The 72089-nt window shown below is 41.7% G+C and overlaps 1 protein-coding gene and 1 long non-coding RNA gene across 2 annotated transcripts; one reads left to right on the top strand and one right to left on the bottom strand.

Moving 5' to 3' along the window:
- Positions 1–4618: 4618 nt before the first annotated feature.
- ARL14EP (ADP ribosylation factor like GTPase 14 effector protein) lies at positions 4619–15337 on the bottom strand. The gene is made up of 4 exons (XM_005286866.4): positions 15069–15337; positions 10112–10620; positions 7821–7951; positions 4619–6783 (listed from the first exon to the last, which is right to left on the bottom strand). Exons 2-4 carry the CDS (start codon positions 10532–10534, stop codon positions 6555–6557), a joined length of 783 nt encoding a protein of 260 aa, XP_005286923.1. The 5' UTR covers positions 10535–10620; positions 15069–15337; the 3' UTR covers positions 4619–6554.
- A 14-nt stretch (positions 15338–15351) lies between these two features.
- On the top strand, positions 15352–26364 carry LOC135983077 (uncharacterized). Its single transcript, XR_010600565.1, has 2 exons — positions 15352–15866; positions 23807–26364. It is a non-coding gene; the product is annotated as an uncharacterized LOC135983077 (long non-coding RNA).
- Positions 26365–72089: the final 45725 nt, after the last annotated feature.

Here is a 72089-nt window from a genome sequence, read left to right on the forward strand (position 1 = left end):
GGAGGGGTGTGAGCTCTGGCCCGGTGCCGCTTACCTTGAGTGGCTCTGGGGTGGCAGTGGCGCGCAGCGGGCTAAGGCAAGCTCCCTGCCTGCCCTGGCCCTGTGGCACTCCCAGAAGTGGCCAGCATGTCCGGCAGTGGCTCCTGGGGGTGGGGTGGGGCAGGCAACTCCGCCATGCGCTGCCCTCACCTGTGGGTACCACCCTTGAAGCTCCCATTGGCCACAGTTCCCCGTTCCTGGCCAATGGGAGCTGTGGGCGGCAGTACCTGCAGGCAAGGACAGCGCACAGAGCCCTCCCCTTCCCCCAGGGGCTGCAGGGACGAGGTGCCGGCCGCTTCCGGGAGCGGCGTGGGGACAGGGCAGGCAGGGAGCCTGCCTTAGCCCCACTGCGCCACAGGGCTGGCAATCCCACAGGCCGGATTGAAAGCCCTATCCGGCCCATGGGCCGTAGTTTGCCCTCCCCTGGATTACAGTCTATGACAGAGCTCTTTAACACAGGAAAGTCCACAATGGAAAACATGTTTTGCACTGTAGTCTTCCCCATGAAAAGGTATCAGTTTGGAAGGATAGGTATTAAGGAACATTCCTATTAGCACTGCATATTGTGGAGGAGATGGGGCTTGAATGCAACTATCGCCTCCTATGCCAACATCTTCCCGGTCATCATATAGTCATGTTTCAAACGGTTGTTTCCATTTCTTCTATTGTCAACACTGCTTCACTCTAGCCTGTTGTCTTTTTCTTAACCTCTTCCTGCACCTTTCCACTATGGCCTGCCGGCAATCACCAAAACGACATTGTGGCCCAAATTATGATTTTGGTCTATTTCCTCTGTCTCAGGTTGATCAGGCTTCAACAAATTTTCTCTTGAAGCAGTCTCCAGTCCCTGTGATGTGCTATACTAACACAATCATCAGGCACAGGAGCTTGGCTTTCATTTTAACAAAAGAACAGCAGCACTGGGAAGCATTCAGCATTAACGTTACCACAATCTAGAGACAGTGGGCTAGTTTCTATAGGTGATGTGAGAGCCATTGCTTTCCTACCTTGTACCATGACCATAGCTTTTCTTTTTAAATGTACACACTTTCAGACACTTCTCTTTAGTATACTGTTCATTCTACTACATGACACCAGTGTCAGGCCTGTTACTTCTCATAGCAGATACTGAAGGCCTCAGGACAATGGTAAATCATCTTTTAAGATTCATAATTGATTGATATCTCTGATTTCAGCTCTAGTAACACAGTATAGGCAGCAGGGAAGAGCTTATTTTACAGGCTGCTCAAGCAAGCAGGCAACTGTTACCTCATGTTATAGAGCTCATCTACTTGCAGGATACTAGGAAACCAAACCATTGTGCTCTAATCATTAAAGAATATAGAATGATAAGTGCAGTTACAAAACAAGCTTATAGAGCCTGGGTACCATATAGAGTCTCATTAAAGAAACATGCACTGCTTGCGACCCTGCTGCATAAACTAGAAGAGGAGCAGACTGAAGTTTTTTAAATGATCACTGATAAAGGTAAAAGATTATAAGATATTCATACAACTGAGCACACCTGGAAAAAAAAAAGTCACAATTAACTATTGCTAATTGCTTCTGACACAACACAATCAGACTATACGTTTTTCCATTTGCCTTTGCAGAGACAGGAGACTGATGTTGCACGCCACCTTATTTACACTCTCACTGGTCTTCGCTCTTCCCACTACAAGCATGAAAGACTAAAGGAACAAGCAAGAATTCTCATTTTTATAATGCACTATGAAGAGAGGAGGTTGGTACAGAATTAGAGATGAAATTACTTATTAAATGTCTGATTGGAAAGGTTATGACTGATGAAGAAAAGCTCCTGGGCAGATATGCTGTAAGGCAAAAATGGGGGAAGGATGGTTTCTTCTTTCAGGAAGAAAGAATGTAAATTGTCATCTCAGCAGCATTATTCATCTAAGAGCAGATACCTTTCCTTTGGACTCCACAACTGTGGAGTAGGGCAGATCAAAGAGCAAGGGTGGCCCTTTCAGCATCTGCTTACCTGCCTTCTCACTCTGCACCTCAATAGGAAGTCCCTGGCAGCATTTCTTCTGCAGGATCCAGTATGAATGTGCTCCTCATCTCCAACCTCAATCCAAGTAGGTTTACCCTTCAGTTCCAGCAAATCCCCCAAACTTCCAAGGGAAGGAACGAAAAGAAGGAAAGGAAGACAAACCCTAGTCCCGATAGAAGAATTAAATGTGAACTTAAGTGCATCTCATGGAATCCCCAGTCCCAAGAGAACAGCATACAATGGAGATCACAGGGTCCTCACTTCTCTTCCAACTGGTCTGCACATCTTCATGTTGTGGCAAAATGGCAGGTTTTCAGAAATTATACTCACTACCCACTGTGAATCTTTTGAGATCAGCAAATCAATGACTAAGGCTTGCATTTTAAATTATGATTATACTTTGAGCATTTAATCTTTATCCCACAAACAGTGCTGTAACCACACACATTTTCTGATTTATGAAGCTGGAGATATCGGAGAACGCCCCTTCATGACCACATAGTATATAATCTTTAGATTTTAATAAGGATAGAAATGAAACTGAGTAGAGAAACAAAATCCCTTGAGACCACTTCCTAAAAGGAACAGCAAATTTGGTATTTGCACAGAGTTCTGAGCAAAATAAGAGTTCCTCTGCTCTTGTTAGTGAAACTTGCACTAAGGACAGCCTTCAGTTATGCACTCCTGTCTAAAGCAAACACTCAAAGTATCCAGTGTTTCCAGTGAATTGTTAGTCTAACAGTAGCCACATTATTTTTACTTGCATGGTAAAAACTTTCATTTAACTTCAAAAATTTATATAACATTACTGTTGAAGTAGTAAGTGGAAAGACTAAGTACATTTGACCAAGTTAAGTGTTAGTCATTTATTTGCATTTAAATATGAAAAATTACAAGACTTCTTATAAAGTTGATAGCGTAAGGAGTAAGATTGTGCTTTAATGTTGTAATGCTCCAGAAAGTTTACCAGAACTTAGAATGTCAAGAGATTTGTTACATTCCATTTCAGTGAATTATTTCATAGTTAGTACTGAATGAATCAAAAATCCAATGATAAAAGAAAAGAACATCCAACATTTTATTAAAAGTAAGCAGATTAAAATTCAGTACGAGTCTGATTTGGAGTTTAGTATTTCATGAGTACCAGCAGATGTCAGCATAACCCCATTAAGTTAGCAACAGTAATTTTACATCCAACCAACCAGAAATCTGAATCTTAGTTCTATAGCTACAAACCTCCGGAGTGTCACATCATTTACTGGAAATGAAAATACCTATACTAAACCAGCGTTTCTCAAATGTGGCCACAGCCTCCTGGACTGATATTGGGGGAGAGGGAAGGCGAGAGAGCAAAGCAGCGGCCCCTCCCTGGTGCTCCTGAATGCACCGCCTTGGTGTTGGTTACTGGGGCCACCAGCAGGGTTACCCTCCCCCCCGGAGACACCTGGGACACAACGCTGGAGAAGCAGGCAGCCAGTGAGTTCCTCACCTTCCCAGGAGAAGTGGGGCTCAGGCTTTGGACTTCAGCCCTGAGGTTGCAGAGGGCAGGCTCCTGCCACGGGGCTTCGGATTCCAGCCCTGGGCTCCCGGCTGCGCAGCTTTGGGCTACGTCCTCCGGCCACGGGGCTTTAGGCTGCAGCCCCCTGCTGCCTCCCTTGGCCCTCCTCCCCCCCATCAAGGGCTTAATTTGTCCCCAGGCTTGCCGGGGCTGAGTAAGTCTGCTGTGAAAAGTGATACTCGTATGTTTGTTAATATTACTTTCACAACAGGCTTATTAGCTAGTAATAAATAAATTACAATGATGTGGACGTGTATATATGTATATTTATTTTTTCCTAATGGTAATTAAGTATTTTAGGGAAAAGTGTGAGAGTGGCCACCAGCAGGAATTGGTGGCCACACTCTGAGGCCACCAAAAAATTTGTCCTGAGAACCCCTGTACTAAACAGCAAAATTACACGATTACAAAATTTTACCAAGAAAATCCTTCAAAAGGCAATAGTTACATGGCATCCTTGAGCAAAATTTATGCAAAATAGTCCAAAAGTTTGACAAAATAAGTCTGAAGCCACAGTAAGACTGTACAAGATTTTCTACATTTCTCTTATTCAAAAACAGTGCTATGTTCAACTGTACAGCTGCTAGGTCTTACTTGTTAAGAATTTATTAGCATTTCTACTATAAAATTTAATTTCCAGGAGTTTTGTAAAACTCAGATGTGAAATCTTAATTCTGTCTGAAGCTAGGTATACTAAAGTTACTTTTTGGTTGAAACTATTTAAATTCAAATGGTTTGCACAGCAGTTTGGCTATTTTTAGTCTAAACAACAGAGGAAAGACATTTGGATTATTTTCAGCTGCATGTGTAAACCTTTACCTAAAAAAGCCATTAAAATATGCAGTTCAGTCTACCATGGATTAGCCATGTTGAACTTTTGTTTACTACAGAATTAACTGCAAGTCTAAATGATTAAAATAATGCTATTTCGAACCCAAGACTTTATAGTAAAGCAGTACATCAAATTATGTCAATGCAGTGACAATTCCAAAGAACACAAAAAAATGTTTGTGTGTAAAACTAGATATTTAATTTGGCAGATGTTACAGAAATATATCACAAAGTAGTTTCTTTATGCTATGATCCCCTGTAGTAGCTGAAGAGAGAAGCGAAACAGTGAGAAGCCATTCTATCATAGGCTTGTGATAACAAATGTTATGGAAGTCACTACAATCCAGATGCCACACATGCACATGGCCAAACGTAAACTGTATGCCAGATTCAGCTTTTGCTCACCCAGTTCAGTTTAGGAAGTAGGTTGCAAGATGGCTTTGCTCTTGCCCACTGCTGATCCAGTCCCCAGTGTAAATGAGCAGCATTCAGGTTGTTCTACATTTTGTCAGCTATCCATAGTTTCAAGGGGCAGCGTCAGCAACTGGCCATATCCAGTATCCTGGCTGGGGACAGGGAGTTAGCAGCTGTAAGAGCACTGTATGGGGAGGTCTACACTTACCTCCGGAGTGATTGATCCAGCAGGGGTCGATTTATCGCCTCTAGTGAAGACACGATAAATTGACCACCGAGAGTCTCCTGTCGACTCCGGTAATCCACCGGAGCAAGAGGCGCAGGCGGAGTCGACGGGGGAGCGTTAGCAGTCGACTTACTGCAGTGAAGACACTATGGTAAGTAGATCTTAGTATGTCGACTTCAGCTACGTTATTCACATAGCTGAAGTTGCGTAACTTAGATTGATCCCCTCCCCTCCCAGGTGTAGACCAGGCCTATGATTCTAAGCCACTTTAATTCATCTATTTAGCGAGAATCTGCAAGTGACTGTTTAAGCTGGATGCACAGAGTAGCCATAGCAGGAAAGATGATCTAGCCTTCTCAACTGCTATCAAAAATATTCTTAGCAAATGTGCTGTAATATGAAGGTATCTTCAAAAGAAAGGCACCCTTCCCCCACCCCAACAAACAAAACAAAACAAACAAACAGAAGACAAACTATAGCTAGGTTACCTGGGAAAGATCTGTTTAAACAATGTGTTGCTGAGTCCTGCCTCCATAACTGTGCTCCTGTCATTAGGAATCAGTTAGTTACCGAGTTTTATTTCAAAACCGAATAGACACAGTACGTGCTAAGTTTCATTCAGGAAAGGTTTTTTGTTGTTGTTTTTCTTTTAAAAAACACACATCCCAGTTATCAAGCTCCAAAACAATGGGTTTGTACAAGAAGTGCTGACAGTCTTTATACCTTCGGTGTTAAAGTCAGGATTTTCCCCATCCCTGAAATATTAGTTCTTTTACAATGGTGCAACTAGCAGAAACTATCAAATGCTATTTGTGAGAGAGCACCCCCTAAGTGCTAAATACTGTTAAAATAATTTGGACAGAGCTTATTTATATTTTAAAAAGTATATTTATAGCAAACCAGTGCAATGAACATGTTGATTTAACCCCTATACTGTTAGATGTTTAACTATGTTATAACAGTCCCAAGACTCATTTTAGAAAATACAGCATTTACTATTTGTTATACACCTGCTAATACTGGTCATGATTGCCACTGCTTACATTTTAAACTTAAAGAGGCTACATTTATTTTTAAAAGCTAGTAAAAACAAACATGAACACCAAGTCTTCAAGGGGAGAGGTGAGAAAGGAGAGATGCATGGAGAAAGAACCCTCTCTACAGAGCAGGGCATATGCAGCAGCTAATCCCAAATTTCTTTTAGCACTTAACCAGCCACTCAGTTTCAAACTCTCACTGAACAGTCAAGCACTGCATTGTTCCAGCCTTTTTTGCTGGTTTGTATGGATGAGTACAAGGTGGAATGAAGTGTGACAATACACAATTAGTATGAGTAACAACCTTTCTAAAACCATATCAAACAATGAATTTTGTAAGACTGAACAGACTGTTCATGTGCGTTATGATAGGTTCCACTGATTTTCATCAGACCATCAAATTCTGTATTGGAATGCAACACAAAAACTTATAAATTAACCCACATGCTTATTGCGAATAATTTCTCCTCCTTCTATCTCAATTTGTTCATATAACCACTTGCGATCACAGCGGCATTCAGCTCCACATTTGTTGGAACCACACTTGGGACAAGCATAGAAGCATCCCAGGCAATCTTCATCAAGACAGTCACAGAGGTCCATCCCACTATAAAGCAGAAGTCCCTGGCTATCATAGACTTTACTCTTTGCTGGGATTACTTGCCTGTATAATGAAAAACAGTTGTTACTTCCAGAATTCATAACAGAAGCGCTTCCAGTTTACTTGACTACAAGTAGTTAGCAATGGATGAAGAGAGGAATTAAACTTTGTCCGCAATTTTCTTGTGCTGAAAGGTTTAACACCAAGCCATTCTAAAAATTACACTGCTTATTGTCAACCACGTACATTAAAATCTGACCTCTGAAAACTGGAGCCACAATTTTTGTAGCTCTTTTGAGCAGAGGTTGTTAACAAGAAGGTTCTCAATCTCTTCCTTACCATCATTCCATATTAAGCCACTTGCAATTCAGTTTACGAATACACAATAAAATAATCTTTTCCAACAGGTATAGCTGCATTTCAAGAGACTGTACACAACAATATACGATGTACTTTTGACAGCTGAGGAAATATTCCTTTTACATTTTTACACTTTACTCAGAGCTTATGTCCTAGTTAATTCTAGTCAATCCAAAAAGTGTGGTTTTAAAAAAAGAGAAAACAAAAAAAGCCAAGTGTGCGTGTGGGAAAACCACATTAAAAAAAGCTGAAGTTGTGGGGTCTTGCCCAAAATGATGGGTAACCCTCTTCTAACTTGGCAGATTTGTATTTATTTATATATCTCGATTTTTTTATGCTTTAGAAGTGTGACGGGAATTATATTGAATTTAGTACAATGAAAGGTGATTAGTCGCATGAATATTTCCCTCTCATAAGGCCTGCATTATTTGGCTTAGTTTGTTTTGCCTACCATCACACTTTGCATAATAATACATGGAATTAGCTGCTATGTCTAAATTCAGTCAGTTAGCATTGCCATGTTTTAACTAATATTTTATTCTATTCTGGTTTGACAAAAATATCTTATTGTAATATTCTATACATTGAAACAAAATTAATAGGCTACCTCAAAAATGAGATTGGGCTATATAATAAAGGCTTAGTTTTGTCATCACTCCTCCAAGCTTTAAAAAAAAGAAGAGAGAGAGAATCCAAACATCCCAAATTTTAAATATGAATTAATATAGTGAACAGCCCACCTGTCAGAATTAACTGATGTGCTTTTTGTTTGTAGCCTTCTCTTTTCCCTTTTACTGCTTTCTGGAGCAAATTCAGTCTGTCGTCCTGGATTAGCAAACTGCAAGGACTTCAAAGCTTTAGCTGTTCGCCCCTGAACAAAGATAGAAATTTTCATTTTAAATATTAATACCAAACCAAATCCATAGGAGAGTTGACAATCAAGCTGGGATGTTCTGAAGCCTCAAGTAAATTGTTAAGCACAAATCAGCAGAGGACAATCTGAATCTTAAAAGAAAACAATTACACGAGAATAACCGTACCACCCTTAGTGATGCAAGTTATATGAATAAATAGTAATATAAGCCTTACTTTAATAATTCTAAGGGTTCTTATTTTCTGGTTCTCACTTACTCTGACCTCTATCCCTTTCCTAATAAGGCTCTGATGTGTTGTTAAAATATAGTTTTTGGGAATGCTCTATAGTACATGGGCAGCTGCTTCTAAATTTCAAAGGCTATCTTCTCTTAGACGCACAACCTGCAACCCTTCTAAAGCGGTCAATCTCCCCTCCCATAGCACCAAACTTTGTTTCTTTTAAATCAAGCTAACATTTAACATGATCAAAATGGTAAATTAACATACTGGTTTTATTCCCATTAAGTCCTTTGTTTTCTATTTCTTCTCTTATAACCTTTGAATACATAAGAGAAAAAAGTTTCCATCTCCATTTCCTCACATCACATGTATAGGAAAATGGCTTGTAATTTTAAATGTGTTTAATATTTACATCGGCTGATTAACAGAATTTAAAAAACTTTCCCATGATGCCACTAAATCTTTGATGAGAATTTTAAAATGAAAAGAGATTGGATGTGTTCTGGATAGTGCCTCAGATAATGACAAGTCAAAATGCAGAAATTCCTAAACCGATTATTTTGGACATTGAGGATATATAGTAAAACTAATAAAAATAAACTTTGTGCCATATTTCTGAAATAACGTATATACACAAAGGGAGGATTCATCCCTACCAATGAGTTTGTCTTGTTTACCTTCTAGACAAGTAACACAAGTAGTCATTTTGTCAAGTTCAGCAGTACAAATATGCCAAATTTAGTACAGTAACCTTGTAGGACTGAGACCACAACATCACAGACTCAGTTCACCATAAACAATTCCAGCAAATTTTTTGTGGTAAGAATTATTTCTGTACAGTATGCAATACTTCCAAAAAAGTCTGCAATTAATACATCATTTAGATTTTGTTTGATTAACCAGGGGTTCTCAAACTGTGAGTCAAGACCCCAAAGTGGGTTGTGCCCCCATTTGAATGCCTGGTGTAGGCCCTGGGCCCCAGGAAGTCTGAAGCCCAAGCCCAAGCCAGGGTGGTGGGGCTCGGTCTTTGGTCCCCTCTCCTGGGGTCATGTAGTAATTTTTGTTGTCGGAAGGGGGTCACGGTACAATGAAGTTTGAGAACTGCTGGATTAGACAATACTTTAGTATCACAAAAAAGCCAGCATTTTTCAGTTTGTAAATTTTTTTTGTACATTTAGCAGCACTATGAGTTAGGCTATGTCTACACTATGCAGCTTTTGGTGACACAGCCATGCTGCTATAGCCATGGCACTAAAAGGCGCACAGCGTAGCCGCTGTTTGTCGGCTCTACTCCCAACAAAGTGCTGTTCACACTGGCACTTGTTGTCGACAAAACCTTTGTCTTTCAGGAGGGTGTTTTTTTTAACATCTCTGAATGACAAAAGTTGTATCTTTCACTTGCCAGTATAGACATATCTTAGTCTAGACTAGGACTTACAAGCATGTTAGCACAGGATAGCTAACATGTTCTAAATATCTACTGTAGACAGGCAGTGAACACTTTTTATCACATGCTAAGCTAGTTGCATTAAAACCCCAGAAAAAGTGTGGTCGTTTAACACATCAAAAGTACATCCAGCCTTGTCTATATTAGATTTTAGTAATGTGTTAGAATATGTTAGGTAGTAGCCCAAGAAAAGACCTTTACACACATCTACGGGGGACCAGAAAACTCCCCTTTTTCCCTCTAAAATGTCAAGACTGAAGTAGATTTTTTTTTAAAAGTTAGTATAAAAACAAAAGAGATTGATGATCTCCCTTTAAAGCACAAACCCATTAAAAGGTTTATAAATATTATCTCTTGTATATTAAAAAAATTACACTTTCACATTTTAAGGAAACAAGCTAAGAGCTTTCTTTATGTAGGACTCAAATCAAGCCCCACCCCATTAGCTTGTAGAGTTTAGAGGGGTGAAAAATCGACCCATATACATACGTCTGAATCAAGTTTCCTTCTTTGGCGATCTTCAGTGTCAACATCCACACTTCCATTGATTATCTGTGTACACTTTGGACAAAGCTTCCAACCAGGTACAAACTGTCTTCCAAACTTGGCACTTAGAAAAGCTGCATCATCTAAGTCGATTGCACGTAAATTTTTCTTTGATACTTTCCTGTGTATGTTAAATGGGTCACAACATGATTTTTGCAGATCTTCAAATCTGTCAATGTAAATTTTTGCATGATGGAAGCAGATTGTATTGTTCTCAGAAAGAGTCATTCCAGTCCTAAGCTGAAGTAGTAGCAGATCGGATGAAGATAGATCTTGCTTAGTCTTGAAGCCAGCGTGACGGGTATAGTATATCTTATGACATTCATTAGCAGTATGGAGTTGAATTCCAACTGAACATGGATCCATCTTACTTGATCAGTATAATCTATTTCACTGTTACTTTGCCTAGAATCAATTCTTTGTAGTCTTTAGTAGTTTCTATGAGGATCACCCTGGAGAAAGCATTAAAATCAATCAGGTTTGTGCTGCAAACCTTTATCTGTGAGCTTGAGAGATTAGATTCAAGTGTTAAAAAAACCCTAAAATTAAGTTTTAAGAAATATTAGTGTTCTATTTCCTTTTATTATACTTGATAAGGCTGAGGATATGTTGGATTTTATTCAGAAATTAAGCTATAGTATATATTCATATTCCTTTCGGGGGGGGGGGGGAAGGCTTGTATTCAAGTCTAGATATTTAAAGTAGGTCAATATTTACCATACTCATCTATGGAAAAGTACAAATTCCAAGTGTACTATCTATGATACACTGTTGTTTGGCAAGAGACACACATTGAAGCTAGTTGCAAGCCCAACATTAGCCCTTAAAACTGTAAAAAAGTTTAATAAAAGCTTTGTGAGATTTTCTAGGGCAACACAATGATGCAAGTTGCATGTGCTTGAAGCCAAAGGGTTAAGAAGCATTCATATTGCGTTAATTTGCTTTTCAAAATGCCAAGCCCACTCACAAATAATCTTGAACTAAGAACATAAATTTAACTTGGAGATATAAATTCAACCACATGATTTTTTTAAATAAAGGATTAAGCAGATATATAAATTGGGAAACATTAACAAGAATAAAGTGTACATATTTTGCTAAATATGAAGACAGTACTATCAGTCTTTTATTTATAGATATATCAAAAGCCAGCTGTACACTGGAAAAAGGTATTTTGGAACTACTTGAGTTATCGCTTCCAACAAAATAAAAGCAAGATACTCAGCACACAAAATGTAATATTCTAGCAACAATAAAAAAAATAATATTTAATGAAAAAAAGTGTTTCAGAACTAACTAATATAAAAATGATGCTAGCAGCTTCTGTAAGTGTCTAAAGCTTAGAAAGGTTTCTTGACACAGGACAATGACTAGATAATATATCTTTTAAAAACAGAGACCATGAAAATCAATTGCATGCAGCATTTTTGCAGCAGAAATCCCCTTGATTGTAATGCTTCAGAGTTTTCCTAAACCTAACATCAATGTTACCTATATGTTCAAAATGTATATTCAAAATTTAATTACATTTAAAATATAAATATGAATAAATGAGGAACACATCAGAATGTTACCATTTATTCACTGCAGACACAGTTCACAGGTGTCTTGCATGAGATAGTTGTTTCTAAAAGTAAAAATCCAAAACCAAATGATTTTCTAGGGCACTACTTTCAGTGAGCATCAAACCAGTTTCCAGTGCACAATTCTATAGCAGTTTGAAGACAGAAGTAAGCATACTACAGAATAACAGTTTTTACTATATTTATTATTCCTGAACATTTTTGTGCCTTGGTTTGTGTATTATTGCAGGCTTTGCAGTTAAGCAACGCTGTTAATTTTCTGAGTTTTAAAAAAATTCCATGAGACATACGAGAACCCTCAGCAATAGCATTCAATGCTATGGCAACAGTAAAAAAAAAAAAATCTTGACACTACTCAAGTGGTTGAGAAATATATGCGGTTTTCATTTTAAGAGCAGCAAGTTTGTTTTTGTTGGCTATATTTGAAATGCATTGGCTATTTGCCTAACTGATTTCAGGCTCCAGCCCTCAATCCTGTATTTAAAGGAATGTATTGACAGTCAAACATAGATTATCTAAACTCTGCTTAACTGAAATTCTTGGTTATCTGAAAAGTCAGGTTAACTCTGTGAGAACTGATTGATGCTCTGGCCCTGAAGAGCTCCTAAGGTCTGCATGACTGAAATGTATGAAGTTTCTGTTTCTATAATTACCTAAAATTTGGAAACCAATGGGGACTTAAGAGCTTTGAAAAATTTTATTCCAAATTCTTATGCAGGTCACTTTCATAGAATTTATAAGATTTATAGTATAACCTGTATGTTCATTTGAAAATGTTTATATAGCTGGAGTAGAAGCATGACACCAGAGACTCCCATTTCTTTACATATTAGCTTACACTTATCTTCAGCCTTAGTGGCATAGGAAGATTATCTGTATTTTTTCATGATTGCTTCATTCACTATCAAACCAAAATCCAGCCAATTAAAATTAGATCCATGACCCCGTCAATTTTTGTGGCTTTACCGCATCAACTTCCTAATTATTTTTATTTAACATATTTTTCTCCCCTCCCCTGCTTTTTAGGAGAGCCATAGAAACTGATCAAAATGACTGACTACATTAGGCAAAACAACAAAACTGGCTATAAATGAAGAACTATCAAGTGAACAAAGTAAACAAACTAGATGATACTTCCCCTGCCAATATTTTTTAATTGTTAGACTTTTACTGTCTACTTTGAGCAATAGAAAATGATTTCTTCCCCAGACAGAACTGATCTTTGACAGTGTGCCTTTAAAGCTGTAAGTCTTATGTCTAGCATGTAAATTGTTGACTTTTTGTTTTCAGAACTCATCAGCTGAAAATATAACAACTCAGATACTTGTCAGGGTTTACTTTGGTACATGCTGCACTGATCATTTTCTTAAGTATGTTAATATTTCCAATCTTTTTTTAGCTTTATTTTGCTAATGACCTCACTTATAAGAATACTTGTCTAGCAATTCTTTTGGATATTTTAATCTTACACTTTACAGATTACATTTTAGAGTGAATCAGAACAACCATAAAATCAAATATTTACATAAAATATAAAACATTTACTTCTATGGCCTTTACCAAAAATGTGTTTTGGGTTAAATGTAACAGACAATGAATGATTCTGGAAGTGGTGTAAGCTGCATACTGGTAGTCTAGGTTTGACTATGTGCTGGAGAAAAAAAAAGCTTTTGTTTGTTGGTTTGATCCTTCACTATGTGTGTATTTCTGAATGATTCCTGCCCCTGCTACATTAAAAACAGCACATATTACACAGCCAATATATAATGAAACAGGTTCCCAATTTTGCAGATGCATTCAAAAGTTGAATATTTGGAAGCTGAATTTGAAATAAAGTAGATTAATACTGTAAAAGTATTTGCTGTTCACCTGCAATTATTTTTCTTAAAATGAAACTTCCATCCAGTTTTCAAATTGCTATTCTTGGCAGGCACCTGCACTAATGGAGGATAGTGCTACCTGAAGCTCCAACTGTGCTCTGCTTTGAGAAAGCACCTTTTAAATGGGACACAACAGTGCACTCAACAAGAATACTATGTGGCATTCTATGTGTATGCCAACAATTCACATATAAATCAAAGGAATGAGAACTAAATTTACTGTCCTATAAACTTTGCATTCAACAAGAATACAAAGTTTATAGGACAATAAGTTTAGTTCGCATTCCTTTGATTTATATGTGAATTGTTGGCATACACATAGAAACCGATGGATTTCCAAATTGGAAAAAGGAAGAAGTATATACAGTTCTTTTAAATCTAGAATAGCTCTCAGTGCAAAATGGAACAGAACAAAATTTCACACAATAATAGCAGAGATTTTTTTTAAAATAGAAAATCCTGGAGATGTGAATACAAGCTATTTGGCACTTACTGCTTGAACAGTGCAAACTGAAACAGATCAAACTGATGTGTGACGAAGATGCAATGAAGCACTTGTGTAAGCCAAGCCAAGAACACTTGAACGAGTAGTGCAGTGGGAAAGCAGGGAACAAGTGCTGAAAACTGAAGCAAAAGTGGCAAGAAATGAAATAAAACTAGATTGATAGGATTGTGTTATGAGGCGAAAACGGGAGAACAGCCAGAAGTTGCAACTTCAGGTCGCTCCATTCCCAAATCGACAGAGATTAGGCATGTCAAATTGCTGCTTTTTATTTACAGTAGAAAAGCATGTTGCTCATATATATCCAAATAGTGGTACTAGTTATAGCCAGCTTTTTTAGATGTTTGAAGTTTTATGTGCTTTAGTTTTGAGACAGCATCAGCCACTACTTTTGGCAAATGCTACTTAACAGAAAGCTCCAGCCTATCTACCTAAACGTATCACAGTATTGTGCTACCAAAGTAGGCTTTCTATTGCATTTGACTCTTATTTAATCGCTTGGGTACAGGGTTGGGGGAAATCAGTGATTTTAGAGTAAACCGTATACAGAGACAAAACTTGGAGCAAAGCAAGGTTTATTAGAGACAAACTCACACAAGCACTGCTGGTGACAAAGATGTACATTGTAGGCAATTCCATAATACAAGACCAAGAGATCAAAGTTAATAGCAAGTACATTTAAAAGAAGAGGAAATACCCCTATGCGCAGCCTGCTGCAGAACGGAGCGGTGCAGACACTGAGGCCTGGTCTACCCTGAAAACTCAGATCGACTCAGCTACGGAGCTCAGGGCTATGAAGAAATCTACCTCCCCCCGAGTGCAGCCACGCCACCTAGCCCGGGTGTAGACACAGCTAAAGGAGCCACACTGCCCCCCCGGCTCCGACTCCCCCATCCCGTGAGCCTGCCACCAACCCCTCCCCCGCCGCCCCGTACCTTGCCGTAGGCTTTCTTCCGCCCTTGTGCCGCCACCCCGGAACCCGACTCCCGAGTGCCCCCCACCAGAGCCGTGGTACTAGTGGCCGCCATTAAAAATCGCCGCGCACCACAGAGTACCGAGGCCGCCGGGAAGGCTAGAGAGTCGCTGCCGTTTAGTTCGCGACACACCGCCACCACAGAGAGGCGAATGGCGACGCCCACGTGACCAAGCTACTGCGCGAGCGAAGCGAGGCTGCGCCTGCGCGTTGCTTGCTTTCCTGGCGAGTGTGGCCGGGCGCGCGGGCGCTGAGGGGGCGGGGCTTGGGCTGCGGCTCTCAGACGGGGAGTCCTGCCCTGTCCCCAGAACCCAGCGCGAGGGGCTCTGCTGGCGAGACCGTTCCGGGGCTCGTGGCTGCCCGGCCGCTAGCCCCAGTTCCCAGGCGGAGGCCGGGGCTGTATTGGCAAAGCAGAACTGGCGGCTTGGAGAAGTTTGGCGAACAGCTGCGGCGCTCGTCTGCCCTCCCTCGGGCTTGTGCCGGCCCGGCCCGCGACCCACACCCGGCCCTGCCCCCAGAGCTATGCCAGGCCTGCACTGAGGGCGTCGGGACTTGCCCAGCGTGGCGCAGGAAGCGGGTGGCAGATCAGGGCATTCAAGCCTGGCTGGCATCCTGAAGCTTTCGTCTGGCATCCCGTGCAGCAGTGTGGCCCTACAGCCAGCCTGAAACAATCGTGCCTAGCCCAGAGCTGTGAACTGACCCACTCTTCTTATTCTCCAGTGTGAAATGAGAACAAGAGATGTAGAGGTAGCAGATAAGGGTGAGGCTCAGAAACCCCAGGGCAGTATCCACCCCACAGACCAATGCTCTAAGAGCTGGTTGAAAGTTGATATTTCTGTTTTACAGGATTTCCGACCTTCTGAAAAAAATTTGGTTCCAAATTTGAAGAGTCCAACATTTATATAAAAATTTACCCCAAACTGTATATAAAAATAATGAATAAAATATCAAAAATAAACGTGTAAAGAGGCATTTTGAAATGAAACAAAACATTCCATTCCAATAAGGTCACTCCACAATGTTTCAAAATGGAGTGACCCCCGGGGACAAAATCATGACTTTATGATACTGTGATATTTCTTTGTTGTTACCTCACCCACTTTGTGTCTCTGTTTGTCCCCACAACATAGTATAAGCATTGACTGTTTCCCAGACTGTTTTAGCCTTATCAAAATGCTTCATTCAGATTCCCCCTCTCCCCCAATGGCAGCATTAAGTCACAGTCACAGTTCCCACTGAGATTTTTTCCAACAGAAAAATGCTCCATTGGAAAGTTTTGGACCCACTCTATAATGAAGCCATACATGTTTCCCTTGTTTCATATTTACAATTTGGCACAGTTCTAGTTGCCAGCTTTTCCTTTTCCCCTTCAGTCATTTTGAGTGTGGGGTGGTTGGCTCCTGGCACAATTACAAAGAGTCATGAAACATTTTGGGAATCAATGCCATGTGTTCATACACTGTCATGAAATAAACATTATAACACTGGGACGTCATAACTTTGTCTTATGGGAATAGGAAGTTGCAGTAGAGACCATTAGAATCTTTTAAGTAGTTGTTGCTGTTTTGTTGGTGGCTGTTGATTGCATTTGGAGAGGTCTGTGAAAAGGGATCTTTCAAGATAGATTTAGGGTCAAACTCAGCTTTTATTTCTGCATGGGTAAGGCCTGAATGATGTGAAAAGTTAAACAGCTGAGGTGCTGACACCAGACTGTTTAAATTACAATCAGATGGTAGTACTGGGATTGGTCAAAGTATGGGTCTTCCTGTGAAATTTAAACTTCACCTTCTTGTTTGTGGTGGTAGATTGTATTCAAAAGAAATTTAAAAATGGACTAAACATGCATTTTTAATCAGGAAGCTTATGGTAATTGTGCTCCAGTTTAAGCCAGTTAAGCTCTTGAATCAACAAATTAGGCTAATTTGAAGAGGGTTTATTCCTCATTATGGTTACAACTGTATGCCTGTCTGTGCCATGTCAAATAAAAATAGAATTAGGTATCCCATACTGGCCTATCAGTAGGAACAAACCACAGGGGAAACACAAAAAGCAAAATACTGTCATCCTTACTTGTGACTAGCTCAGGCAAAATGATTAACTCTATATTTCAAAATGTAAAATAACCTGCCAATAGTTAACTCTTTATGCAGGTTTTTACTGCATTTTACTCCCATTGATTTCAGTGAGAGTTTTGCCTGAATAATTACCAGATACAAATTATAAAAAGACTTCAGGATTTGTCCTGTTGACATCTATGAGAGTTTGCACATGTAAATCTTAACTAAAGTCTGAAGTATCTGGCCCCAAAACACCTAAGCACTCACACTTTCTGGAGTGCTAACCTCAGGACAGACTGTAAGAAAGCAGGGCAAACACTGCAAACGGGTGCTGTGTTCCATAATTAGATTGCGCTAAGCCAGTGACAAATGTGAACTCCTGAATCATTATACCAGTCTTACCATGGAGTCATAGACAATCCCCTTTAGACTCTCCAGTCTGTCTTGCCACCCAGACAAACTGGACTTTGTGATAAAATGGTCACTTACACCAAAAATCACATCACATTGGGTTGCTCCCAGTCCCAAGAGACTAGTAACTTACCCCAGATCAATTGGTACTCTAGATCTTACACCAAAGACAACATCGGTAGCCAAGTCTATAGTAAACTAACTAAAATTCTATTAGCTAAGAAAGGGAAATGAGAGTTTTTGAGAGGTTAAAGCAGGTAAAATATATGCACAGGTGGGTCACAGCTTGTAATTCCAAATGGTGGCAGTGATATAATAAACTACCAGTTCCCAAAAGGCTTTTCAGGGTATTCAGATTGTCTCTGGGGTTTTCTACTTTGCATCAGCTACGCTTCCCTGAAAGTGTCCAAAAAGTCCAGAGATGCAAGATCTTTCCTTGAATCCATATTTACAGCTTCTTCTCACAGAAAATAAGCTGAAAGTGTCATTACCCGCGTAGGCTTTTCCTTTGATGATGGAAAGTAAGGAATGCATTTTGAGTCTTTGACCTCGAATCATCACACACAATGACCACTTGCTTTGAAATTAGCACTTTTTTCTTAAAGTTCTTCATTTGCATTCCACAAGGCTTCTTTCTTGTTTGATGGGTTATTTAGTTACAGGGTTATGCACAATTTAAATGTTTGCTACAACATTATAACGGGATACAGATAAGTGTAAACAATGCAAGTAACATCCCACCAGTTTTCATGAAGTTTAAACACCAACTACACTCATATTTAACAATCACTTTGATCTATACTAATACACAAGTGAATTGGCCTAAGGCTCTGGAATCAGCTAACACCTGATCTGCCAGCATTACAATCAGTATGTATTAAAAACTACATGTTTGACAGACATTGGATCTTTTAGGTATAGTGTAGGAGTCATGTCGGTCCCAGGATACTAGAGAGACAAGGTGGGTGAGGTAATATCTTTTATTGGACTAACTTCTGTTGGTGAGGGAGATAGGCTTTCAAGCCACACAGACCTGAAGAAAAAAAAAAAAAAAAAAAGAGAGCTGTGTGTGGCTCAAAAGCGTGTCTTTCTCATTGGATCTTCTAGTCCTTTCTGCAACCAAAGCCATACACAGATTTTTTGTAAAAGCTAAATGGTCAAATGTGATATGAATTCCAATTTCAGGCCTGGTCTATATGTAAAACAGGTTGAGCCACCTGCGTTGCTCAGAAGTGCAAAATCCACACTCCTGAATATGTAGTTAAGATGACCTAAGCACTGGTGTAGACATTGCTTGATCACTGGACCTAGCTACTGCCTCTCGAGGGAATGGATTTACTCCAGCTATGGAAAACCTCCTCCATCTCTGTAGTGTCTACACTACAGCACTAAAGCAGCATAGCTGCTGCTGTGTCACTGTAGTGTAGACATACTCTCAGTTACATATGCTGTACTGCATTGAGGGCACTGGAAGCTCCATGTGTCTATGTGAGGACAGAATTTGGCTCATAGTGCACAGAAATTGGCTAACATTTTAAAATGAAGCCAAATCCCAAAGTGAAACTCAGGACTGGTCTACACTTGGAACATACAGCAGCGTGGCTACGTTTCTCAAAAGTATGAAAAATCCACACCCCTGAGAGATGTCGCTATGCTGATCTAAACTCCAGTGTAGGCAGTGTTAGGTCAACCTGGTTACTGCCACTCAGGGATGTGGATTAACTACAGGAAAGGGAGAACCCCGCACATCACTAGTGAGTGTCTATACTGAAGCACCGTAGTGGCACAGCTGCACTGCTTCAGCTGTGCCACTGTAGTATTTTAAGTGTAGACATACCCTCAGGCTGTGCAAACCCACAGTAATCATAACTGAAAAATAAAGTTCATGTGCAGGTGAACTGAAACTGCAGAGTTTCTTACAGCTGTGTTTGTCAGCATGTTCAGTTATAGCTACCAACTGTGGGTGCAGTGATGTAAGAGAGCCAGAAGAGGGCATGCTAAACTTTTTTTTGGTAGGTTTTTCAGAAATTCGGGTTGCTGTTTTAAAAAAAATTAGTGGAGTTGTAGATTCCATATAATTCAAATTATGAAGACTTTCACTGTTATTAGACTAGGACAATTTTAGGCAAGCAGCCTAAATTTGGTCTCTTTTAAATACCTCCTTAATGCACATTTCTTCTCTGAAGGCTAGCAATAATCCACCATGCATTGAAGTATTACTTATTTTAAAAAAATCGAGAAAATCTGCTGCATCACTATTTGTGATAAACCACCTCCAGGTCACCCAATGTTTTGTGAGTCTTAATTTTTTCCTGTTCTTTGTCTTTTAAAATTGTAATAAATTTGGGGTAGAGACCATTGGTTTGATCCTGAGAGATGCTATGCAATTCCAGCTATGTTTATGCAGGTGGTGTATTCCTACATGTCTGCAAAGCATCATGCACATCAGTGGTGCTATAATAAAATAATAATAATAGTTAATAAGTAAGTAGAGCATACATGCTTTAATAGTTGCTTTGATACATGCTTTGATAGTAGTACCATATACTTAAGCAGAAATTGATAGTTTCCCATTGGTGACATTTCTGTCCAGTCAGAGGCACTGCACTTCTAGCTTTCTAATTAAAGAAGAATAGGACTGGAAGGGACCTTGAGAGGTCATCTAGTCTAGTCCCCTGCACTCAAAGCAGGGCTACGTAATAACTAGACCATCCCTGACAGGTGTTTGTCTAGCTCTAACCTATTCTTAAAAAACCTCCAATGACGGAGATTCCATGAACTCCCTAGTCAATTTGTTCCAGTTCTTAATTTCCCTGATTGGACATTACGGAAAACTTTCCACCTATCTAAACCTATCTTGCCCATTGCTTCTTGTCCTATTCTCAGAGGAGAACGAGAACAATTTTTTGCCCTCTTCCTTGTAATAACCTTTTATGTACTTGAAAACTATGTCCCCCTTCAGTCTTCTCTTCCCCAGACAAAACAAACCCAGTGTTTCAATCTTCCCTCAGAGGTCATGTTTTCTAGACTTTTAATCATTTTTGTTGCTCTCCTCTGGACTTTCTCCAATTTGTTCATATCTTTCCTGAAATGTGGTGCCCCAAACTGGACACAATACTCCAGTTGAGGCCTTATCAACACAGCACTGATTATAATTATATGTAGCATGTGCCCTTGTTCTGTAATGACCTATTCCCCTTAACCTGCTTTTCTATAACATGCTGCACAGTGCTATGCATTTTATAAAATCATAGAACTAAGAAATGGAAGAGATTTATACGATCATTTTATTTTCCTGACAATTCAGAATTGTTCCCCACAGTACACAAGAAGCCAATAACAGCATGAATGAAGTAAGATATCTTTGTGATTGTAGAGCCTCCCAGCCCCATTTTGCCCATCATTTAGTAGCTGAATATCTGATATTTTCAGCAGATTCTAAGCAGATGATAATAAAAAGGTAAATTTTAGTCAGAACAAATGCAGCAAGCCATAGTGTGAACCTAAAATGTCATTTTAGTGATCCAAAGAAACTAATTTTGGTAACAGGGTAGTGGATAAGGAGCCTATGACCTATGACCTCAGGCAAAACACAGCTGGTGGATAATATGGTAACAGATGACACCTCATTCACATATAATCATGGTATGAGGACTCAATGTGGACATGAGTTAGAAGAGTATGAAAGAGATTGTGATGGAAGCCTGTCTTGGCTCCTTGTATCATTAGGGACAAGTCAACAATGGGAGCAGAACCAGCTAACTAAAATGGTGCTATAAACAGCTTTCATGCATGGTTCTGGCAGAAGCATACCTCACAGCCTGTAGCCGGAGCAGATTACTGGAGCAGAGAGCCCCTTTACAAGTTTGAATGGAGTATTTTGGCCTTCAAGGACACCATACAGTTGATATACATAGCTAGTTTAAAAACAGATTTAAGAACTCCAGCTAATTTGTGTCTTTATATTAATGTTTTGCTATTTTTTTATATTTTTCTCTCCACACAAACAAAAGGAAAAACTATAGCTGACTATACACAAGTGCTGTCAAATGCACAAAGTAAACAAACTGAAAAAAACAGAAGATGTTTTCCAGCTAATCTGTAATTTACAGTAACCTTTGGTGTAAACTTATAGTAATAGGTAAAAAAATTCATACAAATGTGATTTTTACATTGACTGTATCCCTTTAATATGTAAGGATTGAGTCATGATGCCCTTTCTTTGAACTCTTTGTCAGAGTGTGGTAGAATGTGTTAAATGGTTAGGGTGACCAGATGTCCTGTTTTTAAAGGGACAGTCCCGTTTTTGGGGACTTTTTCTTATAAAGGCATCTATTGCCCTCCACCCCCTGTCCTGTTTTTTCACAGTTGCTATCTGATCACCCTATATATAATATATTAAAAAAGGTGAGAAAGGGAATTTACACTTATGGCAGCAGATATTCAGACAGGATTCTAAAGCACCAAAATACATTGCATAGCTCTTAATGTGTCAGATATTGGATTTAGACTACTACATTTGCCATTTCCCCATCTAACTATTAATAGAAAACCATTCTAAAGTCAATTTATATTGCTTAAGTCATACATTTCCTAAGACTGATAGAGAAACCGTAAAGTGCTATCAGTCAAGAAAGGTGATAGGCAATACCACTCAGTGGAGGAAGGCTTGTGATGAAATGTGTGAAATTAATGAAGGAGAATAATTCATGAGGTGAAATTCTCCTGATACAGGTTGTGACATCAATTTATATTAAATATCAGGGGAGAGCACTCAAGTCTGGGTATTCACCTTTTTTAAAGCTAGTGTCTATCAGTAAGGCTGATACTATTGGGCCAGATCCTGATTTCATCCACACTTCTGTCAATCCGGAATAAATCCATCTTCAGTGGATCTAGATTGGCTTTACATCTGTGTAAATGAAATCAGAATACGGTCCATAGCGAGGAAGACCTTTCAGTTCTAGAGTAAAAGGGTTATCAAGATTAAAGATGAATGATGCGTGAGTCCCATTCCAGTTGTCAGAGTACAGCATGGGGACTTAAGTCATCCAATTTGTTTCTCTCCCAATACAGGTTTATTCACAACCATATTTCTTGCATATCCAAGCTTTAAAACTGTTGTATTAAAGCAGGTGCTGCAAAGTAATGAGTGGGCTCCTAAAATATTTTCTAATTGGTCTAGTGATGGGAACTTGGGGTAGTCAGACTACATGAATTCAGTTTTGATTTATTTCTGGTGGCATTGAGCAAATCATTTAACCAGTCTGTACCTCAGTTTCCCCATCTTTAAGATTGGATATAATAAATAAAGCATTTGTTCTAGTGACTTTTTTACCTCATGAATTATGCTCCTTCATTAATTTCACACATTTCATCACAGGTCACATCACTCAGTAGAGGAAGGCTTATCCTTGTCTTTTTGCAGCTTTCTGTGGCCCTGATCATGGAGTATAAAAGACAATGATAGATTTGCCCTTAAGGAATGCTTGCAAAGCACTGTGAGAGCCTCAAGATGCTATTAATAGTACACCTCTACCCCAATATAACGCTGTCCTCAGGAGCCAAAAAATCTTACCGCGTTATAGGTGAAACTGCGTTATATCGAACTTGCTTTGATCCGCCGGAGTGCGCAGCTCTCCCCTCGGAGCACTGCTTTAACCGCGTTATATCCGAATTCGTGTTATATTGGGTCGCGTTATATCGGGGTAGAGGTGTATATTTAAAAATAACCCACCTGGTTTACAGGGAAAGTGAAGGCAGCTTTAAAAAATAAAAATATATACCAAATTGGAAAAAAAGAGGGTAAATTGATAGTAATGACTATATATCATTAGGAATTGTAGAAAATTGATAAGGGAAGCAAAAGGACATAAAGAGAAATCTATGGCCAGCAGAGTTTAGGGCAATAAGGAGGTTTTTAAAAAGTATATTAAGAACAAACAATGATCTTAATAATGGTATTGATCTGTTACTAGATGAAAGGTAGAACTACCTTTCTTCCATTATTCTTTATAGAAGTGTTCAATAAATATTTCTGTTCTATATTTGGAAAAAAAACAGCTGATATAATCATATGGTGATGATGAAACACTTCCATTACCACTATAACTCAAGAGTATGTTAAACAATAGCTACTAGATTTAGACATTTTTAAATTAGTGGGTCAGATCACTTATATCCAAGAGTTTGAAAATATCTGGCTGAGAAGCTCATTAATGATGATTTTCAGGAACCCTTGGAACACTGGGGAAGTTCCAGAAGACTGGGAGAAAGCTAACTGGACCACCAGGCTGTAAGCCTGACATCCATCCGAGGCAAAATAATGGAACGGTTGATACAGGACTCAAGAAAAACAATTAGAGCAATTAGTTATATAATTAATGCCTATTTTGATGAGATTACAGGTTTTGTTGATAAGGTAATAGCACTGATGTAATATATGTAGACTTCTGTATGGCATTTGACTTAGTACTGGATGACATTTGGATTAACTAGAACAGAAAATTAGCATTAAATGAATTAAAAACCGGATAAATGAATGGTTTCAAAATGTAAATGGGAAATCAAACAGGTGTGTTTCAGATTATTTTAAAAAAATCATTTAAAAAGTGTTATTTTGGGTTTGTTTTTTTTTTGGTTCCCTGTTGATATACACAAAGGTCTTTACAATAAGGTTAAACCTGTCTAAGGCCCCAAACTCCTGCACTAAGGTCCATCAATTTTGTACCCTACACATGCACAGTAGTCTGCACTAGCAGATCCTGATGCGGATATGGGTACTAAAGGACTGATCTCATTGATTTCAATGGGTTTTTGAGCCATCCTCATCTGTCAATACAGAGGAGCAGTGAAACTAACTATACATAAGGTACTGTCAAATACACAAAGTAAATTAACTGAAAAAATAAGAAAGTATCCACCAACTTCTTTCCGTTTTCTAATCCTAGGTACACGTTTTCAGAAAGAAATATTTTTCAAGTTGATAGTATCCCTTTAGAATGCAATCTGGGTGGTTACTCATAAATTATAAGTTTTCCTGACCCCATAATAAGAGAGTTACCAGTTTATTTACCAGTTTTTGTTTTGGTATTTCCATAGCTCATTCTCTTTGGAAGTTAAAGTTTTTAGGCTATTATCCCAAAACGTGGAATAATCCACTTTGTTTCTGAACAAGAGTAAAACAGGTGAGATAGAGCATTTGAAAGTTTGTTTTCTATTGTCTGTTCTGAAACTTTTCATAAAAACGCCAAGTTTTTTGTATAAATCCCTGTAGTATGGATTTATACAATACCTTATTCTATATACTCTGGATTAATGTAATAACCTCAGATTGGCCCAGAGCACGGTACTGTGGTCTATAAGGAAATTAAACAGTGTTCCACTTTGAGTAAATACTTATTGACAAGTACTCACCTACTGTACTTGAACATTAATTAGACTTAGGATCAAAGGCTTCCAGGGAGGGATCCTGAGGTGCACTGAGGAATATTTATCTTTAAAGATGATGAAGAAAAAGAACCATGAAGGAAGCCTCAACATGATGTGCTTAGTTTCTTTAGCATAATCTGCCACTTCATTTTCAGCGCTTTGCATTTGTGATCAGCGTCAGAGCTAATAGGAGGATCGGGGAAGGGTGACAGCCCCACCCCAAGGTGCCTTTAGGTGTACGCCTATTGCCTTTTCACAGGGGGCTGGAGAGTGGGAGTGCCCCACATTCACCTGGCAACAGTGGTTCCTGTGCTGCAGGGCTGGACCTGGTTCCCTGCTCTTGATCTTTTGACATGGCTACAGGGTTGCATGGTGCTCCGAGCCTGGGCGCTGAGTCATAACGTTATTCACTGAAATTTGGGCTGTCCGCCTCTCCGGAAGGCAAAATCTGTGTGGTGCTGTGATCCCAGGCACCAGTTTGCAATGGCCGGAGTGGAGAACTCGCCCCAGCCCCAGGGGACAGGAACCCACTGTTCCTGGGTGAGTGCAGGGTGGGGCTTTGCTTTCCACTGGGGCTTCCCGTTTGCACTGCTCTAGGGTTGCGGTGGAGGTGGATGCTGCTGCAGGTAGTTAGTGCTCCCTCGGCCATTGCTCCCTCCCAATAGCAAAATCTGGCTCAACCATTGTTGGCGAGAACAAATCATTTATGGCAGAAGACAAAAAGATGCCACCAGATCTGAGTGGATGGAAAAAGATTTAGGATACAAGTGAAGACTGAAGAATGTCTCTTCTGAGGAGTAAGAGTTGAGGGGGATGGCTGTGCAGCTCCACCTGTCTAGCACACCCTTTTCCTAGCTTCTAGTGAATGGATTTTCCTAGTGAATGGATTTTCAAGAGGCCCTGATTCAGCAAAGCACTTAACTTTAAGCTTAGGAGTAATTTCATCCCTATTCATCAAAGCACTGCAGCACACAATGAAGAGCTGTGCTGAATCAGGACATTGAGAGTAATCCTGTCACCCTTCTTCACAATAAGTAGTACCTTACTCTGCACGTAATCTCACATCAGTGGGGTATATGGAGTCAGGGCCATATTGATTTTGATGGAAATACCCATAGTAAGTACTCATCAGCATAAGCAAGGGTGCACAAGTGGGCTCTACAGTACTACTCTATGTGAGGAAAGGTGGCGGAATGGGTCCCAAAGCACTCATTTGACTGTTACTTTGATCTGATTTGTTTATGCATTCTTCCTAAATCTGTTGCTATTTGCTTAGTTGCCCTATTTGCTTTTATCATCTGTATGGAGCTATGAATGGTTTCATTTGAATGACTCTTAAATAAAATGTACCTTATCACAGATCTGAGCAAATGTTTATTTTGCCCTTCCCCCCCTCCCACAAACTCAAACACAAACATTAAACCTCAAACCCAAGTGCAAATACCAAACTCACATAGTTAGTTGATTCCAATTGTCCTGTGAAAAATGTGATGCCAAGAACTTTCTTTTAACTCTGAGCCATGAACTGAAGTTCACCTTTGATACTTGTCACCAGCAGAGCTGTTTATTTCACATTGAATCTTAAAGTTGCCAAAAGTTTGGAGATTGCTGTAGAACTAATGAGTTAAAAACAAAAATCACCCTTAACTAAAGATAACTGGGGACCTTTTCATGCTTATTTTTATTTTAGATCCATATTCCACAAATGGGTATGGATATGGTCTCAAACCACCAATTGCAGCCCTGCATTTTTAACACCCCAAAACACATGTGTGGAGTTAGGGGAATATTTTCAAAATGGATTCAGATTTTGAGCCACAAACTCTGCGAGTGTTTAGATCTGAGTTTTGACTCAGACCCATTTCTAGTAACTGTCTTTTTTAAAACCACTATTTCAACAGTTTCAGCGGTAATCATCTGCCTTGCTGGCATCTAACTTTGAGAAGTTGCTATGGGAATAGTCTGCCCTTTCTGGCTTGATTTCTTAATATCCTTTATAAATTTATTGCCTGGAACATGCTGTCTACTCACTGATGTCTTTCTTCTTTCTGCACTGAGCAGGATTTGGCTGCTGCTTCAAATTTGCACGTCTTGTTTGAGAAGCTTCACAGATGATGTGGGAACAGGCACATCATGCTGGTTCTATACTGTGTTCTTTGCTTCAGGGCTGAAGAGAACGTGCTTTGAAACATGGATGTGTAGAATCTGTGCAGCATCTTCCTGCCTACTCTGTTTCTCATTCTAGCATAAAACGCTAATAGCATTTTGCTTTGACAACTGCACCTCAGCTTGCACCAATTTTCCACAGACAGTCTGCTCGCTCTTCTGTAAAGTGATCTTGCATATTTCTGACACAGGAACCACGAGAATTCATCTTTATCTTTTTATAATCCTGTTTTGACTCTTTGTAGTCTTCATAGGGTAGAACCAAATAATTTAGGTTCGGATCCTGCATTCCTTGCACAGTCAATAGTTCCAATAATGCTTATTGCCCATTTACTTTAATATGAGTTTGGGGTATGCCAGGAATTTAGGATGGGGCCTATAATCATAGAATATCTCAGATAAATCTGGATTATGGAAAGCTAGATGGTGCAAAGACCAGCAAAATTTTCTTGTCCCCAAACAAAACCAGGAAAACAAAAAAATACTGTTCTGATTTACATCCAAGTGATCTGCCTATTTTCCTTCTGTTCCTTCCCTCCCATTTCCCTTCCCATGTTGTCTCCCACCTGAGGAAGGGAATATTTGCCCTTAAATGATCAAAAATAGATGGAAGAGCTGAAGCAAGAAGCTCAGCTTCCTGTTCAATGCATCATGCTAGGTGTGTAGCTCTAGATGGTCTGAGATGAGGGTTCTTCTAGCAGATAGGAGCTGGAGATATGTATCTTGTTGGTCCAGGTGCTAATTCATGGTTGCCCTACAGGTCCTTTACATCAGGTCCGCCAGCATAAGAATGATGTCAGACCATTTAAACCAGTCACCAAAGATCAGGCAACAGCAGAAGAAGTGGGGCACTCAATCCGGGGTTCAGAGTAATGGCCATACTGGTCTTCCCTGATGGTGGCTTCTCTCCCTCTAGAGTATCTCAGTTTGTAGGACAGTACTTTGAAGGTTACTCAATCTTCGAGGAACATACCTCCTGATAAAACTCATAATATAAGCAAATCCCTTTGGAAACAAAACACAAATGACTGGAATTTTACTTCCTCATTTGCAAGAAAATGCAAGTGTATCACTAAATCAGAGGTGCCACATAATCTGTTTCCTTCACACATTTTCATTTTTACTATCGGGCACAAGAATTATTTGTTCACATTACGTTAATTCAGCTTACACTATCTCTCATACAGGGCCCTGTGCACTCCATGCCAACCTTGATCTAATTTCTGCAGCACACCAGTGCAACAGAGTACAATTCTGTGGTTCTTTCAGCTAAAAACTTGTATATTTTTAAAAGCTTTATTGAGTTAAATATGAAAATGAGTAATGCAGTGGATACAACAATCTTTTTGCAGCTGATCCATTGGGTCATTGGGGCTTGTCTAGCAAACATTTAGGCCAGTGCTACACTACAGACCTATATCAATATAACTACGCGGCTTTGGGGTGTGAAAAATCCACACCCTCAGCATCACAGTTATATTGACCTACACCGCCCCCCAAACACCTGTGTAGACAGTGCTATGTTGATGGAAGAAGCCTCTTGGGGAAGGTGGATTAACTATACCAAAGGGAGAAGCTCTCCTGTTGGTGTAGTAGCATCTTCACTCAAGTGCTACAGCAGTGCAGCTGTGCCGCTGTACGTGAAGACAAGCCCTTAGCTTGCAAGCTGGGGTGTTACTCTACCTTTCATCAACCTGCTGCAGACCAACTGTGTGTGCACACTGCTGTCAAGCATCAGCACTTCATTAATGCATTTTGATATAGCTTTCTGAAACAGGAGTAGATCAAAGTGCATTAACAAACTGTTAATGTGCATCAACAATGTGCAAAGGGACAAATCCTCCACTGCAGGCTAGTGTAGGGTAGATTCACACCCCAGCTTGCCATGAATGTTTGTGTAGACATGCCTTTGGTTGCTTCTTTTAATATCAATTTCATTAATTTTACACTGCTCCTAATGGCCCAATTGTGCCACCCATACTCAAGGACTTTAATGGAATAAGGTACTACTCTGTGAATAAGGGTGGAAGAATTTGGCCCTATACATTTATGTCTACACTACAGCCTATGTTGGCAAAGCTTATATTGCAAAGAGGGGTGAATATTCTACCCCCTGAGCGACATAAGTTACAGCGACATAAGCGCTCGTGTGCACAGCGCTGTCAGTGGGAGAGCTTCTCCCACTGACATAGTTTATGCTGCTTGCGGAAGTGGGTTTTTTATGCTGACAGAAGAGCTCATCAACATAGAGCATCTTCACCAGAGGCACTGCGTGTAGACATGGCGTCAGCTGAGAGAACTGTTCTGGAGATTTTGAAGATGCAGAAGGTAGTTTGAGACTAGCACATTAGCTGGATGTTTCTGCTAATGTGATCAGCAGTGAAACAGTTATCAATCTTGACATTGAAATTACCAGCATAAGAATTAACAATCCCATTTGTATGAATGGGTCAGTTCACAGCTCTCTGTGCTAAATTTCATAGTCTCTGCATATTAACACAGATTTTGCTGAATTAGTTTGCACTTGGTTCACATTTAGGTTTTATTTGTAACCATAAAGGCTAGAAATTTAAATCCACATTCTCTGCTGGAGTAAATAACTCCATTAAACTTCAAGGAAGCTGTCCAAAGTTACACAATCAGAAAATTTGACCCTTATTTCTTAAAAAATCATTTGAAACCTTAGATTCTGCAGTGCTGTTTTGCAGTAGGGATTCAGTTCTATCCCAAATTGCACAACTGTGTTATTGCAGGGTACACAGGGCTCTGGCCTTGTAGTCCATGATTGACTGTAGAATAATGGTCCTACCAAACTTACCAGTAAACTGCGGTTGTGAGAATCACCATGGTAGCTTCAGAATCTTATAGAAACATGAGGCAGTTGTTCCATGAAACCTTTACAATATCAGGTTTTATTTATATGCCTTCTCTTCCACAACACAGAGTGATTTTGTCTTAAATGCAGGAGACAGTTGCATTGTCCAGCAGTTTTACAGCTTTGTGACACATCAGAGTGACCTAACCACACTCCATTTGCCCCTGGATTTCATGCATCATTATGTATCCGGAGAGAGAATAGCACAATTGTTTGTCTATAAATGATAGTGATGTTAGCAGGTACTAGTGTGAATAGTCTTATTTTAAATTTATGTGGTTTTTAACTTTTGAAAGCTAATACGACACTGTTATACATTATGCTAGGTAACATTATTTAAAAGCCCTTCAATCTAGAAATCTCAGCTTGAATTTTTACACTCTGCCTTTCTTTGTCCTTTTGAAAGCTAAATAACAATACCTATGATAAATTATGTTTGTAAATGTTAATTTAAGTTCTGCACAAGACCTAAAAAGCGTGGTGTGAAATTTCAGTCTGAGATTGCTTGATTGATTTACTTTAGAATGTCAAAGCCAAACTACTACTTACTATGCTGTCATAAGCCAATTTACAGTAAATCAGTCTAACACAGGAATGTCATACAATACTTTATAAGTGACTGGAATAGCTTTGATTATGGATTTAACTTAATCCAAGTACATATATGCTTAGAAAAGGACATTTTGGGTGCTATATAAATAAATAATAATAACATTGTGACAAACACACTAACATCTAAGATCATTCATAAATAATTTCATTAAAATGACCTTCAATAAAAAAATGTTGGACTCATGCCCTTTTATGCTTTATGATGTCATGTGCTGAAAGGTCTTTTGTTCATATTACAAATTCACAGCTATTCTATGCTATTTTCCCCTATATCTCCCTACACTATTTTGGGCCTACAACTTCATGAAGCTGGACTTTTCTCTGCCTTCCTTGACTTTGTTTTACTTCCTGACTTGAGAACAAGAAAGATGACAACATCATAGACACCAGGCAATTAAGTATGATTAATTGAGAGGGGGAGTGAGTATCATGTTCAAGTTCTCATTAGCCCCAGTTTCACTTGAATGCCTACAAACACATCTGCATGAAAAAGAGGACCCTCCCTGAGGGCAGTTGACCTATTGTCTGCCTAGGGGAAGAGAGGCTTTATGACTTGGGCTCTTGAGGCTCAGGCTAAGGGACTATTTAACTGTGATGTGGACATTGGGGTTCCTGAGTTCTGGGACCTTCCCACCTTGCAGGTCCTAGTGCCTGTGCTCCAGCCTGAGCCCAAACGCGTGCACTGAAATTAAACAATCTCTTAGCCCATGCCCTGTGAGCCCGAGTCAGCTGGCTCAGGCTAGCTGAGGATTTCAAATGTAGGGTAGATGTACCCAGAGTAATTCTCTCTCTCTCTCGCTCTCTCTCTATGGCTCATTAAATATATAAACTAAGATGAACAGTTTCACCAGGAAAGACAGAGAGCAACTCACCGTAGAATAGCCTAGTAGTTAGGGCACTCAGCTGCTAGGAGGTAGATGTAAGTTCACAGTCCTTGAACCAGAGTGAGGATTCAGATCTTTGGTTTTCAATCCCCCAAGCAAGTCTCCTACTCCAGGGTTACGAGGGACATACCCTCTGTCTTCCACTTTCCGATGACCCAAAATGGATTTTGCTAACACATTCTGAACCTTTTGGGAACCAAACTATTTTTTCTTGATATTTTGGTTTCCTGGCTGAAAAATAAAAAAATAAAAATAAAAAAACCTAATAGTTCGCTGAGCTGTACATATAATATTCCAGATATTTAAAAGGTTAGAAAGCAAGCAGAAACAATGCTTTTTGGGGGAAGAGCCCTAAAATCCTTTCAGGCCTTTTTAAAAATACATCATAAAGTGAGGTTCTTACCCACGAAAGCTTATGCTCCCAATACTTCTGTTAGTCTTAAAGGTGCCACAGGACCCTCTGTTGCTTTTTACAGATTCAGACTAACACGGCTACCCCTCTGATACTTGACATCATAGATTGAAATACCTGCAAGGCTGAAAGGTGGCTTTTGAACTTATCCCATACAAAAGCAAGACAGAGCAGATTGGGGTAGTATTTGGTTACATCTTGTTATAAATATCATGAAATATGAATGACAGAGTGACTTTAGGGAATGAAATCTGGATCCACAATGAGGAAGATCTATTGTGCTGAGCTGGTGCTACAAGTTCCAACTTAAATTATCTCCTCTCTTCACTTGTTCTCTCCCCTCTCCCTGTCCCCCCATCCTACTTGATTCTTCCTCTAGCCATAGAAGGCTACCACCAGGGACATTAATTTCCTTACATCTCTAAGCAGAATATTTACTAGTGTGTCATTTTAAGTGTAAGAATGTTCCACTGGAACATTTTATTTGTTTTGATGACCCATAACCAAAACGTTATGTTCCTGTGCTGGATAGTCTGCTTTTCTTCTTTTACTTAGTACAGTATAATCTATACATTTAGTGTTTGAAAGCATTAGCGCACAAGTCAGGAAATAAAGCAACAGAAATAAAAGCAAAGAAAAAGTTCAGCCTTATGAAGAAGTAAAGCCAAATTATCCACCACATTACAGTCCCCTTACACTGCAGTGTTATAAAGGATTTAGCCACTGGTGAATAGTCTTTAACATGTAAAAGCAGATTTAGATTGTCTGGGTCAGATGTTAACATGACATTAAAGATTTAAAAACACAATAATGTTTTAAGTTACTTCACATTTTGTAAGTAAGTCTCTAATTAACAAAAATCAAAGTTTGGTTAAATACATTTTGACACTGCCCCTTTAATAGACACTGGAGTGTGCTTGTTCCTTTCCCCCAGGCTTCCATAACTCACCGATTTTATTTTAAGATAGACCCTATTTTTCATTACTTGGACCATCAGCATAAAAATATTAACAAGGGGTAAAATCTATAACGTGTGGTTTGCATCAGGAAATCAAACTTGAAATGTAGCTGTTCTTATAGATTACCATATTCTACAAGATTAATTGTCTCATTATACCATCTGAATCCATCAGAGGCATTTACAAGTGGTTTGTGACTTACTATGGAGTGCTTCAGGCATGTTCTGAGAAACTCAGGCACTGGCTGATGTATCTTTCTAAATGTACCAAATGAGTATATGGAGTAAAGTGTCACAAAATGTAAGCGATAAGCCATGAAAGCACTTCCTGTGGATCCTGTTCACCTCTGACTATGGATAGACTCATCTCATTGTGTTCACACCGAAAAGAAATGCTACCATGTAAACTCTTATCAACCCCAAGCCTTCAAAAGTCATGAGTCAGGTCTCAAAACATCTGCAATTGACTTAAAAATAATGATAAAAAAAATGTTGGGTTCTTTATTTGTCTTTCGGTTTGAGCCATTAGGGTGAACTTAAGTCACAGGGTATTCTCTGCAGAAACTTTTTAAAAAATGAAGGTGAGAGTCTCATGTAACTATCTTACTCCTGTAGCTAAAACTTTAAGAAAAAACACTGAATATTGTGAGACTTGTGATTTGTGTCACAAGAACTGCAACAACGCATATTGAAGAGCTGTTCTGGATGGGACAAGATGTTTCTGCTTTGCATCATGCTCAATGCTTCATTTCCAGTAGTGACTTGTTCTTTTCATTTCTTTATAGCAAATAAATCCCAGGGAGAATTCTTAAAGAACTGTTGGTATTTGTTACACAGACATGAATCTTTCTCCCCATAGCCGGACTGCTTTATTTGCTCCAGCGATGCTTCAGTTTCCCTATTGCAGATAGGAAGCTAATTTGTTTAGCCCTCTAGCAAAGCTGTAAACTTCTTCCAGGGCAAGCAACAATTCAAATGAGAAACACAAATTATTCACCTTCCCAGGCCAGAGGCATCATCTTCACTCTGTGTGGAACAATGATCCATCTGTAGGTCTATGTATGTTACACATCACGATCTTTTCCAGTCCACAGAAGATATGGGCATGGTACAACTCTCAGTGGGAGAGTCCCTTTAGCTCAAGCTGTAGCAAGACTCAAGCTTTCAAATCTGGAGGTCCATCATCACACATACAACATTTCCCCCTAGATTCAAAGCAAAGCCGTGGTGGTTTCTTTCCACCCTCTATGGAACCCCTGTCCTACAATAAACCAGGGCCTACACTAGTCTCAAGATCATACTGCTTTCCTTCACCTGCATTAATCAAATTAGTTCAAATTCTTCATACCTCAGAACAGTGCTCACCCTTACCACACTGATTCCAGGATGTACATGTGGATCTTTACCCAAGCATATTTTTTACCTTTCCCTGGGGTGTTCTTTATCACCTTTCCTGCCTCTAGGTCTTCTCCCTGGACCTTTCCAACAGGCTTCTTTCCATGGATCGCTCAGCCTCCTACCCTGGTGCTCTTACTGCTGTGAATCCTACTGCTAGTTTCTCATTCTAACTAGGGCAGCAACCCACATGTGATCTAACCTCTTCCCAGATCTCTCAATATTCGGAGAGAAGCCTGCTTCTAATATTCCCTGGCACTCATTCCCAGAATGCCTTGCTGCAGCCCATAGTTCCTAAGATTCCTTCCAGAATTTCCTTGTTTTGTGCCGGAAACTGGGCCTGTAGCCTCCTTCAAAAGATCAGCGCCTTGTTATGTGCACCTTCTTGAAGACAGAGCACTTAGAGTCATGCTTCAAATAGAAAGCTGGTTTAACTTGGAGGTCTGCTATAACATACTAAGTGGTGGATGCCATATAAAGACCTAGATTGATAGACTCCTGATAGTTTATGTAATAAATATAAACATCAGTGCCAGTGAGTGGCAGGTTTTTTTTAAAAAATAAGCTTTGAAAGAGCAGTTTGGTTTCTTCCATATGAGATCATTATTCACTGAAATGAATGGAACTTTTTAACCCAGAACTTATATATATATATAAATAAATGTAAATAACTTTAACTTCAAACATCCATCTTAACAATGAAGCAATTCCCTGGTCTGACTGTGAAACTTGCCTCTTTGAAAGATATTCAATACAGTTGTAAGATCAAAAAGAAATGAATTCCAGGCTAGTCTAGAAAATATATTATTTTGTGCTGCAATAGTATATTAGCAGAGCTAGAAATTCACATCTGTAAGTTACAAGCTTTTTAATAGCCTCATATTAATTTTTAAATGATCTTTTAGATTATAATTTAGGGGCGGAATGTAGTGTTCAGGTCTATGAAAGACTAATACCAATGGCTTGAGCCAAGATATAATGTAGATAAGCTGGTGTACACTCTTCCCCACATAACTTAATAGGTATTTGCAGCATACCTTGCTCTTCTGGTTGCAGGCCTCTCATGAACAGAAACTGGTAATTAAGCTAGATCTTACAGTTTTGTTTTAAAACTGAGTTTAGTTTTGATTAAGAGTGCCAGCCTACATGAGTGCCAGCCTGATGTCCTGCAATTAGCTTTAAAACAGTCATAGCACACAGTGACTGCCTCTGTGTTTGAAAGGTCCCCATTCCATCAATACACCTTACCACAGGTGGATTCCTGGATCCACTGACTTCAATGGAGGGCAAGGATTTCACCCTGAACTCTATCCGGGAGGGACAACATCTAATGGTAAAGCCTCCTGCAGGCACAGTCTACCAACAAGGGTTCCAATTAGCGCAGACTGGGATAGTGATTTTTGGAATGTGGACACCTACCCATTAGAAACTGGACTGAAACCAATTCACGTCCCATTGACTTTATACAGCCTTCTGATGATTATAATGGCCTTCTGTTCCTCCTCAGACATCCTCTATGGTCACCAGTCTTTGATGTTGCCATCTTCTTTCATGATTTTTGCCCTGATACTCATATTTTACCCATCTCTTTAAAAGCAAGCACCTTGAAGAATTATCTAGAGCAACAACAAACATGCCAGAGTCCATTTTCTCCTCCTAGGCTTGTGATTTGTCCACTGTGGAACTAGATTACTGCCCCCTAGAATAATGTGGAGCTCCTATCATCACTTGTATCAGAGTTAATTGCTTTTTAACCACAATAAGTGCTGAGATTTACGTTTACTCCGTAATATTGCGGCCCTCAAAGATATGTTAAAGCCAGTGCTTATGAAAAACAGACTTTCATTTTTCTGATAAAGTAAGCTACAGAAATCCTTGTTCCATTGAAGGAAATAGGAATTTTGCCATTTGACTTCAGCAGAGCCAGGATTTTACCCGACATCTTTAGAACTTAATATATGAAATCATAGCTCAACTTTTTGAAGAACTGGAATGCAACACAACATAAATACAAGCTACAGTGATACCAACATTTAGATAGGTTTTGGATATTAAATACCATACCTAATTTCTTTGGGCTTCTGCAAATACATAGTATACCGATGTTTGCAAGTGAGTAGGTTTTAAATAACCTGCTCTGATGATAATCCAATAAATAAATTGGAGTGCATATTTCAGTTGAAGGAATTTCTCCCCAGAATGACTGCCCCGTTACTAATATTTATATGGAACTTTTAAAATGTAGATTGCTGTAAATAACCTCTGGATCTATTAACATTTATCATCATTATTAATTATTTGTATTACTGTAGTGCCTACAGGCCTTAGTCATTGGGCTAGGCACTGTACAAACAGAACAAAAATTTAGTCCTTGCCCCAAAGAGTTTACAATCTAAGTATAAAACAAATGACAACAGGTGGATAGACAGGAAGACAGATGGGGGAGTACAAGGAAACAATGAGACAATATTGGTCAGCATGATAGTCAGTGGTATCAGAGACAATTGTAAGCCACACATTTTATATGTGGATTTGAATCTGGATTTCCTCAAAGTTTTAAGGAGTCTGGATCTGGCACTGAGGTTGAAATACATCTAGAATGACTGGTTTCTCAGTTTAGGAGCCTGCAATGACATCATGCTGCTCTCCCTTGGGAGGGTATCTTCTGATACACACATTTCCACAGATTTATAGCTAAAGATCCCTGGAAATAGCTGCATTTTCATTTGGCAGCCTTGATCTGTGTGCAGAAGCATAAGGCACTGAAATACACAGAAGCCAGTATGTTTTGTTGAGTTTTCCTGTGAAATGCAAGTTACCTCATGGGAACAATGTTTCATTCTTCTGTTTGCTGGAAGCATGGAGGAGGGAGGACATAGTGTGATTTATCCAGCAGTTTACCTGCAACAAAATGTGATCACCATGTAATATATTTTGGATAGGATAAGTATTGAGTGATATGCTAAATAATTAGTTTTGTAGGGATGTCAGACTTTGATCGGTTAGTATTATATTTAACAGTTTGTCTTTGGCTTGGTTCCCCATCTTACACTGGCTTTTTGATTACAGAAAGCATCACAAAAGGGTGACAGGAAGGAAAATAGGACTGGGAGACAGATTTTATATTAGGTGGTAGGAGGGGTGATTTTCACCTTTGAGGAGGTAGGCTTTTGTCTGTCTTTCTATCTAGCTTGGCTCCCAAAGTATTGTTCAGACTCAGTGAAGAGAGACTACCCTATGTTATAGTCAGTGGCATACGGCACATCACTGCCAACTGCCCTCTGACCAGATTTGATGGTGGTCTGAGGGCTCTGCACTTTGCTGATGAGGCTGCTGCAGATTGGCCTGGCAACCTCTGCATCCGATAAGTAGTAATGGCATAGAAAAGTGCAAACTCAGTTGTATAGGCGATGTACTCCATGTATATTAAGGCATTCAACTTATCCCTCAGTGATTATGTCCTGTCTAAAAATCTCCTCAGTATCCAATAACCTTTGAATGGATTTTTTTTGGCAGAAGCACACAAATAGGCTGATGCTGTATAAAATAGATATATTAAAACAAATCAGTCCTGTAGGAAATCTTTTTGAGCTCTGCAAAGAGCCTCCATAGCTGTAGGGAGCTAGAACAGATGCAGTGCTAGGGAAAAATGTTTGCCAAAAAGGAAGTCAAAGGCATAAGATGAGAAAGAAAAAAAGTTAAGAGAGCTGGGATGGAGGAAGAAGCATTAGGGACAGAATGAGAGCTAAGAGGTCAGGGTGGGTTGAGAGTACATTGAGAGAAGCCATGGAAAGGCTGGGATAGAAAAATGAGAGGGTTGTAAAGGGCAGAGGAGACAGAAGGGGAGAAAGGCAAGAAGGGAAAAGAAAGAAGCAGTGAAGGAAAAACAATCTAGGTAAAGTACTGCAAATCATTCATAGTCCAGTCCTTTGTCTTGGTATAGTCACAATATGGAGCTAAAATGGGAAACACAGGTTCAGAGGCGGTCAATGGACTCTGGCTTCTTAAACTGGGGGAATTGATGTGTAACAAGGAACTTACATGTTTGAGCTCTGAGAAGCCAGCCAGACACATGAAGTCCAATATGCACACCAGTTCACATTCATCGGCATTCATTTCACAACTGAGACTGGGGACAGCAACCATGCTTTCCTCTATGTTTGGCAGAGCACCGTGCACACTAATAACTAGGAACTTAGCAATTATGATACCATAGTAGAGTATTCCATCGGATCCTGTATCTTTTTTTTGGAGAGTGGACAGTACCTGCTGCTACAGAGGGAGCAAGAAAACGAGTAGCAGGCAGTTTGGGCTAACCTGCCTCTGGGGAAAGATTCTTCCTAACCCCCATAATTTGCAGTTTGGCTTATGCACTGAAGCATGATAATACATTAAATAATACATTAAATATAACCCAAAATAAAAGAGCATAAGAAAATACCCCTCTGATTAAAGATTGGAGCGGAGTCCATGGACCTTATTCAAGCCTTTTCACAGCCTTCTTGTATGATAAGTGAAAATAAACTATTCCATGCCATGTTAATTTTGAAATACCAAGCACACAAAAAACTAGGAAATTCTAAAAATTAAGATACATCTAAATTTTCTCCAACCTGCCCCCAAAGAACAGAACAAAGACAAAACCAAGAACAAAACTCCCACAACCTTTTGGTCTTGAGACTTCCAAGAAAAAAGTGGAGGAGGAAATGAAAGGTGGGGGTTCAAATGGAAACTGAAATACACCTGTAACTATATCAGGCACTAGTGACTGTCTGTTGTAATAGCAGCTTTCATTTAGCAGGATTATAAAATGCTTTACAAACCATACTTTATCAATAACACTTCACCCATCAATGACATGTCTCCTCTGGGGTGGAATGGAACAGCTCTTTAACAGCTCACAGCAACCCTATGCAATGGTCAGGAAGAGAAGAATAATTTCTTTTTTGATAGGCAGAGTAATTAGCCACTAATGTAACATCTGTGTAATCTTGTAGAAAATGCAATGGGTCTATTACTAATCACATGTAGCGAGGGTCTTGGTTTTATTGGTCTCTTATTCAGCATACATATCTAGCAGCAGAATTCAGTGCAAATTTAGTACAAGGAATGACTTTAAGAGATGCAGCAACTCAAATGTCTGAACAAGGAGCATGAAATTCACCCCTGTGCAGAGAGCTAGCACAAGGGGTCTGCCCCACTCATCGAAGGGCTTAAAGAGAAAACATGGGCAGTGCATGGGCCTTGGCCCTCTGTGTGAAAAACATGGGGCAACAAATCTTGATGATGTGCATATGTACAAGTTGGATTTGTAAGCCACAATGCCAGTGACTGCAGCTTTTCCCATTGTAAATCCTGAGCATATTCTAGACAATACATTTCTTGATCTTTACTGCCACCCCTAGTTCTGGTTTTTAGGGTGAAAAGCAGCCAATCTGCACGTCAGCCGAATGTTCATTTAAATTCAGATGGCATTTATATTCTGAATCAAATACTTTAAAGTTGAATAAACCTATTATGTTTTACTTTAATCAATTTTGGCTAAATATCTTTGGCAGGAGTTTGGATTTTACAGCATGAACAATTGCTAAAATCATTGGGATTATTACAACCTTTATGTAACAAAAATATTTCAATTGTCTTCATAACAAGAAGGCAAAATAGATATAGTAGATTAAAAAAGAATCAAGTTAATGCTGTAATATAGAAGCCAATTACAGATATGCTGCATTCAGGGCAGCCAAGGCCAAGGGTGGATATCTATTCAATAGGCAAATTAGTTTGGTTCAGATAAATCTGAGATAAATTAGAAAGCAGGAGAAATTGAAAGCAGGACATTAGATAGATTGAATCTGCAATCCAATGTTTCAGCACTAATTACTAAGCTCATTGGGTTGGGTTTTCAACCTGAATGCTAGAGCTAAAATACTTTGGAAAATTTACCAGCCTTGCACTGCTAATTATATGTTGTCGTACCTTTATAATTATCCTTCCCATTATGTTCCCCATCACTCATTTTAATGTCGAGTACAGGAGAGAAGTAATATCCTCTCATTTACGTTGTTAAATGGAGAGAAATGTCCGCACATCGTGAAGACATTCTAGAGTATAATAATGTGGGCCTGATTCTCCCCTCTCTTGCCCCTTGAATAGTCACTTACACCTGTGGAAAATAAATGTAAAGTGGTGTAAAACTCTGTTTTATAGAGCCCAATCCAAATGGCTGCTGAAGCCAGTGGAAAGATTGCCATTGAGGTCAGCAGGTTCTTAGTGAATAAACAGGTTGTATTGGAGTATTTTTCATCCTTTTTTCACAGGTGTAAATAGGTTCATAAATTGTAAGGTCAGAAGGGGCATTATCATCTAATCTGACCTACTACATAACAGGCCATAGACTTTCACCTAGTAATTCTTGCACTAAGCCCTTAACTCTTTTAGTTAACATCCAATCTCACTGTAAATGACTACACAGGTGTAAGCAGTGTTGTTGTAATATGTTGGTCCCAGGATATTAGAGAGAAAAGGTGGGTAAGGTAATATTTTTTATTGCAGCAACTTCTGTTCAGATCTGAAGAGCTCTGGGTAAGGTCAAAAGCTTGTTTCTCTCACCAACAGAAGTTGGTCCAGTAAAAGATATTACCTCACCCACCTTGTCTCTCTACAGAGATGTAAAGCAGTAGAGGATCAGGCTATAGATCTATCAGATGTGGTCACTTGCATAGTCCAAGTAATGTATTGGTTTCATTTTTGTATCCCTTTTTCTAGTAGAGAGATGTCACATACTCAAAATTACAATAAATATATTATGACTCTTCAGTTTGCATGTTAATCAAGACAAACCTTTACAGCAAAAGAAAGTTTCAAACAGATTTGACTAAAAACTCTAAAGCCTCTAGAAGGTAAGTGGCCTTCATAGGTTTGCCACTATGAAGTTCTGAGTGGCCCTAGCGTGCAGTGTAACAAAAGCCCATGAGGGTTTAAGAAGCCACAGATTTACAATATTTTTATTTTAAAGGAAGGAGGTTTCTCTTCCTGTGTAATCATGTATGTTAATTATAAGGCTGGGATTTATATACCAATCATCATTTCTAGAGTAACTGACTGTTAAACACATGGTTACGGGCTCAGTCCTGCTCCCACTGCAGTCAATGATGTTCTCTTCTGCTTCTTCATACAGGAAACCCTAGTTGGATAGGAGCAAGTATAGGTGGTGGAACTAGTGGTATTGGGGGTGCTGCCGCACCTCCTGGTTTGAAGTGGTTTCCATCATATACAGGGTTTACAGTTTGGTTCACTGGCTCTCAGCACCCCCACTATACAAATTGTTCCAGCACCCTGGGGAGCAGTGGGGAAAATTCCTTGTGCAAACAGATGTGTAATTTCAAAGGAAACAGGCAACACTGTCCCAATGCACTTCATTTTGTACAGATATTTGCTGTTCCAAGATTGCTGCAGTATGAAAATTTCTCTTTCAGTTTTTTAAAGAGCTGAAAAGTACATTTTGTAAAAACAAAATAAATGAAGAAACCCATGATGTTGTCTTAGTGATTCTAGACAAATTTACTGTTTGCAAGTCAAAAGATAATTTTAGTAATGCTCATATCTGGAAATTCAACCCAGGAGATGAGAATCCAGCTGTGTTGTTTACCTCTGACATCGCATATAAAGATTCTGCAATCAGGAAAAAAGCTGACAGTTTTGTTGATGTGTAAGGCATTGAAGACTCTAACTTACCCTCCCATAGCTTTGTTGACCCTGCATTGTTGAAGCAGTGAAATGGTGTTTTTTGTCTGGTGAACAAGCAGATTTTGTCCAAAGACACACAGATAGGGAAATATAGTGGAAAGATGGTATTTTTACCTAGTCACTTTTCTGATTGTAACGGCACCTTTAAAGGTTATCTTGATGCTAATGATTGTATCTTGGCAGCTTTTTGCTCTAAACCTCAGTCTAAAACTTATTTGGTGCTTTATGATCATCATTCACCATAAATATTCATGGCTGTTTGTGCTGGTTAATAGAAAGACAAATGCTACACATTAAATACTGAAGATATCCTATGAACCCTGTCACATTTTGACTTTTCTATTGCATGGCATTATCAGTCTTTATAGTTCACGAAGGACTATAGTTCTTATCCCAGTTACACAGGTGTCAATTGAGAATAATTTCCACTGACTACAGTGGAAATACTCCAATTTCATACCTCTGTAATTAAGATGAGAATCTACCCCTAAGAATTTAGGCCTGATGCAAAGCCCTTTGAACCAATGAGTGTCTTCATGTCAGGCCCTTAATGTACAGAATTCTAAGAAATCCTACACGTCTTCAAAATGTATAGCACACTTCACTAAGTATTTAATGGAGCTGTGTGGCTCTAAATCATTCTGTGTAGTTCTCATCTTGGGTCTTGTGTTTCACACAACAGGAAAGACCACTTGCAAGGAGATGAACCCAGGCTTATGCATTCATTTTCATTTCATTGTATTTCCATGCTCTTAGAATAGAAGATGATGGTCTATTCAAATTGGAATTAGAGGACAGAATGATTAAGCTGGAGTGGGCAACTTCAAACTGCTTAGTGTGTTATTACTAGAAATAGGCCTGTGACTGTGCTCACCCCAGGGCTCAGGACAAACTACTGCTCAGTCCTCAGTCAGGAGTAAAGAAACAAAAAGGGATGAAAGCCCAATAAAAACCCCTTTAAGGTAGGGCACCACCTGCCCCTGTAACCACAGACAAGGCACCAATCAACAAAAAACTGTTTCCTGACTCAGGCCTAATTCCCTCATGGAGGCTCAGACTGGCAGCTGTCTCTTTCTGACCCCAGCTAGGCTTCCCACCCCCAGTTAGAACTAGTGTCTGCTCTCCCGCTCAGATGGCTCCCAGCTGAGCAGCCTCTCCCCTCTTAACCCTCCCCCTAAACCTGAAATATATTGCAGCTGTGGCAAGGTGGGGCTTATTGAGCCCACAGCAGCTTGTTAACCCTCTCCTGGTCAGTGTGGAGTGTGCAACCCCCCCCACAGTGCCCAAGCTGTAAAATTGGGATACAGATTTTTTTTTAAGCCTCCCTTCCATTCCTCCTTGCGCCACTAGTAATTTTCCTGATAGGGATGGGGAAACCCATCAACAAACCCATCAACTCCCTTCCCACAACCCACCTCATCCAAACTTCTCTAAGCTAGCAAGTTCCCTCTTGATTTTCCTGTGCCTCCCAACCAAAAAGCTCCTCTCCTCCCTCCCCATGTTCTCTAATGGATAAAGCCCTCCCTCATGTCCCTCATCAGACATCCTGCCTTTTTAGTCCCACCAACCTAGTGATTCTTCCTCTTGCCTCTCCAATTCCCCCCAACCCCAAGAGTCCCCAGAGCCTTGGCATTTTCACAGAATTATCTCAGTACTTTTTTTGGAATGTTGTTGCTTCTATGCAGTGGTGGCCTCAGGCAGGTGAAGACAGCCAAGCACCAACAGATTGAGTCCTCCACCAGATTCAGCAGTGGAATCTGTGACATACTGGTGCCAGTCCAAGAAATTAGGATCTGCCCAAACACCATGGAAAGTTCTGGGATTCTCAAAGACTGCTGAGTTATGCGAATGCATTTAACCCAAGGGCATGGCCCGGTAGTTACATAGCTTCCCTTTAAAATGGTCATGGTCATATTTTCTCCTTTGAGGAATGTAAAAGTTGAAACATTCATATGGGATGAGTAGGCAGAGGGCATGTTAATCAACCGAGACTCTTGTTAAGGGGACAAAGGTCTTGCTCACTTGGGGCCTGATCCAAAGCCCATTGATACAAAAAGTAATTCTTCCACTCTACTCCGCTCTGATTAGGCCTCAACTGGAGTATTGTGTCCAGTTCTGGGTGCCACATTTCAGGAAGGATGTGGACAAATTGGAGAGAGTCCAGAGAAGAGCAACAAAAATGATTAAAGGTCTAGAAAACATGTCCTATGAGGGAAGATTGAAAAAATTTGGTTTGTTTAGTCTGAAAAAGAAAAAAACTAAGAGGGGGCGGGATAACAGTTTTCAAGTATGTAAAAGGTTGTTACAAGGAGGAGGAAGAAAAATTGTTTTTCTTAACCTCTGAGGATAGGACAAGAAGCAATGGGCTAACGTTGCAGCAAGGGAGGTTTAGGCTGGACATTAGGAAAAACTTATTAACTGTCAGGGTTAAGCATTGGAATAAATTGCCTAGGGAGGTTGTGGAATCTCCATCATTGGAGATTAAGAGCAGGTTAGACAAACACCTGTCAGGGATGGTCTAGATAATTAGTCCTGCCACAAGTGCAGGGGACTGAACCAGATGACCTCTTGAGGTCCCTTCCAGTTCTATGAAGTCAGCAGGAGTCTTTCAATTGATTCCAAAGGGTTTTCGATTAGGCCTAAATGCTTCAAATGAACAATCTTTTCAGTGATAGAGAAGTTCCTGTGGCTATTAATTGCCAATGAGACATCTCCTACATGCTCTTGGGGAAGGAGTTAGATTAGATTAACCAGGATGTTCTGGTGCTGTTTGTTGGACTGCATTAGATTGGGTCCTAGTTTGCCTGCTCTGGCAGTTTAATCCAGGCTGCATAGCTGAATCTGATGCCACACTTTCATACAAGTCACAAAAACAAGGGATAGCTTTGAAATTCCATTGTCTAGTTTCAGCTGTGGGGAAAGTTGATAAATGCATGAGCCAGTCTGAACTTGTCTATAGCCTGATGCCTGGTTCCATCTGCCCAGATGACCTGCCACAGCCTCTGTGAAGGCACTGCCCCAATCTCTGGAGCTGCCACAGGCTTCTGAGAGGTCACTGCCTTTGCCCCTGGCTGCATCCTGGATTGCTCTACTGCCAAAGCCTCTGAGAAGTTACTGATTTGGTCCCCGGGCAGGGCTGGATTAACCTTTTGTGGGCCTGGTTCCAAACATATTTGTGGGCCTCCATGGGGGCAATAGAGCATGGCACAGGGAGATCAGTCCCCAAAGTGAGGGGTGGCAATGGGGCATGGCATGGTGGGGGCGGCCCTGCTCCGCCCAGCCCCACACTGTCCCACCCTGCCAACTGGCAGAGACTGGCCGGGCTTCTGCTCCAGCCCCAGGTGGCTCAGGTCCGGGGAAACAGGTGGGACCCCACAGGTGGTGGGATGCAGAGACTGCCCAGAGCCGGAGGTGTCTGGGGTCCAGCCAGGGGGCAGAGAGGAGCTGGTGGGTGGGGCCAGAGGGTGGAGAGGAGCAATTGGTGGTGGTGGGGGGGAAGCCAGCGGGCTGGCGGGGTTTCGGGGCACAATGCAAGTGGAGCAGGCTGTGTCCCCTTCTGAGCATGGGCCCGGCTCCATGGCACCTCTGGTGCCATTGTAAACCCAGTACTGCCTGTGCCCTATGGGCTGTTCATTTGCTACAGGCCCCTGAGATCTCCTAGGGCTATGTCTTCATTGCAGAGTTAGCTCAAGTTATTTACACTCAGTTAATTCCTCTGGAGTTAGCCCAACACGAGTGTGAGTGGCCACACTGAAAAGCTGCACAGAATGTTTGGATTTGCAGCACAGTGTTTGGATTAGCAGCACTGAGGAGCTGAGTACACACTGCATTACTAGCCTGAGCATCAGTGAGAAGTTTCAGCCCATACCCCCTGATGCACCTGCTAGCGGGGGTTTAAAGCACCACTTAACTGGAGCTAGAGATGTGTGTCTAGACAGGAGTTAGGTTAGGGGCAAAACTTAAGTTCTCTCTCACATTAACGTTACAATAAAGACTAACCCATAGTCATAGCTAGCCTAAGTCTGCTGATATGCAACTCATGGCAGCACAGCAGTCTATGAGAACTGCTTTTTCCTCACTCCCACTTCTCTGAAGATTTTCCTCATTGATTTAAAAGAGGAAGTGTAGCTTTTTATTGTAATTGTGTTTCCTGTTCCCTCCATTGTTTTTCATGGTGTTAAATGTTAGTAAGGATTAGCATTAGTATTTTCTGAATCTCAGTTATTTCTGAATGGTTTGCAGTGAATATGGAATACCTTTTTGAATATAAAAACAGTAGGAGCTAGGAATAGTCTAATCCTTAGTGTACCGTATTTCCTTTTGGAGGTGGTGTAGTGCCATCTAATGGAGTTCTTGCTATATTACTGAAGCAAAGAACTTCCATCAATTGTGCATCAGTACAGTCCTTTATTCTCAAAGGAAGAATAATGTACAGGTCTCCCTCTAAGTGCTGGAATAGAACACCAAGCTCTAAAGCCCGGTCTATGCTGGGAAACTGGGTAGTTGTCCAGAGCCATTTTCAGCCATTGTTCCCACTACCACACCCCCCCCCCGGTACTGAAAGTGGTTTAAGTACTAGTGTAGACTGTTTGCAACAGTGTTTGAGAAAGGATCATAGAATCTTGGTTGCACCTTGACATCTCATGAGATGCTTTTGCTGCTCCTGCCATTTGCGAGGTGATGGGAGGAGGAAAACTGAGGTTGAGTCCCCAGGAAGAGTGTAGAATTTCACTAGTGGCTATCAGATGCTCTACAGCACTGGGGAATACGGATCATATTCATTACGTAGCCATCATAAATGCTAAGCATGCAGGATTATCTGTTTTCCATATACTTTACAGCTTTTATTTAAAACTAATCACTGCAGAGTGTCCACCCAATATTCTCACTTGTATCCTTAGCCAAATGTACTATTGTGGCAGCAAAGGATTGGGGTGTGCTGCAGGGAAAAAAGTTATCCTCATGAATCATAGCCCTGAGATAAGAATAGCCCCTAGGCAACAGTTACTGCCAGAAAGCAAGTACATGTATCACAGATCAAGCAGCAATGCCTAGCTCTCCAACTGCAGTTACATTGTGTACTTAACCATACAGTAACTAGTGTCACTATCGCAAGAGGTGAATACGAAACCATTTGCTATGTGTATATGAAATGCACTGTAAAATAGGCAAGAGTGGTTATAGTGTTATCTGATATCCTAGTGCTCTGAGGCAATGCAGAGTGTATCTACTGACCTGCTACTATTTGCAGTGCCGGCTCTAGGCACCAGCGAAGGAAGCAGGTGCCTGGAGCGGCCAATAGAAAGGGGTGGTACTCCGTCCGTTGTTGGGGCGGCATGTCCGGGTCTTTGGCGGCAATTTGGCGGTGGGTCCTTCACTCCCTCTCGTCCTCTTTCGCGGCAGCTCAATCGTTTTTTTTCCCCCCTTCGCTGCTTGGGGCAGCAAAAAAGCTGGAGCCAGCCCTGATTATTTGATACTATTAAAGATGGGCAAATATCATGAAACAAATTTCATGGGCATAGGCTGTTTTTTTCCCCCAAGTGAATTTGTTTCAACTGTGCTGACATCACTTTTGTCTTCTCTTCCCATGGCCACTTGAGTGACTGGATTTTGCTTACGGGAGTTCACGTAAAGTGAGTTTCCAACTCACATGGGACTGCTCATGCACAGTGAGATTTACAGTCATGTGTTTTTTGGTGCTAGAAGTGCTCCCTGCAAGAGTTCAGATCCTCCAATCAAAGAAACAATATCACATAACTCATATGACCAACCACAATTAACCAATACAACTTGAATTTCAAATGCTATGTCTTGATTACTGGTTGTAAAAATGTTCCCAATCAATCCATGGAGTATAAAAAAGGCGGGGAAAAGTCAAAGTAGAGGGAATAACTAATCACTACTTGGAAATCACAATCTGCTTGCAAATATTCTGTGGGCAGAGAAAGAAGCTAAATGAGTTGAATAATTTACTAGGAATTTATCTCGGCTCTAGGTTCTTCCACCATATGTTGATTTTATAGGGTTGTTTTCTGAACAGACCCTGGGGCTTGATCGAAAGCCCACTGATGTAATTGATGAAGACCCATGAAGCTAAAGAAAGACATGCTTCACCCAGGAGTCATATGAACTGCCATATTCACACAAATACGTCTCCTGCCAAGATTTAAGTGAGTGGAGGACTCAGAATTGAAGTCCATTGAAGTCAATGGCAACACTCCCATTGTCTTTAATAGAGCCAGGATTTCACCCATAGATTTTATGGCCAGGGAAATATTATGATCATCTAGTCTGACCTCTTGGGGGTTTCCTGTTTATTCTTTTAAAATCAAATCCTGCCATCCCTACTCAGGCAAAACTCCCATTGAAATCAATGCGAATGCTGCTTGAGTAAGGCAGACATGATTTGGTACATAGAAGAGAGGGCAGCTGGCTCTGCAGATTTTGGAATTTCATGGCTATTGAAACTTCTCTTTTCTACTGGTTGCTAAAAGCATTAGTGACTGGCTCTGATGTAAGTTCTCACCTATTCATAAACAAATGCCCTGCAGAAACAGCTGGTCACAGTGCAGAATACAGAGAGTTTTATTTCTCTCCAGAAGGGATTTGGATGTAACCATTTAGCTGGTAGGGCTGGCTGTTCTCGGTCCCTACCCAGCTGGATCCTATGCTGCCTGAAAGATTAAAAAAATGCCACATAATACAACAGTATGTGATGGGAGATCATGTAGAAAATAAAGCACTCATGTGTTTATTATTTGTATTATAATAGCACCTAGAAACCCCAACCGAAATTGTAGAAATACTGTACAAACACATACTGAGAGACAGTCCCTGCCCCCAAATGCTTACAGTGTAAATAGACCCCCCCTACAAAAAAAGACAAAGAGTGAGAGGGGAACAAAGACAAATCTGAAGTGACCCACCCCCCCAAAAAACCAACAAACAAACAACCCTAATTAAGTCAATGGGAGAGCCAGAATCCTGGTCTCCTGACTGCCAGCCCAGTGACCTATCCAACAGAGCACACGCTCTCAAATATTATCACTAGGAACTGAAATCTACAAGCAGCATGCTGTCAGGCTATGTGCTTTACCACACCTTTGGATTATGGCACATAATATTGAACGGGAGAGACAAAGCAATTTTGAGATATCGCATGAACAACTGATGTGGCAAAGCAACATTTGGGTATGCTGATGTCCAGGGCCGGCTCCAGGCACCAGCGCAGCAAGCAGGTGCCTGGGACAGCCAATGGAAAGGGACGGCACGTCCAACTCTTCGGCGGCAATTTGGCGGCAGGTCCCACAGTCCTTCTCGGAATTGCTGCTGAAGAATGAAGCGATGGTGGTAGAGCTGCCACCGAAGTACCGCCAATCGCGGCAAAAACGCTGGAGCTGGCCCTGCTGATGTCCTATTCATATTCCTAAATCTGTTAGTGTGACAATTAATGCAGAAGATCAGACTATTAACTAAAACAATACAAACACCTGCCAATTGAGGCTTGAAAGATGTGAAACACTGACTCAGGTGACAGTTCAGAGATGTAACCAAGTTTCTATGATTCTTGCCAGCTATAAAGCTTTAGAACAGTTTCACTTATATATTAAAAACGAAGACTGGGATTTTGAAAGGCACCTAAGGGAGTTAGATGCCCAGCCTGCACTGAGTTTCAGTAAGACCATTACAAATAGAAGGGTGATTGCAAAATTTTTAGTTAGATCCAGCTTCTGATTTTAAACCCACTCAAAATTCAAGAATGTTCAAATCTGATGATTTGATTTTGGGCCCATCTCTGGATCAGAACTTCAATTCTTGAAATATGGGGTTTGCCTACTAAAGGAGAAAATATCCATGCTCAGTCTTCCTGCTAAGTTATTCTTGAGCTACTTAAGATTTGTCCAATTTAAGACACTAAAACACAGGGAGTTAAGTAGAAAAGCGCTACCTAAGAGCCTTTTCTCCTGTGTTTCATTTGCCTCTGTTTTCAGGAGAGCCAAGACAACAGTTTATTTATCATGAGTGACATGTTTCTTGTGTGTGGCAAGCTAGGACACTAGCTTAGGCAGTTTTAACTTGAATATTTGAATTTTTTAAAACTCTTTTTTGACTCTTCCTGCTCAGGCTATGCCTACACTACAGCCTATGTTGGCATAGCTTCTGCTGCTCATGGAGGTGGTTTTTTTTAAATACAGATGGGAGAACTCTCTCCCGCCAGCGTAGAGCATCTTCACCAGACCAGCTGTACGTCTAGACATGCCCTTAGAATCAGGGCCGGCTCCAGGCACCAGCTTACCAAGCAGGTGCTTGGGGCGGCCACTTTGGAGAGGGGCGGCACGTCCAGCTGTTCAGTGGCAATTCGGCGGATGGTCTCTCACTCCTGCTCGGAGCGAAGGACCTCCCGCTGAATTGCTGCCACAGATCGTGATTGCGGCTTTCTTTTTTTTTGTTTGTTTGTTTGGCTGCTTGGGGCGGCCAAAACCCTGGAGCCGGCCCTGCTTAGAATCTGCCTTCTTTGATCTTCTTGGACAGACCCTTCTCTTCCATTTGCCTCCTCCTCTTAAAATCCGGCAGCAGCCTTTGCATAATGGCAGATTCCATGGTAGTATGGCGATTACTGAAGTCACACACAGGACGAAGTCCCTCAAAATCAAAGCCCTAATTCCCTGAGATGTAGAGATGGGTGGAACATTCAGCTCCAGGGTGACCAGATCTGTAGTTTTGTTTCAGGCCCATCTTCACAAAATACCATACAACCTCTATAGTATTTTGTAGCCTTGTGAATAAAAGTCTGATCCAGAACCCACTGGAGTCAACGGGAAGACTCCAGTTGATATCAGCAAGCATTGCATCAGGCCTTAGGGAAGGATATTTTAATCATTCTTCTAACTGTGTATGAACATAAAAATGACAGATAGGAAAGATGTGGGCCAGACAAAGATGTAAGCAAAGCACACAATTATAAACCAAAAATACATCATATGTACAATAGTTGTAACAGTGAGTAGTCTCAGATTGCTTCTAACAACAGAGACAAGATATTCTGGCACAAATATAGAGCCAGATCTCAGCTGGTGTAAACAATAGCTGATCTGGCCCCTAGTCAAGTCCAGAAGTTAAATGCAGACCATTTAAGGCAACTAGCAGTGGAAAACAGAGAATCATGTCAAGTAATCCTTCTGCTGCTTCCAGGTATAAAATCGACTTGAAATCCGATAAGGACTTTTGTGTGTGTGTCTGTGTGATGTGCTTTTGAATATTTTTTTCTGTGATAAACCTTTTGACACAGGACATTTCCCCTCCTTTTCCACTAGCTCCCTGTTGTGAAAGTGAATGCTGATGACAACCCAGGTAAAATGAAGATCCAGACTGAGTGATGCCATGTGCACTGGTTAAACTGTTACCTTATTGCCCTTTCGTCTGTAGGAATTATTCAGCAAAACCAGGTGTAGGACTAGCTTAGCTGACATGAACAGGCCCAAGTTAAGATAAGACAAGCCTGAACAAGAAACTGCTGAAACAACTATTGTGAACATGCTTATAGTAAACAAAGTAGACACTGATAAGCTTGCCTTACACAATCTGCAAAGCGATTGGTCCTTACATGGAAGTAGTATAAATGTTAGCAGCTAGGAAAGATGTATACAATCTGTGTCGTATGTGAAATGAATTGAAATTGTGGTGTCACCCTGTACTTAAACCCTCTATGTCTGGGCCTTGTTAGCATGGGCATAGAGCTGTTAACATGCCTAACAAAGTAACCTGAGTGATGAGCTGAGTCAAACTGAGTTTGTTGGATCCCAGTTGCACAGGGTGTTCTACTCACTGCTAGGATGGTGCCCCTTCCTGGCCATTCTAGGGATTAGCTTCCCACAGTTGCATGTCATCTCTCGGTCCCTCTCTCTCAGTCTGCAGCCCCTCTCTCACTCCAGGAGCTGCTGCTGCCTCTTTGTACCTCGGCCCTCTGGCCAGTTCACTATACTATTCTTCCCACTCACTGCCCCATGGTGCCACACCCTCAGTGTCTGGCAGGAGAACCTGGGCCCACCCTCTACTCCAGGTTCTGGCTCAGGGGCCCTCTAGTCAGCAGCCAAGGTCTGTTCTCGTCTAGACATTACTGCCTTTCCCTGCGCCCTTTCCTTATGAGCTGGCACTTCCCCATCTCCGGGTTTGCCAGCATTCCAACTCCCAGGGAATAACTGTCTGCTACCCATCTCTGCAGTCTCTAAACACTCATCCTTTTCCCAAGTGTGACTGCAGACTTTCCCAGCAGCCCCCTCTACTTCCAATTTCCTGCCTTTATACATCCAGCCAACCTCCTTCTTCTCCATTGCTGAATCAGAGGGTTGCTTAGCCACCTGATTCCTCTCACCTGTGGCAAGTTAGGTTAATTAACCCTTTCACAGCCAGTGTGGAGTGAACAGCCCTTCACACTCAGAGAACTGGATAAAGTGTTCTTCCAGAACTGAGGTGTTCTGGATTAGTTAAGTGGAAAGGTCTTGGAGGGAATTCCAGCAAAAGGGTTTATTATTTTCTGGATCTTTCTTGGAAACTGCACTAAAGACAAACAGTTTCTTCATTTTTTGTAACAGAGGGTCCTGTGGCACCTTTAAGACTAACAGAAGTATTGGGAGCATAAGCTTTCGTGGGTAAGAACCTCACTTCTTCAGATGCAAGTCTTGCATCTGAAGAAGTGAGGTTCTTACCCACGAAAGCTTATGCTCCCAATACTTCTGTTAGTCTCAAAGGTGCCACAGGACCTTCTGTTGCTTTTTACAGATTCAGACTAGCATGGCTACCCCTCTGATACTTTATTTTTTGTGTGCACCACTCTACTTTTACAAAAGTAGAGAGTGTGTTTTGGAAGGGACCTATGGCTACACATTAGTGTTACACATACAGGAGCATGTAATATATTTTCAAGTTTGTGTGTGCCATATTCAGTGCTTAATTTGTGCCAGGGCTTGCTACGGTTGAATCCCAGCACCTCTGGGCTTGGCAGTTCATAGCCCCGGCACCTCCGGGCTTACTGCATCAGTTATGAATGTAAATAAATTACTTGAGTCCTGGCACCTCTTTCTTTACAAATTAAGCACTGGCCATAGTGTGCTTTGTGAAAGAACCAAATCTGCATGTAGGTGCTTATCCAGAATGATGATTCCTCGTGATAGTCAGGTGAAGTTATTTTATCTACTTGGGGACAGAGCGTATCTTCATTTGTGTCTCTTACCATGCCGAGATCTTATACACCACTGACGCTTAACAAAGAAAATAATATAAATCTATTATATTTATAAAGCATCCATCACTGCAGTATCTAGGCACCATAGTAACTGTTCATCCTCCCTGGTTGGTGAGATTATGGTACAGCCCAATCAAGTTACAGTGGTTGCAAACAGATATTGCCCTTTGGTCAACTTTTGTCACTGAAACTAGGAACACTGCTTCAAAAGAATCAGATAGTAATGAAATGCACCATTTCCTCCTGCTGCTTGCCATTTGGTGTCTGGTCAGCAAGCTATCATTTCCTTCCATTGCATATTTATGGTAATAGAAAACACAGAGCCAGATCCTTGGCTGGTGTAAGTCAGTGATACAGATGTGTACCAGCTGAGGATCTGGCCAAACATTCTAATCAAACACATATTAGAGCTTGTCAGGAAGTTAGAAAAAAAAACCAGACGAAAACGAATATTTTTTTAAGTTTTGTTGAATTTTTTCTTAGAAATTTTTTTAGTTCACAAAAAAACAAATATTTTTTAGTCTGGAAAAGACAATGAAGGTTTTTTGACCAGCTTTAGCATGTAAACAAATAAATGCTTTTGCTTTTCCCAGTCACTTTGATAGGATATCCCAGCACACGTTTACTTCCAAAATCCCCTAAACGGTTTAAAGAATATTGTAAAAGGGTTTTTGTTTTGTTTTGTTTTAAATTGCCTTCTTCATAGATTTTAAGGCTAGAGGAACCCTTATGATGATTTAGTTGGATTTCCTGAGAATTTTTCCTGTCATCTACACTTGGTGCTGGCCCAACTCCAGGATTTCAGGGGAAGCAGAGTTAGGCAATATTGAGTGCTTTTGAAAATCCCACTTACAGTCTGCATATTATATATGTGCAGGGCCGGCTCCAGGCACCAGCTTACCAAGCAAGTGCTTGGGGCGGCCACTCTGGAGAGGGGCGGCCCGTCCAGCTGTTCGGCGGCAATTCGGCAGACGATCCCTCACTCCTGCTCGGAGCGAAGGACCTCCCGCTGAATTGCCGCCGCAGATCACAATCGCAGCTTTTTTTGTTTTGTTTTTGTTCAGCTGCTTGGGGCGGCCAAAACCCTGGAGCCGGCCCTGTATATGTGAATTTTTTTTTTATAGTCGTAGCTTGTTGCTAACGGGTGGAAAAAACAGTTATTATAGCATTATTTACTGGGCTAGGAGGGGATATAAGGGACTTGATTTTCATAAGTGGATTTGACCCTACATGGATGAGAGGAGCAAAATTCCTTTTGACTCGTCAATTGAGCACATAGGTCATGATAGCAATTTAGGCAGCATGTGCCACATATTGAGTAGCCCACTAACCCTCTTATCAAACCATTTTTGCTCTTGTACAGATTACCACCGCTGCCCTCCCAAATCAATACAGCTGAATGTTTATGCTCATTGTTTGATATTTACTCTGGTATGAGAATGTCAGTAACTGCTCCCCTCACAAACTCTATGGCATGCTTTGTGATTTCTGGTAAACTAAAGGACATATAATATCCAGAAATACCTTTATTTGGGAGGATAAAACATCCTTAGGAAATAAAAGTGAGTCACAGGGTTTTAATGTGTTAGCATAGTCTTATTTAAAGATGAGGATGGCAGGCAGTGGAATAACTGGACATTTAACCTCTGACTGAAAATTAAACTGCAGTCATATTATCTGGAGAGCCTTATACATCAGCTCTGTAGCTGATGGATCATTATCTTTAATGAGGGCTTCAAGCAATTTATTATTATTTATTGAGCTATATCCTGGCTCCCACTATTGCTCCTTTGTACCAATTCAGTGTTGCCAGCCAGCTGAGGATTCCTTGGTGTGAAGGAATCCCCCAGTGATGGGGATCTACAAACACCCATCTCTCATCCTCCAGTGTAGGGGGCATATCAAGGGGGCATAGCCCTGAAGTTGCACTGGGACTAAACAGGCCTAAGGATCTTTGTGGTATAAAGGTACTGAAGAGACACTTTTGCCCTCTATCAATGGGTCTCGATTCAACTGGGGTTTAGCAATACCCAAGGATCAAGCCTCTCTGTATGGATTCACTGGCATGCTTGGTGCTAGGTAGACAAATAAGATAACAAAGGGCTAAACTGATAGGCTCCTAAATCACTTAAGTGTTCTTAAGTCCCATTTTCAAAAGTGACTTGGATCCTGATCCTCAGAGATATTTAGGTACCCAACTCCCATTGAAATCAATTATGTCTAAATACCTTAGAGCAGTGGTTCTCAAACTAGCCCCGTCGCTTGTTCAGGGAAAGCCCCTGGCGGGCCGGGCCAGTTTCTTTACCTGCCACGTCCTCAGGTTCGGCCGATCGCGGCTCCCACTGGCCACGGTTCGCCGCTCAGACCAATAGGGGCTGCAGAAAGGGCAGCCAGCACGTCCCTTGGCCCATGGCTCTTCCTGCAGCCCCCATTGGCCTGGGACGGCGAACCGCGGCCAGTGGGAGCTGCGATCGGCCGAACCTGTGGACGTGGCAGGTAAACAAATTGGCCCAGCCCGCCAGGGGCTTTTCCTGAACAAGCGGCGGCCCTAGTTTGAGAACCGCTGCCTTAGAGGATCCTAAGGTCCAGATCCTAATTCCCACTGGAAAAAAAAAATCAATAGAATTTAGACTTCTATTGTAAATGGGAGTTAGTCACTGATGCTTTTAAGAATTTTACCCAAGTGCCGAATTCATTGTCATTCTCCAGATTTACACCAGTGTTCCTGAGTATGATTAGACTCAAGGTACCTGACCTGAAGAGTTTATAACGTACATTAGCCAACTTCATCTGTGTAGGAGTGAAAGAAATGCTTATTGTGAGTTACACTGCTATTTGTTTTAGACATTCAGCAATGCACCAGGAAAATATGTCCTGCCTTAGGGTATGTCTACACTATGAAATTAGGTTGAATTTATAGAAGCCGGTTTTATAGAAATCGGTTGTATACAGCCGATTGTGTGTGTCCCCACATAAAATGCTCTAAGTGCTCTAGTCGGCGGACCGCGTCCACAGTACCGAGGCTAGCGTCGACTTCCGGAGCATTGCACTATGGGTAGCTATCCCACAGTTCCCGCAGTCTCCGTCGCCCATTGGAATTCTGGGTTGAAATCCCAATGCCTGAATGATGCAAAACAGTGTCGCGGGGGGTTCTGGGTACATGTCGTCAGGCCCCTCCCCCTCCGTCAGAGCACCGGCAGACAATAGATTCACGCCTTTTTACCTGGGTTACCTGTGCAGACAACATACCACGGCAAGCATGGAGATCAGATCAGCTCACCATCACCATATGTCATCTGGGTGCCGGCAGACGTGGTACTGCATTGCTACACAGCAGCAGCAGCTAACTGCCTTTTGGCGGTAGATGATGTAGCATGACTGGTAGCCGTGGGGCTGGCAGCCGTAGGGCTGCATTGCACCAGCCCCTTGCCTTTTGGTAGAAGATGGTATATTACGACTGGTAACCGTTGTCGTCGTACTGCAGTGGCTGTCAATCATGGACACCTGGGCAGACATGCTACTGTCTTGATGATGATGGCTATCAGTCGCAGTATGCTATTTTCTGCCAATCACCCAGTATTGTCTGCTAAGCACCCAGAAGAGGCCGAGGGCGATCTGGGTGCTGGCAGACGTGGGGCTGCATTGCTACACAGCAGCAGCCCCTTGCCTTTTGGTAGAAGATGGTATATTACGACTGGTATCCATCGTCGTCGTATTGCAGTGGCTATCAGTCACGCTGCACCGTTAGCTGCCAGCTTAAGATGTAAAAAATAGATTTGTTCTGTATTCATTTGCTTCCCCTCCCTCCATGAAATCAACGGCCTGCTAAACCCAGGGTTTTCAGTTTAATCTTTGGGGGGACCATTCTGTGTGACAGTTGTTTGTGTTTCTCCCTGATGCACAGCCACCTTTCTTGATTTTAATCCCCTGTACCTGTACGCCATGTCGTCACTCGGCCCTCCCTCCTTCCCCTGGTCCGTCAGATACTAGTTTCGCGCCTTTTTTCAGGCCAGGCACCATAGCTAGCACTGGGATCATGGAGCCCGCTCAGATCACCGCGGCAATTATGAGCACTATGAACACCACGCGCATTGTCCTGGAGTATATGCAGAGCCAGGACATGCCAAGGCAAAACCCGGACCAGCCGAGGAGGCGATTGCAGCGCGGCGATGAGAGTGATGAGGAAATTGACATGGACATAGACCTCTCACAAGGCACAGGCCCCAGCAATGTGGAAATCGTGGTGTTATTGGAGCAGGTTCATGCCGTGGAACGCCGATTCTGGGCACGGGAAACAAGCACAGATTGGTGGGATCGCATCGTGCTGCCGGTGTGGGACGATTCCCAGTGGCTGCGAAACTTTCGCATGCGTAAGGGCACTTTCATGGAACTTTGTGACTTGCTTTCCCCTGCCCTGAAGCGCCAGAATACCAGGATGAGAGCAGCCCTCACAGTTGAAAAGCGAGTGGCGATAGCCCTGTGGAAGCTTGCAACGCCAGACAGCTACCGGTCAGTCGGGAATCAATTTGGAGTGGGCAAATCTACTGTGGGGGCTGCTGTGATCCAAGTTGCCAGGACAATGAAAGACCTGGTGATATCAAGGGTAGTGACTCTGGGCAACATGCAGGCAATAGTGGATGGTTTTGCTGAAATGGGATTCCCAAACTGTGGTGGGGCCACAGACGGAACCCATATCCCTATCTTGGCACCGGAGCACCAAGCCACCGAGTACATAAACCGCAAGGGGTACTTTTCAATGCTGCTGCAAGCCCTGGTGGATCACAAGGGACGTTTCACCAACATCAACGTGGGATGGCCGGGAAAGGTACATGATGCTCGCGTCTTCAGGCACTCTGCTCTGTTTCGAAAGCTGGAGGAAGGGACTTTCTTCCCAGACCAGAAAGTAACCGTTGGGGATGTTGAAATGCCTATCGTAATCCTTGGGGACCCAGCCTACCCCTTAATGCCATGGCTCATGAAGCCGTACACAGGCAGCCTGGACAGGAGTCAGGACCTGTTCAACTACAGGCTGAGCAAGTGCCGAATGGTGGTGGAATGTGCATTTGGACGTTTAAAAGCGCGCTGGCGCAGCTTACTGACTCGCTCAGACCTCAGCAAAATGAATATCCCCATTGTTATTGCTGCTTGCTGTGTGCTCCACAATATCTGTGAGAGTAAGGGGGAGACATTTATGGCGGGGTGGGAGGTTGAGGCAAATCACCTGGCTGCTGATTACGCGCAGCCAGACACCAGGGCGGTTAGAGGAGCACAGCAGGGCGCGGTGTGCATCAGAGAAGCTTTGAAAACGAGTTTTGTGACTGGCCAGGCTACGGTGTGAAACTTCTGTTTGTTTCTCCTTGATGAACCCTCCGCCCCCCACACCCGGTTCACTCTACTTCCCTGTAAACCAACCACCCCACCCTCCCCTCCCCACTTCAAGCACCGCTTGCAGAGACAATAAAGTCATTGTTATTTCACATTCATGCATTCTTTATTAATTCCTCACACAACTAGGGGGATAATTGCCAAGGTAGCCTGGGATGGGTGGGGGAGGAGGGAAGGAAAAGGACACACTGCATTTTAAAACTTTAACTCTTATTGAAGGCCAGCCTTCTGATGCTTGGGCAATCATGTGGGGTGGAGTGACTGGGTGGCCGGAGGCCCCCCCACCGTGTTCTTGGGTGTCTGGGTGAGGAGGCTATGGAACTGGGGGAGGAGGGCTGTAGCTGTAGCGGCGGTCTCTGCTCCTGCTGCCTTTCCTGCAGCTCAACCATACGCTGGAGCATATCAGTTTGATGCTCCAGCAGACGGAGCATCGACTCTTGTCTTCTGTCTGCAAGCTGATGCCACCTATCATCTTCAGCCCGCAACTTGCTCTGTTCATCCCGCGATTCAGCCCGCCACCTCTCCTCTCGTTCATATTGTGCTTTTCTCATGTCTGACATTGACTGCCTCCACGCATTCTGCTGTGCTCTATCAGCGTGGGAGGACATCTGGAGCTCCGTGAACATATCGTCCCGCGTCCTCCATTTTCTCTTTCTAATGTTCACTAGCCTCTGTGAAGGAGAAACATTTGCAGCTGGTGGAGGAGAAGGGAGAGGTGGTTAAAAAAGACACATTTTAGAGAACAATGGATACACTCTTTCGTTACAAGGTTGCATTTTTCCTCTTATAGTGAGGGCCTGCCGGTTTGGTGTGAGAGATCACTCATGCAGTGCCAGGCAACAGATTTCGGCTTGCAGGCAGCCATGGTAAGCCGCAGTCTTTTGGCTTTTTTAACCTTCTTAACATGTGGGAATGGTTTCAAACAGCAGCGCCCTCATTTCCCATATCAAGGATGAATTGGGTTGGCCATTTAAAATGGGTTTTCAATGTAAAAGGAGGGGCTGCAGTTTCCGGGTTAACATGCAGCACAAACCCAACTAAACCCCCTCCCCCCGCACACCCAATTCTCAGGGATGATCACTTCACCCCTCCCCCCACCGCGTGGCTAACAGCGGGGAACATTTCTGTTCAGAAGAGCAGGAATGGGCACCTCTGAATGTCCCCTTAATAAAATCACCCCATTTCAACCAAGTGACCGTGAATGATATCACTCTCCTGAGGATAACAAAGAGCGATAAGGAATGGATGTTGTCTGCATGTCAGCACCGGGACCATACACTGCCCTGCTTTGTTATGCAATGATTCCAGACTACGTGCTACTGGCCTGGCGTGATAAAGTGTCCTACCATGGCGGACGGGATAAGGCAGCCCTCCCCAGAAACCTTTTGCAAAGGTTTTGGGAGTACATGAAGGAGAGCTTTCTGGAGATGTCCCTGGAGGATTTCCGCTCCATCCCCATACACGTTAACAGACTTTTCCAGTAGCTGTACTGGCCGCGATTGCCAGGGCAAATTAATCATTAAACATGCTTGCTTTTAAACCATGTGTAATATTTACAAAGGTACACTCACCAGAGGTCCCTTGTGTGCCCTCAGGGTCTTGGGTGAGTTCGGGGGTTACTGGTTCCAGGTCCAGGGTGACAAACATATCCTGGCTGTTGGGGAAACCGGTTTTTCTCCGCTTCCTTGCTGCTGTGAGCTACCTACATTACCTCCATCCTCATCTTCCTTGTTCCCCAAACCCTCTTCCCTGTGTGTTTCTCCAGTGAGGGAGTCATAGCACACGGTTGGGGTAGTGGTGGCTGCACCCCCTAGAATGGCATGCAGCTCCGCGTAGAAGTGGCAAGTTTGCGGCTCTGCCCCGGACCTTCCGTTTGCTTCTCTGGCTTTGTGGTAGGCTTGCCGTAGCTCCTTAATTTTCACGCGGCACTGCTGTGTGTCCCTGTTATGGCCTCTGTCCTTCATGGCCTTGGAGACCGTTTCTAATACTTTGCCATTTCTTTTACTGCTACGGAGTTCAGCTAGCACGGATTCATCTCCCTATATGGCGAGCAGATCCCGTACCTCCCGTTCGGTCCATGCTGGAGCTCTTTTGCGATCCTGGGACTCCATCACGGTTACCTGTGCTGATGAGCTCTGCGTGGTCACCTGTGCTCTCCACGCTGGGCAAACAGGAAATGAAATTCAAACTTTCGTGGGGCTTTTCCTGTCTACCTGGTCAGTGCATCTGAGTTGAGAGTGCTGTCCAGAGCGATCACAATGAAGCACTGTGGGATAGCTCCCGGAGGCCAATAACGTCGAATTCCGTCCACACTACCCCAATTCCGACCTGCAAAGGCCGATTTTATCGCTAATCCCCTCGTCGAAGGTGGTGTAAAGAAACCGGTTTAAAGGGCCCTTTAAGTCGAAAGAAAGGGCTTCGTCGTGTGAACGTGTCCAGGCTTAATTCGATTTAACGCTGCTAAAGTTGACCTAAACTCGTAGTGTAGACCAGGCCTCAGTCTCTATTCTCTCTTTCTGAATCATTGCTTCAGTGTCGATACCACCTAAAGGTCATACCCACTCAAGCAAAGCAAAACATTATGCTCAACAAATGACAGAGGCCATTGTAGGCAAGGTGGAGGTGAAAGGGGGAAACCATGGAATCGACTCTAGGGAGAAGATTATTCTGCACAGAATGCAGTTACAGTCAACTCCTATGTGTACTTCTTGTTTGTCACAATATGGCGTATTTATTTGGTTCTCTTTTTTTTTTTTGTGGTCCTGTGCTTGAATATATAAAATATACTCAGTAGGGAATAGTGGTTGAAAGCCAGCCAATAAAGGGAATGAGATTTAAGGAAAGATTTGAAAATACCATCTGTGGAATATATCATGACTTTACTGTACCTGTTTCCAATCTGGAGGGACCAAAGAACTTAATCAAAAAAATCTTCTGCTGGCTTCTCCAAAATCAACTCAATGTTTTAAAACCCAAAGCAAGGAAGTTGAGGTTAGTGGGTATTATTGTATTCTAGGTTCTTATGTCACCCTTACCACCATAGTATCTGAGCACCTTCCAGTAGTTCTTTAAGTGACATGTCATGTGTAGTTTGTTCTCTCTCATCCTCTTCCCTGGTGAGAACTGTGTTTGCAGTGCAGTATTTTATTTTGATAGGTTTTATTTAAAAAACAAACAAACACAAAAAACACCATACTGTTAAGTGTTTGTGTTAGAGAAGATAAGGTAAAAGAAGTGCATCTTCCACTTGGAGCAGGAGGGGGCGAGGTTTATAATGGTTCCCAGTTCCTATTGGGATTGTAAATAATAGTAATGGATTGCTGACGAGTGGATCATTGAAGACCTAACCTTCAGAATTGCATGTGGCATGGTGTATACAAAATTGAGACTGCAATTGCACACCCAGTTTACATTGTGCATGCAAACTGGGCATTTGCACACACAAGTGTTCAACTGGCTGAACAGGCCATTTGTGTGTTCAGACACTTGTTCAGAATGCCCAAGCACAGTAATGTTTTTAGTAAGTTGGGCATTCAGTTGTGCACACAGTTGTGCACACAATTTGGAAAATCAGACACTGGGTATCACGGTTTAGGGTGCTGATGATAGAATAGAAGCGGAGATACAGAAATGAAAAAGGAGGTGACTGGGGCTACTCTTCAAGAGGCTTTCATGGCAGAGAACTGAATTTTTAACAGCATCATGATTAAAAGTCCCCAGAGACAGCTCTCTCATTTTGTAGCTAGCAGCGGCCAAGATGCAATGCTGGTGGGAAAGGAGGAGAGGGACTGCTGTTTATGAAGCTTTTGAATGACAGTTAACACACCTCTTTTGATTTAAAAGCCTTCTAAACAGAAGCCTTCTACCCCCCACCCTGATGAGGTTTTGTGTGTGTGTATATATATATATATATATATATATATATATATATATATATATATATATATATATATATATATATATATATAAATTTACACCATTAATTAAAACAGTGATGGAGCAGGAAGATCTGACTGATAGGAAATGCTAGATGGCCTAAATGGGTGCTGGATAGTGTGGCTTCAATCCTTGAATTTAAAATTATTAGCTTTGTTTTGTGTAGAGTTAATGGGGAAAATGTAAATCCTTATTGTAATTCTGTATAGAACACAGCAGCAGCATGGGGCTTAAGCATCAGGGTACCCAACTGAATTAGTGTTCAACTTCATGAAAGAGTGTTCCACTCTTGGAATTTTGGCAGATGATTAGACTTTGTTATTTATCTTCCCTTTGAATATTAGGAAACAGCAGATGGATACTTAATGAGTATGGTATTGTGATATTAACGTATCTCCATATCTGTTTGGTCAGAAATCCAGTAACTGGCACAGAAGCTAGTCATTAAAATTCATTGCAGTTGATAATAATGAAAATACTTTTTATGAGGACATGGCCCAGTTCTGCTCTAATGCAACATTTCTATTGTCTCCCTTTTTCTTTCATTTGCTCAGTGGAAGGGGTATGTGGTATGGCCATTACTGCTTAAATTCCCTCCATCTGTATAACTCAAGTAATGTGAAACTCAGAACTAAACTGAGGAATATTCTTGAAGATCCCTTTGACATTTTAGGCTCTCCTAGCACAAAGGGGAGCACAAGTGTCCTATTGCCTGGTGGGCAGAGCTCAAAGAGGGGAAGGTAGAGTGTCCTCCCTCAGCTCCATTGTTTAGTCACCTCTCTTCCCTGTGCGACTGCTACACAGGAGATCTGTCCTGCATGAAGGATTAGGGCATTGTGGTAGGAGGAGTCTGGAAAACATGTGATTTATGCATCATAGTCCTCTCTTGGCAGCATGAATTAGGTTGCAAAATGCATTGCAGGTTACTGGTGTTCTGAGGAATCATGACACTACGTCTTTCAGGGAGGGGATTTGGGCATAGGTCAGGGACAATATGACCCTTGCACAAGGTATGCTGCCATTGATGGTCACAATGAGAAGCCTGAAGGCAAAGGGGGCACCTCTCTATGGCCTGAGACTTATGTGGTCTTGCTTATATATTCCCACAGAGGCAGTCATTTGCTCATAGCCTGGAGATGTCTCCTTTTCCTCTACACAGCTGCCAGATCCTAGGGGATGATGCAACAAATGTGTGTCTTCTCAAGCTCTGTGACTTTCGAGAACCATTTTCCTTTTCTCCACATGATTTTATGTGGTTAGGGGATTCCAGACCTTTATTGACCATCCTATTGCTTGCTGAAATCTCCTCCTGCTTCTGTACAACAGTTTATTCCTTCCATTAACGCTTATGATTTTGGGTTTGTTTTCTTGTCACATTGCTCCTTGATGTTTGGTGGTCTTCTCTTCTGAGCCCTAATAATTGCACTCCTGTATTACCAATGGGGTCTCCAGTACTCATTGTTTCCTAACCTTCACTGACAAATTTAAGTTCTCAAGCTTTCTTCAGGAACATGCCCAGGTGTACAGTGGTAATTTCCTCTCACAAACAGACTCAATATTTATCCCTGAATCCCCTTCTGTCATTATTACTCTCAATACATGCAGTGTATTGGTGGCTAGCTGGGGAATTAAAGAGCCAAACTCTCACCCTCTCACTGTATTTCTCCTCATTAGTACAATGAAGAAATGTAACTAATTCCCCCAGGATCTTGCCTCAGTCCACTTGGACTGCATTATCCATGACAGGGGACCAGTGTGTGCGTATGCCTCTACCTAATTTGTCTTTCCTCTTCTTACCCTCCCCTGCACTGAACACAAACAGAACAATAAATCCACTATACCCTTGATCTCTTTTTGTGGAAGGTGTACTGTACCATTGATCCATGGATAATTCTAGATCAGAGCCAAGTTGGGTACATATACTGCAGTTACACCCTGAATGCAGTGTAAACCTACCCAAAGTCAAAGTTACTAAAACATTACTACTGTTTATAAATGTTAGTTCTTCTAGTAGAAACACCAGGCGATTTAAGTGACCAGTCTGATGCTAATGCTTAATTGCTTTTAGGATTGTTCTTCTCATGAAGATCCTATTCCCCCAATTGTGCACAGGCACTTGTTTCTGTGTTGGGAGCATGTAACTATTTGCATTTGTTTAAATTTAGCACTTCTGGGTGACCATATCACAGCAGTATCTTATATTATGACATGCCAAAACTGGAAGGAATGTCCCAGTTCAATTATCCAATTTCAAAAGCTGGCAGGACTGGATCCAGGTCTTTTTACCACTAACAATATATAGTTATGACTTGTCACTTTTCATCTGCTCTTCATATTATCAAAGATAATGGTGTCCATTTTTGCCCTCAGACAGGGTAATAGGATGCATTTTTAATAGACCAATGTGCTATATCATCACCAATTAAATAATGGACCAAATTATGCTCCTATGCAACTCTGTCAAAGTCAGGAGTCACAGACTCCTGACCTCTAAACTTGGTTCTGCCTCTGATCCATTCTATATCCTTGGACAAGTCATTTAACCTCTGTGCCGATTTCCCAATCTTGGAGTCAACAGGGCTGCATCATTGGTATTGCTGAGTTACTTATTTTACTCAGGTTGTATCGCTAACGTGCTAACAAACAGCACACCCTCTCTGTGCTATTAATATCCTCCAGCCTGATATGCTGCAAATAACCTGAAATAATGTGACAGAAATTAAGGCAATGGTGACATTAACAGGAAATTTTCTAATTTGAGATCTAACACCCATTCCAGCCTTCAAAGCATTAGTGAATATTTAATGGATCAGAAATCTGTTGAAAGGACAGAATGAATTACTTAAGGATAGCCCAAACCCTTGAGTATTTAATCCCCCTTTTCCCCCCGGTTGCTCCAGAGATGAGATGGTTGTTTTTCTGCCAAGCTGTTTATTTTCTAGTTTTTGCTTGAGATGTTCAGGTATATTTATTCCTGGTTACCAAAGGGATACCTGTGGATCATCCAAAATACTTGTGCACTTACTGCATTCCTACTTGATATTCTCTGTACCACCTAAAGAAAGATTCTTCTGACAATAACTGATACAGCCCTGAATATGCTGGTTTCTAGTGCTGCCACATCTGTCCCAGAAGTGATGCCTGTGGTAGGTCTTATTGCTCGAAGTTTGGATGTACTGAATCTTTGCCAAAATATTGTATCTTTGTTATCTCTAGGCAGTTTATGAGCTGCAGATTGGAACATGACAGGATGGATTCTACACTCTGTTGGAGACATTACAAAGAAAAATAATAAGTGCTTCCCTGCCTACATGTCTTGCACTGAAGGCTGCTCAAACTGCAGCTCACTTAACTGACTGCTGATAATGGATGCAGAAGGCTTGTGCTTTCATGTTTACAAAGTGAGATAAGAAAGATTGATGGAGTCCTGTGATTTTGATGAAATTCTGTACTCACAATTAGTGGACTATGCAAGACAAATTCATCATCATCATCAAGTACTTGACATGAAGATTTGTGTGTGTGTTTTAACGCACAAACAGAAGACTTTTCTTGACTAGATGGTAGACTTAGATGGGGGCTTGAGGGGTAGATAAAGAATTTTGGAAAGTGTTAAACCAGGGGTTTATTCATTCATTCAATTCCTTAATGGATTGGATAATTAACTTTAATAGTTTGATAAGTTTCACTGGATCAAGCTGATGTGTTACTATGTATCATGACTGTGAAAGTCTGAGGAAATATTCCAATTCTGTCTGAAATAAGGGACTGATTCTGTCACTCTTACTAAAGTGCCAAAAACATTTTTGTTTTTTCCTCATATTATGGGTCTGATTCAGGGCCTATGGAAGTCTATTAACTTGAGTGGGCTTTGGATCCAGCCCTGAGAGATTATTTTCAAATGCTGTATGGGTTTTTGGAATCTCTGTGATGAAGTTACTGGCATTTTGCTTTCCACATTGTGATGACCTCTCTGAAGGATTATTAGTGTCTGGAGCAAACTCTGGTTTACCGAATGAAACTACTCGCTAGCTAGGGAACTCGACATGCATAATGGTGGCAGAATCAAGCCCCACATAAATAAATGACCACCTCATTCAATATTGATCTGCCTTCTAATGATAACAAATAATTAACTACCAAGGGCTAGTTTGTGGCATTTGGTTATGTGCCAGTGGGAAAGAGTCAAGGAGTCTTTTCCTCTCCTTCTCTTGCATGGCCAGAGACTACACCAGCCCATGCACACTCTTGTGGTTGGGCATGATGTTTCAGGGTCATCCTCTGAGTTACACCCCTCACCTGCATTGCCATTCAGCAGGCAATCCACTTTCTTTTGTGACTTGGCTCTCCAGCCTGGTCACATTTAGTCCCATTCCTTCTAAGGTAAACAAGAGTCCAACTTGACTCATAGTGGGTCTTTGGCCCAAATGCAGGCCTGGTAGTCCTTCTGGCCCTTGTATCAGAGGCCTTCTCAGACCTTAACTACTTGGTCCAGGATTCCTGGGGTGGAACCCAGGATAGAGGGAGGGACTGGGTTCTCTTTACAGGCTCACTGTCTCATCAGATCTCTTGCTTCTTCCTGAACTACTTCCTAGCTTTGGCCTGCCCTTTTTTTTTTAAATGGGGGCTCACATTGTCAGCAGAGGTCAGCCCTGAGCCCAGACCCCTGCTCCCAGTTCCCCATGTGGCAAAGGAATGAAAACCAAACAAAAACAAAGAGCAGCATCAGACCTTCTGTTCAGCAAGGCAGCCTCCATCCATCCATCCATCCACTGCTCACAGGAGACTTGAGGCAATTTGTCTCTGGGCTTTGCACCTCTCTGAGAAAGGAGACAACGTCTAGCTATTTCCCAGGGTTGGCACTCTGAGCTGGGCTTTTCCCTTTTAAAGCTCCTCCTCCAAGTCTGGCATGCTTCATGGGTGTGGCAGCATGGGGTGCCTGAGCCCACAGTTGGTTTTTAACCCCTTCTGGCCTAGTGCTGGGTTTGTAAAGCCCACCACAAGCCCCTTTTAAGGATGCCCCAAATCATAATTAAGGCTATGATTTAGTCACGGGTATTTTAAGTAAGAGTCATGGACAGGTCACGGGCAATAAACGAAAATTCACAGCCTGTGACCTGTCCATGACTTTTACTAAAAATACCTGTGTTTAAATCTGGGGTGGGGGGGAGGGAGAGGGATGGACACTGTGTGTGTTTGTGGGGAGGGGGCTGCTTGGGTGAGGTCAAGGAGGGGTGCTGTTGGGAGTGGGCAGCTGGGGCCAGCTACTACAGCTGCTGGGGGCTGTAGACTGCTGTTGCTCGGCCGGCCGGGGACCCCAGCCTGGGGGCCGGAGTAGCGGCTGGTGTGGCTGTCCCTGGGGCTGCTCCAGCAGCATCTTGGGGTGTCCATCCCAGGGGCCACCTGAGCATCTGTCCCCAGAGCCAGCTGCTTGGGCGGCCTTGGGGTCAACCACACTGGCCCCTGCAGAAGTCTTGACTTCCGTGACCCCTGTGACAGATGTGGAGCCCTAATCATAATCCCTGGGAATGCAGAGGCTGTTACAAACTTGCAGGCGACCAACTGAAAAGAGGGTGGAAAGTAGGCAGAGCCATGGCTCTCCCATCCCAACACACCATCCAACAGAGCTGGCCAGCCATGTTGGGGGGGGGAGTATTGTGTTCCCTTTAAAGGGTTATAGCAAATTACACTCCCTTCCACCCAGTGTAACTGGGGAGCTATTAGAGTCACAAAGCTCCCTCTGTGGTGGTACATACCTGTACTGATCCCTATAATGGAGGTAGCTATGAGCACGAGAGAAGCTGAGGATCTGGTCCACAGTTAATGTAATCTAACAAGCATAGTTTTAGAAACAATTTTAATATCTACCTTCATAAGATGGCAATGTTCTATTGTGTTTGTTTAATGAGAACAGATACCTCAGGGAGGCTAGAGTGAGGCTGAACAGGAATGTTTTATTAGATTTTGCACTGACCCTGAACTAAACATCATAGTACAAAGCGGTGTCAAGTTCCAGACATCATAATCCAAGTGTATGAACAAACCTAGATACTATGGATCAGGATCTCCTTGTTATAAAGTAGTTTGATATGAACAGACAAGTCAGATATGATAAAACAATGTGCAGGCACATGGATGATGTAAGCAAGTCTCCCTGCTGAAGAGCTGGGTCACAGACATTACACTTTTTAAATATGCTGCTGGGGATTCCCTTTTTACCCTTGGAAGCATTAAGTGCTACCAGATATATTTAGACTATACCTTACATAAAGAAAAATATGTGAGAAGAAATGTTATACTTATAGGGCCAGATTCACCAGCCAGGCCAAGCTGTACTTGGCACAAGACTGGGGCCAGGGACAAAAGCAGCTTTAAGCCACATTTCTGCTCCCTTTACTAGTCCCTGATATTAGAGCAGCCTGAGGTTGCTTTAATTCTCAGCCAGCTATCCGTGCCCTTAAAGGCCTATTGTGAATATCAGGAATTACCAGGGCATAGGAATGCCATATGAATGCCCTGGTCCATGACACCTTCCCCTTACTGGGGCTAGAGTCACTCTTATACTCTATAGCACCCTAAGATCTGTCTTTTTTAATATACAACTATATAAAAGATAGTTACTAGTGATGGAAGGACCCCTACAGGTTGAGAGGATCCATTTGGATAAGCACTCAAGTGTTTGCTACCAAAGTACCAGGCCTCCAGCAGCCAGCTAAGCTGGACTAGAAATGTCATTGGACTCTTGTTTTTTTCCTGCTTGTGGTGGTGTGGGACTGAGCTGGTAAGCTATTGTGTTCTTACTGAGGGGTGGCAAGCTGTGGTAAGGAGAGAGCAGGGCCCAGTCACTTTTCTCTGTGTCCATGCCTGCCAAGTTGCGGATCTGAGACAAATGGAGTCCCAACTACATTGCCAGAGTCTGAAGTCTCTATCCCAGCCCAGTCTGATAGTACCCCCATGTAACCAGGTGCTGGCCAGGAGGGAGGGATAGCTCAGTGGTTTGAGCATTGGCCTGCTAAACCCAGGGTTGTGAGTTCAATCCTTGAGGGGGCCACTTAGGGATCTGGGGCAAAATCAGTACTTGGTCCTGCTGGTGAAGGCAGGGGCTGGACTTGATGACCTTCCAGTTCTAGGAGATAGGTATATTTCCATTTAAAGAGAGAAAAAAAGCCCCCCCTTAGCCCAGCTCCAATTAAGAAGCATTAATTGGGTCTGACTGAATATGGCATGCCTAATTGATAGAAGGGAAGCGCCTGTGGGTCTTATTAGCCAGGGGCCTATATAGGGCTGGCAGGAAGGAAGTTGGGGGGAAGGAGAAAGGAAAGGGAGGAGCCAAAGGCTGTGCATCCCTGCTTGCTGGAGAAGCTAGCTGTCCCCCAGGTTGCTAGTTTGGAGTGGTCTGTAAATAGAAGGCGGTGGGAACTGACACTGTAAATAAAAGGCACTGGTGATTGCACCCAGAAGAAGTTTGTGGGTGCAGGGGTCACATAGTGTGAGGGCTAATAGGAAGCCTCATTACACCCCATTAGTCCCATGCCAAATTAATCTTTTAGATTGATGAATACTCAGATATACTGTAGATGGATGAATATTCAAAAACAGAACGGCTGTATTATCTAAAATGGCTAAACTAATGAAAGCCAAGTTATATACAAAAATTTCCTATAAGGCTGAAAACTAGAATGCCCAGTCTCAGGGCATGTCTACACTTACCGTGGATTAATGCTGTGGCGATCAATCCACCGGGGGTCAGTTTAGCGGGTCTAGTGAAGACCTGCTAAATTGACTGCAGATTGCTCTCCTGTCGACTCCGGTACTCCACCAACACGAGAAGTGTAAGGTAAGTCGACGGGAGAGTTTCTCCCATTGACCCAGCACATTGTAGACACCTCAACAAGTTGACCTAAGCTATGTCAACTCCAGCTACGTTATTCACATAGCTGGAGTTACATAACTTAGGTCGACTTAACCACGTAGTGTAGACCTACCCTCAGTCTATTTTGAATTAAAATAAAAATATCACGGGGTTCATAATGGGATGTATAAGTGACTCTTAACCACAGTGTGGTGGGGTTACTGGGTGTCACTTTGATATTAGTGTTTTGTCCTCTGCTGCAAGGTGGGTTGCAAAGGTTTCCCAGCTTCTCTGTAAAACCCAAGTATGAAATTCAATGTCTGCTTTCTACCTAAAAGGAAAGTTACTTATTAAAATGATCTCTTAATCCTAAAGTTATGGCTACTCTACTGTCAGTGCACTTCATGTTCTTATCCTGATGTCTGGAGACCTTCAAATATAACTGGCACAGATACTCATAAGATCAAGGTCAAACTGCTTGAACAATAAATGAAGAGGGAAACATTTCACCCACATATGTAGACTCACAGATGGCTAATCTTTGTGGTTTATCTCTATGTCTGGCTATTTGAAGGACACAATTAATAACAGCACAAAGATTTTTTTTAACTGCTGTAGTGAAAAAGGGCACTTAGGTGTAGTTTTCCAAATAAGAACTGAATAAAAACTGAGCAAGCATCTCAGGAACAAACCCTTTTTCTGTTACTGGGTCAAATCCAACAGGCTTGGGAGGCACAACTTGGCCCTTGATATTTACTTATTCTTTATTTAGGCAAAGCATTCATTGATGTCAATGGAAGTTTAGCTTGAGAAAAGATTAACAATTGAATAAGGACCTAGGATTTGGGCCATTACTAATAGTGCAATATATAAATGTTTCCTCACAATAAAAATGATTCACTATTAGGTAGCAAGCACTACATTACGCACTGTATCAGCTAGTTATTTGTTATCTCATCTTAAACATGTAGCAAGGCTTTTTCCTCATTTAGGCCTGATTCTAGAGCCAATATCAGCACAAATGATAACTTCCTTTAGTGTCAACAGGAATTCCATTCCAGAACATCTTCCAAACCAAGGTCCATTACATTTTCATTGAAGCAATTCAATAAAAGACAACAGCAAACATTAATCATATGACCGGTCACTTACAGATATTACGAAGAACAGAGTGCAGGACTACAGGAGAAAGAAAGGCAAACGGACTAAACAAAGGAAATAAAAAAAAACATAAGAGTGTTCAACAAGGCTAGTGTATGTCAGTCTGGCTAACCAAGAGTTGGTCAAATTATTCATTGAAATTGTATTTGTTAAATTAACCTCCTTCATTCACAGACTTCCCCCCTCCCAATTATTCAATGACCAGTTTATGTGAACTAATTTTAGCCTACAGGGTGTTCACAAACTCAGACTGTTCATTTCATTTCTTCACTAGACATGGTTTGTGACTGGTTACCCAAGTCACATGCTGTTACTGCTCCCTGATTAGATGAGTCAAACTTTCAAAAGAGGAGAATAATGAATCGTGACTAGTGAACAGCAAGGATTTGTGCACAGATACTTCTGTTCACCAGTGAAGAGGAGTGTTAATGCTACCACCAGCTCTTCATGGGAACAATAA

This window comes from Chrysemys picta, chromosome 4 (genome assembly GCF_011386835.1).
Source record: "Chrysemys picta bellii isolate R12L10 chromosome 4, ASM1138683v2, whole genome shotgun sequence".
Lineage (NCBI taxonomy): Eukaryota > Metazoa > Chordata > Testudines > Emydidae > Chrysemys > Chrysemys picta.

Excerpts from the sequence above, each read along its gene's own strand:
- ARL14EP (XM_005286866.4), bottom strand. The coding sequence starts at position 10,534 with ATGGATCCATGTTCAGTTGGAATTCAACTCCATACTGCTAATGAATGT. Across the intron at positions 7,952-10,111 it reads GAAGGAAACTTGATTCAGAC|GGGCGAACAGCTAAAGCTTT; the intron begins GTATGTATATGG and ends ATCTTTGTTCAG. Across the intron at positions 6,784-7,820 it reads ACATCAGTTAATTCTGACAG|GCAAGTAATCCCAGCAAAGA; the intron begins GTGGGCTGTTCA and ends TTCATTATACAG.